General features: G+C 44.8%; 1 protein-coding gene across 1 annotated transcript; it reads right to left on the minus strand.

Annotated features, from left to right (window-relative positions):
• Window positions 1-14,611: 14,611 nt before the first annotated feature.
• On the minus strand, window positions 14,612-59,005 carry PRRC1 (proline rich coiled-coil 1). Its single transcript, XM_069960703.1, has 9 exons — window positions 58,916-59,005; window positions 52,113-52,231; window positions 50,570-50,944; window positions 39,508-39,653; window positions 28,823-28,925; window positions 28,467-28,630; window positions 27,845-27,948; window positions 27,500-27,602; window positions 14,612-15,249 (listed from the first exon to the last, which is right to left on the minus strand). Exons 2-9 carry the CDS (start codon window positions 52,213-52,215, stop codon window positions 15,040-15,042), a joined length of 1,308 nt encoding a protein of 435 aa, XP_069816804.1. The 5' UTR covers window positions 52,216-52,231; window positions 58,916-59,005; the 3' UTR covers window positions 14,612-15,039.
• Between the last annotated feature and the right edge of the window lie 12,647 nt (window positions 59,006-71,652).

Here is a 71,652-nt window from a genome sequence, read left to right on the forward strand (position 1 = left end):
ACGCACGTTGCCTCTGACCACCGCACGTTGCCCATAACCACCACATGTTGACCGTAACCACCCCGACTTGCCAGTGACCCCCTCTAGATGCTGCGTAATCAGTCCCGATTGCCCGTAACCCCCCAGATTGCACGTAACCACCGCACGGTGCCTCTGTCCACTGCGCGTTGCCTATAACCACCCCAAATTGCCAGTGAACCTCTCCAGATTGCCCGTAACCACGCCAGATTGCCTGTAATGACCCCAAATTACAGGTACCCATCCCAGATTACCTATAAGCACTTAAGTTTATCCGTAACCACCCCTCGTTGCCCGTTACCACCCCAGATTGTCTGTAACCACCGCAGGTTGCCCATAACCACCCCAGATTGTCTGTAACCACCGCAGGTTGCCCATAACCACCCCAGGTTGCCCGTGACCACCCCAGGTTGCCCGTGACCACCCCACATTACCTGTAATCTTATTTTTTATTGTATTTACTGTATTTTAGTAACTGCGCTATTCTAATAACCATTACTAGCTGTGGTTTTGCTCCAGCAAATTGGCGCTCCCTTCCTTCTGAGCCCTGCTGTGTGCCCATACAGTGGTTTATGCCCACATATGGGGTACCGTTCTACTCAGAAGAACCTGCGTTACAGATTTTGGGGTAGGTTTTTTCTCCCATTCCTCGTGAAATTAAGAAATTTTAAACTAAACAAACATATTATTGGAAAAATTCGAGTTTTTCATTTTTACTGTCTTATTTTGAATACTTTCCTCTAATACCTGTGGGGTCAAACCGCTCACTGCACCCCAAGATGAGTTCTTTGAGGGGTGTACTTTCCTAAATGGGGTGACTTTTGGTGGGGCTCTATTCTGCTGACACTACAGGGGCTCTGCAAATGCACCTGGCGCTCAGAAACTTCTTCGGAAAAATCTGCACTGAAAATGCTAATTGAAGCTCCCTTCCTTCTGAGCCCTCCTGTGTGGCCATACAGTGGTTTATGCCCACATATGGGGTACTGTTCTACTCAGGAGAACCTGCGTTACAAATTTTGTGGCGCAGATCATCCCCTGTTCCTAGTGAAATTGAGAAATTTCAAACTAAACGAACCTATTGTTGGAAAAATTCAAGTTTTTCATTTTTACTGTCTAATTTCAAATACTTTCCTCTAATACCTGTGAGGTCAAAATGGTCACCACACCCCAAGATGAATTCTTTGAGGGGTGTACTTTCCAAAATGGGGTGACTTTTGGGGGGTTTCTCTTCTGCGGACACTACAGGGGTGCTGCAAACGCACCTGGCGCTCAGAAACTTCTTCAGCAAAATCTGCATTGAAAAAGCTAATTGGAGCTCCTTTTCTTCTGAGCCCCGCTGTGTGCCCATACAGTGGTTTATGCCCACATATGGGGTACCGTTGTATTCAGGAGAACCTTCTTTACAAATTTTGGGGTACGTTTTTTCTCTTGTTCCTCGTGAAATTAAGAAATTTCAAACTAAACAAACATATTATTGGAAAAATTCGTGTTTTTCATTTTTACTGTCTAATTTTGAATACTTTCCTCTAATGCATGTGGGGTCAAAATGCTCATCCTACACAAAGATGAATTCTTTGAGGGGTGTACTTTCGAAAATGGGGTGACTTTTGGGGGGATTCTATTCTGCGGACACTACAGGGGCTCTGCAAACGCACCTGGCGCTCAAAAACTTCTTCAGCAAACTCTGCATTAAAACAGCTAATTGGCGCTCCTTCCCTTCTGAGCCCGGCTGTTTGCCCATACAGTGGTTTACGCCCACATATGGGGTACCGTTGTATTCAGGAGAACCTGCGTTACAAATTTTGGCATGCTTTTTTTCTCATGTTCCTTTTGAAAATGAGAAACTTTAATCTAAACGTATATATTTGAAAATTTACATTTTCGATTTTTTTACGGCCTAATTGTGAATACTTTCCTCCAGCCCCTGTAAGGTTAAAATGCTCATTATACCCCTAGATTTATTCTTTAAGGTGTCTAGTTTCCAAAATGGGGTCACTTATGGGGGTTTTCAGTATACAAGCCTTCTAAATCCATTTAAAAAAAGAACTGGTCCCTAAAAAAAAAATCAGTTTTGGAAATTTTCACAAAATGTGATAATTTGCTAATAAATTTCTAAGCCCGATAACACCCTAAAAAAGTAAAATATGTTTCCCAAATTATGCCAGAATAAAGAGGACATATTGGTAATGTGATTTAGTAACTAATTTATGTGCTATGACTTCCTTTTTTAGAAGCAGAGAATTTCAGAAGTTCATAAAATGCTAAATTTTCAAATTTTTCATGATATTTTGATGTTTTTCACAAAAAATACACAAAGTAGTGACCAAATTTTGCTACTAATATAAAGTGTCATATGTGACGAAAAAACTATTTCAGAATCGCTAGCATACGTTAAAGCATCACTGAGCTATAAGCGCATAAAGTGAGACAGGTCAGATTTTGAAAAATGAGCCTGGTCATTAAGGCCAAAACAGGCTTTAGAGGCAAGGGGTTAAAGAGTCTCTAAGAGACGGCAAGTGCGGTAGCCTGTGTATTAAAAAGACCTGGTCAATCCTGCCTTCAAAAAAGCTACTACAACATCCAATGTATAAAATGTACCAAAGAAAAAAGGTGCAGCGCTCAGAGTAGATACTAAGACACAATAAATTATCAGTCAATCACCAAATTGGTGTAGGTAAACTCACTTCACCATGGGGGAGAGGCCAACCGTCCGAGCCAAACCCCCTCCAGGACGCTTATCAGTAGTATGGATCAGAAGAATTTCATGAGCTCCCGATTCCAAAGGTAATATTTATTCAGCAGGGAATAAATATTACCTTTGGAATCGGGAGCTACAACGAGGCAAGGGCAGGCACACCAGTAGTCTACATGGATGCCAGTTAAGGCCCAGCAACAACGAGGCAAGTGCAGGCACACCAGTAGTCTACATGGATGCCAGTTAAGGCCCAGCAACAACGAGGCAAGGGCAGGCACACCAGTAGTCTACATGGATGCCAGTTAAGGCCCAGCAACAAAGAGGCAAGGGCAGGCACACCAGTAGTCTACATGGATTCCAGTTAAGGCCCAGCAACAACGAGGCAAGGGCAGGCACACCAGTAGTCAACATGGATGGCAGAGGTAGGCATATGGACCACAAATCATTTGGTTTGAAATGGACAAAACCAAGGTTGACATCTGGCATTGCACAATGGTTCTGCGTTGCTGGTAAACCCTGGCTACCATCTGGAAGGTGTAATTCCACCTCGTGGGCACATCGCACAGCAGTCTGTGAGCCGGCAGTTGCAAGCACCTTTGCACTGCCCTAAGGGTGGCAGCATCCGTGGTTAGGGTTAGGGCACAGATGCGCCGCACCTTGGTGAGCAAGTCAGCCAAATTGGGGTAGGTCTTAAGAAACAGCTACAACACTAGGTTGAACACGTGGGCCAGCAGTGAAGTTCTATGTAGGATGTACTACAAATCCCAGCAATACAGTGTAGTACCCACTAGTTTTGGGGGGGGGCTGTACGGTACAATCCGGCTAGGCCAGCTGTCAGTCACTATCTAGGGTACACTCTCGACCGGGGGTGGTGAGGCCCCGGCCACGGCTAGACAAGAAAAAATAAAAGAGCTGGCTGGTTGGCGGGGGCGCCATCGGGGGGCCCACGGCAACCAGTCCCGTTCCTGTAGCAGTTGGGGTAACATTCCCTGCATCACGTGACTCCCCACTCCTACCCCCACCACCCTTTCAATTTTCAATTTGAATGTAGCAGTTGGGGTAACATTCCCTGCATAATGTGACTCACCACCTCTCCCCCCACCGCTTTTTTGATTTTGAAATTGACTTTGATCCTTGAGCGACTGCAACGATTGTTGCACTCTATTCCACGGGACGATTATCGTTCGTAGCGGCCGATATCGTCCGAATACGGACTATATTTGTTCCGTGGAATAGGGCCTTAAAGTGTCACTGTCGTGAATTTTTTTTTTGCAGAAATCAATAGTCCAGGCGATTTTAAGAAACTTTGTAATTGGGTTTATTATCCGAAAAATGCATTTTTATCATGAAAAAGCAGTTTGAAGCTCTCCCCCCTGTCTTCATTGTTCTCCTATGGAGAGAGCTAAAGAAAAGACCAAAACAGGACAACAAAGAGTTAATCTACAAATCCCTCACGGGATATCTCCTGTGACAGTCACCACTGACCTGTCTGAGCTCGGATTACAGCTGTCACCCAGCTCTGTGCCTGTAATCCTCTGTTCTCTGCTCTCTGCTGCCGGCTAACTCCCTCCTTCCTCCTCCCCCCTCCCCTCTCCCTAGAGCAGACAGGGTACGACTCCTGCAACAAGTCACAATTTTCAGATTTTTCAGAGTGGATGAAAAAGAGGAAGGAGGGGGGGACCTGGGAAAAGGCTTTTTACATGCAGATAATGGCAGATTTGGCTAATAAACCCAATTACAAAGTTTCTTAAAATCGCCTGGACTATTGATTTCTGCAAAAAAAAAAAAAATACGACAGTGACTCTTTAAGGCTTTTGCAAGTTCCGTCATGGAGTGGTCATCTTTCATCATCATCATAAGATTCTTCAATTTTAATTTCTTGTTGGTATAGGGTTTTAGTTATTGAAGTGTCAATCAGTCTCTGGATTAACCCTCTGATACACAGTATGCAGCAACATCCATACACAGTCAGTACACTGATGATAATTGCAAAGGAGATTAGGATGGACTTCCCTACTTCGGACCATGTGCCGAACCATCCTTCAATCCATGATGTGAAGTGATCATAAACACAAGAATTTTCGGCCAGTTCCTCTGAGAGGGCGGTGAGGCCCTCTAGTGCTCTTGTGATGCGGCCATCTGGAGAGGTGTTGTTGGAAATAAACATACAGTAATAAGTATCAAACATTTTACAGATCCCTCCTTCCTCAGCCAGCAGCATATAGAGACACATCCCATTCTGCCCTCAGTGAGGTTGGACCCAGCTGGTCTGCAATACCCTTTATTGCATCTCTAGTATAATTAACAAATCTTTGCTGATTGTAATATATATCCAATCCCCATTGTTTATTGTTGACCACCAATGAAGGAAACCTGTTGCAACCTGGTTTCTGGCCTTGAACTCGTTCGGTACACCTGTAGGGACTCCAATCTCGTCTCTATATAGATTCTAGGGTCAAAGGACCCTCCAGGGACTGACCTCTTATTTCTATACCATTCGGTAAAAGAGGTCCTCTCACTTTTCCACTTATAGTCTCCTGCTGAGAACAGATGGAAGGGCATCAGTAGCTGCACCAGAGCACAGCTTCCCCGCCAGTAGGCCGGAGCTTAGGCCTCAGCTGCTTATCTCCACACAACCACCAAATATCGGTGTCAAATGTTATGTTCCAGGTTTCTGAACAATACTCTTCTGTCAAGTCCTCTACATACCTACCTGATCCTGAATGAGCAAAGCATGTATAGTTACCAGGGTAGGCAGTGACCAGGGGTGGTACGTGTCTGTTCCTTTTACTGTTGGATACAACAAAGAGAATGTTTTACATTTTCCACTGGAAGGTACAAAAGAGTCCAGGGAGCAGGGACCAGGGAGCAGAACCCTACCTCTACCGTGGATGTTTCCACCAAATAGAATGTTATGTTCACAGGATTATAGTCTAAGCCAGTGTCATAATCAACCCCGACCTTCTACCTATTACCCTCCAAAATTCTACTTTCCCCAAGGATTTTTATATAAGGAACCACTGTCCCCAGCAGTATCATTACTACAGAGAAGAGTACGACTACTCTTTTTAGCGTTTGATCCCCCCATACCAGTTTTTCCTCCTAGCCATGATTGCCCACAGTGTTTTTCCTGGTCAGTGAATATAGTCTGCTAGCTACCTCCGTGTTTACATCCGTGCCTCTCATAGACCGGTTTAAAGCATTTTAAATTACACTGATCACATCCGTGTTTTTAACGCAGGTCTCAACAGAGTCTGTTACAGGTCACAAAGTGCCAAGCGATATAGTTTATGTCCTATTTTTAAATAGAATGGATTAGAGATGTGAACAGCCCAATACAAAGCAATAGGCTATAAATTCGTATGCACGGACAACTTTGTGGCACCTGTGAATGCAGCCTAAGGAGAAACCATTTTATCTCAAGAGGACACAAGCACACCCTGGGGCTAAAGTCACACAACACTTATAAGAGATTAGATTCTTCCCATTGCACTAGTTTATGGCATAAACTGCTACCTGATGGGGACGAGACATTCAATAATTGTTAGAATAAGCGTAGAACCACTGAGCAAGGAAAAAAAATTCTGTGTCTTTATAGTAGTAGCTAAAGATAAAAGATTCTACAGCAGGAATGAAGCAAATCGCTTTGTTCCTATCCCCATTCTGCCACTTCTCCCAGGTGCTGGAAAAAGATGGATCCAGTCCTGGGAAATTGGGAGAAGTTTCCCAGCACCTTGGGAGGAGCGGCAGAGAGCGGAGCAGACTTCAAAGCATTCAGCCTGATGAGCAGAATGCAGATAGGAACAAAGCAATTTGCTTAGTCCATACTGTAGATTCATTCATCTCTAGTGGTAGCACTTTTTCCTAGACACGTAAATACAACTGTCTTGCAGTTGTCGCTTCACTGGAATTTTATGGTGAAAAAATAAAAATGCAACAGAATCACAGAGTGTCCACTAAGGATTATACGGGAAACAGATCACTGATCAAGGAGATCAAAGATACAGACTTTTAAATGAAGCTCCACGGGTTCTTTTTTGCACTGGATTGGTGGGGTTCCACTAGTGAACCGTCATCAATCAGTAACTTGTGCTAATTCCCAGTGAGTATGTAGAGAAAGGAAAGCACTTACAATCATGTTTTCCTCTTGTTGGTGCTTTACAATTTTGTTTCAATTGTTTCTAAACTATTATTATGCTAATTTCTAATTGTAGAAAACTGCAACGTACAGTTGAGGAACAAATAAGGAAAACCAGAAACAAGTGTCATTATAAAACCATTTATTTAATGCAGATAAACATATTAAAGCCACTAGTGGCAAATATATTAATGTACTGCTTCTAAACTGGATATAAAATTTTAAATCTGTTTAGGCATTTAGGTTAAACAGCATCATAAACTAATGTAGAAGACCAAAAGCAAATATATTCACCCTAAGTGGTGATGTGATCATGTGCTTCAAAAACTGTTTTACTTACTATTTCACGGTATCCTATAAAAACTGGCCACGAATCTGGAGGGAAAAGCTGGACTGATAAAAAAAATAAAAACTGTAATAGCAAATGTTGTAATTGCATATATAAAATGTGACTTAAAGGGGAACTCCAGATAAGAAAAACTTGTTTTCTATTAAAAGTTAAATATATGTGTCTATACAATGTATTACCGTATCTGTGCGGTTCTGCCACACTGGTAGCTGATAGAAATCCAGGAAGTGAAGAATAATGGCCTCTGTGCAAATCCACATTGTCTCCTGCTCCTTCTGCTCTCCCCCCTTAGGAGACAAATCTTCCATGCCTCTGTCTCACATTGTGTGTGTTTGCTGATGATGCAGATAGGGGGCAGGGCGTGATGTCACAGGAGGCAGCGCTGGATACCCCAATCCCCTGAGTGATTCACCATCTCTGACCGGCCAGAAGCAGGTGTTGCACTGATTTCTCTAATTGTGCAGAAGTGTGCAGTGAAATTAGGGCTGTGTTCACACATGTTGGAGTGTCGTGTTCACACATGTTGGAGTGTCATTGCAGTGCTGCAGCGTATTCACAAAAATTATGCAGTAACACAAGTAAATGATGCTAAACGGCAGAGAGGATCAGAGCCTTATTGTGGGGCTCAACTTTAAAGATAACAGATGCTTGATCATAATATGTACGTGGAAATGAAAAGAAAAAAAAATTCAAAAGTTCTTTACTTTATTCGAATATCAGCGTTACAGGTAGAGAATACAGCGTGCTGTGTGGTGTTACAGGTAGAGAATACAGCGTGCTGTGTGGTGTTACAGGTAGAGAATACAGCGTGCTGTGTGGTGTTACAGGTAGAGAATACAGCGTGCTGTGTGGTGTTACAGGTAGAGAATACAGCGTGCTGTGTGGTGTTACAGGTAGAGAATACAGCGTGCTGTGTGGTGTTACAGGTAGAGAATACAGCGTGCTGTGTGGTGTTACAGGTAGAGAATACAGCGTGCTGTGTGGTGTTACAGGTAGAGAATACAGCGTGCTGTGTGGTGTTACAGGTAGAGAATACAGCGTGCTGTGTGGTGTTACAGGTAGAGAATACAGTGCTGTGTGGTGTTACAGGTAGAGAATACAGCGTGCTGTGTGGTGTTACAGGTAGAGAATACAGCGTACTGTGTGGTGTTACAGGTAGAGAATACAGCGTGCTGTGTGATGTTACAGGTAGAGAATACAGAGTGCTGTGTAGTGTTACAGGTAGAGAATACAGCGTGCTGTTTGATGTTACAGGTAGAGAATACAGCGTGCTGTTTGATGTTACAGGTAGAGAATACAGCGTGCTGTGTGGTGTTACAGGTAGAGAATACAGCGTGCTTTGTGGTGTTACAGGTAGAGAATACAGCGTGCTGTGTGGTGTTACAGGTAGAGAATACAGTGCTGTGTGGTGTTACAGGTAGAGAATACAGTGCTGTGTGGTGTTACAGGTAGAGAATACAGTGCTGTGTGGTGTTACAGGTAGAGAATACAGCGTACTGTGTGGTGTTACAGGTAGAGAATACAGCATGCTGTGTGATGTTACAGGGAGAGAATACATCGTGCTGTGTGGTGTTACAGGGAGAGAATACAGCGCTGTGTGGTGTTACAGGTAGAGAATACAACGTGCTGTGTGGTGTTACAGGTAGAGAATACAGTGTGCTGTGTGGTGTTACAGGTATAGAATACAGTGCTGTGTGGTGTTACAGGTAGAGAATACAGTGCTGTGTGGTGATACAGTTAGAGAATACAGCGTGCTGTGTGGTGTTACAGGTAGAGAATACAGCGCTGTGTGGTGTTACAGGTAGAGAATACAGTGTGCTGTGTGGTGTTACAGGTAGAGAATACAGTGCTGTGTGGTGTTACAGGTAGAGAATACAGTGCTGTGTGGTGTTACAGGTAGAGAATACAGTGCTGTGTGGTGTTACAGGTAGAGAATACAGTGCTGTGTGGTGTTACAGGTAGAGAATACAGTGTGCTGTGTGGTGTTACAGGTAGAGAATACAGCGTGCTGTGTGGTGTTACAGGTAGAGAATACAGCGTGCTGTGTGGTGTTACAGGTAGAGAATACAGCGTGCTGTGTGGTATTACAGGTAGAGAATACAGCGTGCTGTGTGGTGTTACAGGTAGAGAATACAGTGCTGTGTGGTGTTACAGGTAGAGAATACAGCTTGCTGTGTGGTGTTACAGGTAGAGAATACAGGGTGCTGTGTGGTGTTACAGGTAGAGAATACAGGGTGCTGTGTGGTGTTACAGGTAGAGAATACAGAGTGCTGTGTAGTGTTACAGGTAGAGAATACAGTGCTGTGTGGTGTTACAGTTAGAGAATACAGCTTGCTGTGTGGTGTTACAGGTAGAGAATACAGTGTGCTGTGTGGTGTTACAGGTAGAGAATACAGTGCTGTGTGGTGTTACAGGTAGAGAATACAGTGCTGTGTGGTGTTACAGGTAGAGAATACAGTGTGCTGTGTGGTGTTACAGGTAGAGAATACAGCGTGCTGTGTGGTGTTACAGGTAGAGAATACAGCGTGCTGTGTGGTGTTACAGGTAGAGAATACAGCGTGCTGTGTGGTATTACAGGTAGAGAATACAGCGTGCTGTGTGGTGTTACAGGGAGAGAATACAGTGCTGTGTGGTGTTACAGGTAGAGAATACAGCTTGCTGTGTGGTGTTACAGGTAGAGAATACAGGGTGCTGTGTGGTGTTACAGGTAGAGAATACAGAGTGCTGTGTAGTGTTACAGGTAGAGAATACAGTGCTGTGTGGTGTTACAGTTAGAGAATACAGCTTGCTGTGTGGTGTTACAGGTAGAGAATACAGTGCTGTGTGGTGTTACAGGTAGAGAATACAGCGTGCTGTGTGGTGTTACAGGTAGAGAACACAGCGTGCTGTGTGATGTTATAGGTAGAGAATACAGTGCTGTGTGGTGTTACAGGTAGAGAATACAGCGTACTGTGTGGTGTTACAGGTAGAGAATACAGTGTGCTGTGTGGTGTTACAGGTAGAGAATACAGTGCTGTGTGGTGTTACAGGTAGAGAATACAGCGTGCTGTGTGGTGTTACAGGTAGAGAATACAGTGTGCTGTGTAGTGTTACAGGTAGAGAATACAGCGCTGTGTGGTGTTACAGGTAGAGAATACAGTGCTCTGTGGTGTTACAGGTAGAGAATACAGTGTGCTGTGTGGTGTTACAGGTAGAGAATACAGTGTGCTGTGTGATGTTATAGGTAGAGAATACAGCGTGCTGTGTGGGTGGGACCACAATGAAATCATAAATTACTGCAAATAATTCAGTAACGCAATGAAACTGCAATGTGTGAACACAGCCTAGATCTTCTGCAACAGCTTTGGGCGGGGAATAGGCAGGGTGGAGGACTGTGATGAACAGCTGAGGGAAAGTATTGAATTCTAGAACCTGGAGTACTGTGTACAACTGATAAACCAGGAAGTGCAGAAACACAAACTAGAACACCCCCCCCCCCCCCCCCAAAAAAAAAAAAAAAAAAAAAACACAACAAAAAATAAAATGGATTTTTGGTAGTTTCAAAACTGGAATAGATAAGTAATGCATTATGCTTCTGCAGAAGTTTCATTTTTTTTTAACCTCTACCTGGAGTTCCCCTTTAAAAAGAAAATTCACTTGAGTATAGAAAAGTTAATCTAAGGTCTAAGCAATCTCCCTTTAAGAAGCTTCATATAAATTATTCTGCAGTAAAGAGAAATTGCGTGGGTGTTATGGACTAACATTTTCTGCTGCGTGTTATAAATCTACAAAACCGCAAGGAAAAATGTTCAAAATAAGACAAATCTAAAAAAAAAAAAAAAAAAAAAAAAAAGATGCTGCTGGGTTTTACCTACAGGGCAGCTGCAGAGACCAGTTGGAGCCTAACCGGCAGTACTCGCTGGGGTAAGCTAAAGCAATGGAAGGCAGTAGCAATGATTCGTGCCACCATGCTGCCCTGGCTTTCCTACTAAATGTTTTATTCACAAAGAGACGTAAACTGGGATTCACTGTATAAAGAAGAGCAAAGTGAAGCTTGTAAAAATCTTTGTGCTGCATTTTGTGAATGCCTGTTATTACAAGGGCTTAAACCTAGAGGTATTCTGGGAGAAAAAACTAACAACCCTAAAATATTTTCAGCCATGGAAATCATACTTCAGGTAGAAAAATGCTCCTATGCTTACAAATCCTGTTTCCAAGCTTTGCTGCACATGCATTTGCTTTTACAATACCTGACTAAATGCAATCATTATAAAATCAAAAGTTTGGAAATATCCTAACTGTTGGGCGAGTTCTGTGAATTAGCCCTATTAGGGAGTATAGGGCTTGTGTACAGTACTCAATGCATAGGACATTTCTACAACAAGCTGAAATTTCGTTGGAAGCTGCACACTGCACCCAAGGCCTACAAGAAGAGATGCAAAAGGCTGATAAGAAGCCTGTCACAGAACTGCTTCTCTAATGATCATTTCTAATAACATAAGCTGTAGAACCAGATGGTACCTACTCCCAAACCACTGACACAGTTTTGTACACTTCATCACACTATGTCTGGGGGGTCGGCCTTTTCCCTGGTATTTTGGTGAAAAACGAATTCCAGCGGCGCAAAGTCAATAAGGCAGACCCTAGATCATCCATAATCTTGTCCTGAGAGACACTGCTTGCCTAGGGCACGGATCCTCTAGGCCCTGCCTCACTGACCTGCACCGCCAGAATAAAACATGTTCTTCGCCAAAATACCTGCTCCAGAAGGCAGGCCGACCCAAAGACTGGACATGGTGTGATCAAGCGTGAAAAACGGTACTGGTGGTTTGGGGCTGATTCCAGACGGTACACATTGGCTTTAAAACAATATTTTTATGTACATACTAAAGTATAAAGCACAAACAAAAAAAATATTTTTAAAAAGGTGTCCACAGAAAGTTTTTTTTTCTTTTACTATTTGCACAATGTTCAGCGTGTATTAAACTAAGTGCCTTGTTATCTATCATTATATACTACTAACAGTGAGTTTACAGGATGAAGAGTTTGGTTTAGAGCGAGTGTATATATATTTTTTGGCTATAACAATAAGAACCACTCTCTAAAAAAAGGTTATGGACACCTCGGATTCTATTTTTATTCATACTTGTTTTGATACAAAAACTATTTCACCAAAGATCTTTATTATAATTCTATTCAGTTTTCCCTCTACGTCCACTGCCTTGTTAACTCTGGATGTGGTCATAAATAAACTCAGAAGTTTGTTTGAAGCATTTGCTGGGTTTTATTACATTATGTTCCCAGGGATTTTCTCACTAAATTTCATGTAAAAAAACTGTTTTGTGATGTGGTATTTGATGCTGCAGTACTTTCCTACTGAACACAAAAAAAATCAAGGCAGAACCATGACCAATAAGACATGTTGTGCACACTGGATTTAAAGGGGTATACTCACTTGCTGCCGACCCCCCAACACTGTCAGGGCTTCTACTTCTTTGCCCATAGTATGTACCCGCTCAATCACTGACAGAGACGAGTCAATGCTGCAGCCAGTGATGGACAGAGCAGGCTCTTCTTATGTGTTGGATATGAATATGGTTTCTCTGGCACACTCTTAACCCCTTAAGGACAGAGCCAATTTCGATTTTTGCGTTTTCGTTTTTTCCTCCTTTGCTTAAAAGGCCATAGCACTTGCATTTTTCTACCTAGAAACTCACATGAGCCCTTATTTTTTGCGTCACTAATTGTACTTTGCAATGACACGCTGAATTTTTGCATAAAGTCACTTTCGAAACCAGAAAAAAATTCAAAGTGTGGTGAAATTGAAAAAAAAAAAAAAAGCATTTTGTTTATTTGGGGGAAATGTGTTTTTACGCCATTTGCCCTGGGGTAAAACTGACTTGTTATATATGTTCCTCAAGTCGTTACAATTAAAACGATATATAACATGTATAACTTATATTGTATCTGATGGCCTGTAAAAGATTTAAACCATTGTCAACAAATATACGTCACTTAAAATCGCTCCATTCCCGGCTTATAGCGCTTTTATCCTTTGGTCTATGGGGCTGTGTGAGGTGTCATTTTTTGCGTCATGATGTGTTCTTTCTATCGGTACCTTGATTGCGCATATACGACTTTTTGATCGCTTTTTATTACAATTTTTCTGGATTTGATGCGACCAAAAATGCGCAATTTTGCACTTTGGGATTTTTTTGCGCTGAAGCCGTTTACCGTGCGAGATCAGGAATGTGATTAATTAATAGTTTGGGCGATTAGGCACGCGGCGATAGCAAACATGTTTATTTATTTATTTACTTTTATTTTTAACCTGGGAAAAGGGGGGTGATTCAGACTTTTATTAGGGGACGGGGCTTTTTACTATTAACAACACTTTTTTTTTTACTTTAACACTTATACTAGAAGCCGCCCTGGGGTTAGGGTTATTCCCCCCTGGGGTTAGGGTTATTCCCACTGGGGTTAGGGTTATTCCCCCCGGGGGACTTCTAGTATAAGTGCTTTGATCTCTCATAGAGATCTCTGCAGCCGGAAGTAAATGAGTGCCGAGCCGGGGACGGCGCCATCTTGGAGCGGTCCCTGGCCGGCTTCAGAAACGGAGATCGCTCCTCCGGGATAACAACCCGGGGGAGCGATCTCCGCCACTAGACACCAGGGAACGGCTGAATCCGGTAATCGGATTCATCTGATTACTGTATTAGCGGGCACGGCGATCGGACCGTGCCCGCTAATACCTACGGTCCCGGGCTACAAGCGGCACCCGGGACCGCCGCGGTTCAGAGCCTTACGTCCTTACCGGCATCAGGGCGTAAATTTACGCCCGATGTCGTTAAGGGGTTAATATATACTCTTACAAATTTCCATTAACTACAGTGTGACATCTGTCACTTGAAGCAGCAGCAGCAGCAAAAGAAAAAATGATAACTAGGAATGTCGCATATCAAGCACTCCTTTAAGGCGGGCATATTGTATGATTGTGGAATAAAAATCATCCTCTCTGCCCTTTCTAATCAATAAAATGTCTCCAACATTGCTTTTGGAAAGGACAGACAGAGCTTTGACTAGTTCTATGCCCTTTTGGGATAAAAGCCAGATGGAAATAGCATCACATATACATTAGGATGAAAAGGGAAGTGGGTTTAATTTCAGTTGCATGTGTTGTGAGGGATCAGTCCAAAGATCATATGCTTGCTTAACACCACTGCAATCCCTCAGGCGGCATTTAGTAGCAACATGTTAGCAGTTAGTAGACCTGTCTATTAATCTGAAGATATACCATCATTAGTCTTAAAGATGACAGGCAGATGACAGGCCTTGCTTCCAGGTTACTACTGGAACTACTATGTCCATATAGTCACTGCATTTAACTCTAATATCTACCATAAAATAATTAAGGAAAAAAGGACAATTAAGGTGTAATCATATCAGATATATATTCCTGGCTGCATGATTGACACATAAGAATGTGAGCAGATTCTGTATTATATACATTGACATACATAGAAATTAAAGCTAGATAAACAATAAATGGAAATCATGACTTGTTAATGAAGTATCAACTGAAGAATGGATGGGCATTATATAAAGTATACAAGCCATGTGGGTACCTGGATAGCAGCATTGTGGGTGGAGGCAGACGCACTACATATCCAGATATCTAACAAAGTATATAATAAATGTTGTAACCAGCTGATTGTACAGAAGCTTCAATGTCTCAATAGAAAGAACTTTCTTGAGTTTCCTTTTAACAATAGAGAACTACTGTTCCAAGTTGTTTGGCCTAAATTTTAGATCTAAAAAACCCCACAATTATATAAAAAGAAATATCATGTTGTCTTCCTTTCAAAGAATTCTTGGTGGCAGCCGCTGCTTGTACATTCCTGCGAGAGCTTTGGCTGCACTGTAAATCATCTGCTTCCGGGACATGCCTGTGAATGCCACGTGCCAATCAGTCCTGCTAACATGGGGCAAACTTCTCTCCAGCACTTCGCCCACCGTTACCGACAGCCCGGACCAACGCAGATTATAGTCTTGTGGGGTGAGATTTTGGGCCTATGCAGCAAAGGAAAAAGGGCAAAGAATCAAACATTTGTTTGAAGACAAGCGCATTGTACTCTCTGTTCTGTGTGTCCTGGTTTCATTTTTTTTATTTAGATTTTTTTATATATATTTGAATGATGCTACTTTATACTTAGAAACCTCAGAATATAATGAAAAGAGCTGGGAACATGTTGTCTTCACATCTTAATATTGAACGTTATTTCTAGGAAGATTGAGGAAAGTAAGTTTAGAAGCATCCTGGGAATTTTACAGAATACAGTACAGGTTATTATTGAATAATAAAGAGGAGGTTCCTGAATATGCCTATGTTAGCTGATGCATGGGTTGTCTGCCATCTTGATGCCCATTTCTTTAGCATAATAGTACACTACTGGTACAATGAATAGAACTGCATTTGTGTAGAGAGAGAGAGAGACATCTGTTGTTCAAAGACGGAACTACTACTTTTTTAGGTTTAATTGCCTATTACATGCTTTGTATATGTAAGATCTTTGGAAAAACTTTAACACATAAAAAAAACCCCTACAAAAGTTCTAATGCCAAGTGCTTGAGGCCACGTTCCCACATGCAGCGCAAAGCAAATGGCCAAAACCACATCCCAAATGGCCACCAATAGCTGAGCGACATTACTGGGATTAGCGCAGCCAGGACACTCGCTAGAGGGGCAGGAATTGGAGCATTTCAGACGCATTTCGAAAATGTAGAAACATGGCCTGAGGGTTTAAAAGAGAAAGCAATTACCAAAATATAGACCTTCAATACTGGTTATAGACTATACACATTATATAGGGTACCTAGTCTTTTTATTTCCTTCCCACTGCAGTAATTCTCCTGTTTTACTGATGTTTTTCCTCCTCGCCTTGTAAAGTCCATAGCTGTATGAGGGCTTATTTCCAGAAACAGTTGCACTTTTTAATGACACCTTCCATTTAACCATACAACGTACAGTCATGGCCAAAAGTTTTGAGAATTACAAATATTTTTTACAAAGTCTACTGCTTCAGTTTTTAAAATGGCAATTTGCATATACTCCAGAATGTTATACAGAGGGATCAGCTTAACAGCAATTACTTGCAAAGTCAATAATTTGCCTAGAAAGTCCATAAAAGTAGAAGGAAATCACAGCTCCAAAAAAACGTGAAGGAGTTAAATGTCCAAAAATCTTTATTCCAGAGCATATTAAAAAACAACAACCATGTTAAAACCAGCACATCTACACGTTTCGGGGACAAGCCCCATAATCATGACAGTACAACAACATAATAGGCAAACCTATATATGCTTTGGGTAATGGCGTCTGAAAACCCAAGTTCCACCCCTCTGCATCACTGGAATAGGAGAAGGGAGGGGGAGGGGGAGGGGGATGAAGCAAAACTCAGGTGAAGCAGGTCACAGTGGAGTTAACCATGTATGTTCTGTGAAACCACCTGATTAAAGCATAGTGTGTATTGTGCAAACCAAAAACAATTCTACATACGTCGTTTTATGTTGCTCATTGCAACATTTGTAATTCACAATATGTTGGTTCTACAAAGAGAAAACTAAAAATCCGTATCATGGAGCATATAGCCGATATGAAAAATACTTCAACTCTCAATAGATGCAGATCAGGGCTGGCCAAGCATTTTAGAGTTGCACATGGCGGGGATCCATCTGGTTTCTCCTTCTATGCAATAGAGAAGGTCTGTAAACCCCGTCGCGGTGGTGACTGAGTACATCTCAGGAAGCGCCAGGCATTTTGGATTCTATGCCTCGGCACTCGCGTTCCTGAGGGGCTGAATTACAAAAGTGATCTTTTTTATATATACTGAATTTTTTTTTTTTTTCACATAATCACATTTTTGTTTATATTGCTTACTGCTCATTCTGTTTTTCTGTTTGTACATATAGCAATTGCAATCATTATTTATTTAATTTGTTTTTTTTTGCTATGCATCTAGAGCCCTGATATCCGTGTATAATATAGCATGTTATTCAGTATTGCTTGTTTTTGGTTTGCACAATACACACTATGCTTTAACCCTTTGAGGACCAGGCCCAAAATGACCCAGTGGACCGCGCAAATTTTGATCTTAGTGTTTCCGTTTTTCCCTCCTCCCCTTCTAAGAGCTCCAGCACTTTCAGTTTTTTATCTACAGGCCATGTAAGGGCTTATTTGTTACAGGAATAGTTGTACTTTGTAATGGCGTCATTCATTTTACCATAACATGTATGATGGAACCCCAAATATATTATGTATGATGGAACCCCAAATATATTATTTATGAAGATATAAATTGGTGAAATCGCAAAAAAGAATGCAATATGGTAACGTTTGGGGGGTTCCTGTGTCTACGTAATGCACTATATGGTAAAAGCGACATGATACCATTACTCTATAGGTCAGTACGAACACAACCATATGCAGGTTTACGCAGATTCTCTAATGTTATATTTTTTTTTAAATGAAATCCTTTTTTTTGGCAATTAATTATAAATAAAATGGGACTATTGTGACGCTTATAACGGTTTTATTTTTTCACCTACGGGGCTGTATGGGGTGTCATTTTTTCCGCCATGATCTCTAGTTTTTATTAATACCATATTTGTGAAGATCGGACGTTTTGATCACTTTTTATTAATTTTTTTATATATATAATGTAACATAAAATCGGTAATCCGCGCACTTTTTTCCCTCTTCTCGTGTACGCCGTTTACCGTTCGCAATGACGCTTGTTATATTTTAATAGATCGGACAATTACGCACGCTACGGTATATTATATGTTTATCTATTTATTTATTTTTATATGTTTTATTTATATAATGGGAAAGGGGGGTGATTTCAACTTTTATTGGGGGAGGGGTTTTGGGGTAGTGTGTTAGTGTTTTTAACTTTTTTTTTTTTACACATTTGAAGTCCCTTTGGGGGACTTGTACATACACTACTTGGATTTTTACACTGATGAATGCTATGCCATAGGCATAGCATTGATCAGTGTTATCGGCGCTCTGCTCATTGAGCCTGCCTGTGCAGGCTCAGTGACCAGAGCGCCGATCGGACCGCACGGAGGCAGGTGAGAGACCTCCGGCGGCCCGTTTTACCAATCGGGACCCCCGCAGTCACACTGCGGGGGTCCCGATCGGTAAGTGACAGGGGACTTAAGTGACAGGCGTTTAAGGAGTTAATGACACGCGGCAGCGCGATCGCTGCAGCGTGTCATTACCGGTGAGGTCCCGGCTGCTGATTGCAGCCGGCCCCCACCTGCTATGAGCGCGCTTCATAGCGTGAGAAACACCCAGGGCGTACAGTTACGCCCTAGGTCGTCTGGGGACAGACTTCCATGGCGTAACTATACGCCCTGGGTCGTCTAAGGGTTAATCAGGTGGTTTCACAGAACATACATGGTTAACTCTACTGTGACCTGCTTCACCTGAGTTTTGCTTCATTCCCCTCCCCCTCCCTTCTCCTATTCCAGTGATGCAGAGGGGTGGAACTTGGGTTTTCAGACGCCATTACCCAAAGCATATATAAGTTTGCCTATTATGTTGTTATACTGTCATGATTATGGGGCTTGTCCCCGAAACGCGTAGACTTGCTGGTTTTAACATGGTTGTTGTTTAATATGCTTTGGAATAAAGATTTTTGGACATTTTAACTCCTTCACGTTTTTTTGGAGCTGTGATTTCCTTCTACTTTTATGGACTGCATACCTGGGTGAACGGCCCATTTCTTATCACCTGCTCCTTACCAAGAGGGTTGCCGTCAATATTGGGAAATACTCACACGGTGAGCTGTCCTTTTTCTATATTTTATTTGCCTAGAAAATGAACTTTATCCCCAAAAACACATTTCACCATCATTGCAGCCCGGCCTTACAAGGAGCAGCTAACATTGTTTCAGTGATCGCTCCAGTAACACAGCTGTGGGTGTTGATGAGGGCAGGGCTGGAGATCAATCCGTCGTGATTAAGTAAGAATGACACCCCTGGACACTTTAAAAGGAGGCTGGTGCTTGGCATCATTGTTTCTCTTTTGATAACCATGATTATCTCTAAAGAAACACGTGCAGTCATCATTGCACTGCACAAAAATGGCCGAACAGGGAAGAGTATCGCAGCTAGAAAGATTGCACCTCAGTCAACAATCTATCGCATCATCAAGAACTTCAAGGAGAGAGGTTCCATTGTTGCCAAAAAGGCACCAGGGCACCCAAGAAAGACCAGCAAGCGCCAGGACCGTCTCTTAAAAGTGTTTCAGCTGCGGGATGGGGCTACCAGCAGTGCAGAGCTTGCTCAGGAATGGCAGCAGGCAGGTGTGAGGGCATCTGCACTGTGCACTGTGCGACTGCGGAGACTCTTGGAGCAAGGCCTGGTCTCATGGAGGGCAGCAAAGAAGCCACTTCTCTATAGAAAAAACATCAGGGACAGACATCAGTGGACTGCTGAGGACTGGGGGAAAGTCATTGTTTCTGATGAATCCCCTTTCCAATTGTTTGGGACATCTGGAAAACAGCTTATTGGGAGAAGACGAAGTGAACGCTACCACCAGTCTTGTCTCATGCCAACTGTAACCGGCATCCTGAAACCATTCATGTGTGGACAAGGGTAAACAGGGGAAATCAGCTCACCTCTTTGTATGTTGGTTGGAGTCTCCAGCGTATGTGAGAGGGTGCACGGTTCCTGGCGGTGGCTGTCCGTCAAATAGGTAAATGGTTGCAAAAAGTGATAAGGATCCGGCACTCCGAGAAGTTTAAAATTCAAAAACTTTTATTGGAACATATCTAAAAAACAGCTGAGCAGCTCATGCTGTGTGGCCTGAAAGACTGACGCGTTTCGCGCATGCGCGCTTAGTCATAGTCTAATGGTCAGTGTGTGGCTAGAGATTTAAAAACAAGTAATGGCCAATAGAATGTCTCCCCATGCACATGTGTGCAGGTGGGGTCGATAAGTGCAATCAGTGGTGTACTCCTGCTTGGGCATTGTTCAGTTAGTACAATGGTCAGTTCACATTACAAAAAATGTATATATGAGTTTACTGAACGTGATGCTATAATTTGTATGTCGGCAATGATCATGTGATACAGATGATGAAAAGTGGAGTGTGATGACACATCATCCACGTTGGAGCGTGTTCGGCGGCCAAGTCGTATTTTAAAAATGAAAAGATGCCAAACTTTATCGCATGAGAAACGACCGAGCCGCACAGTCTGAACTGCGCTCTAAAGTTAAATGCCATGAGGGCAGATTAATGTATAAATTATGAAATTAGTGCTTGTGTTTAGTTAACATGTCTGAATAGCAATTTTTTTGACATGCCCCCATGATGGCTCTCTAGCCACACACTGACCATTAGACTATGACTAAGCGCGCATGCGCGAAATGCGTCAGTCTTTCAGGCCACACAGCATGAGCTGCTCAGCTGTTTTTTAGATATGTTCCAATAAAAGTTTTTGAATTTTAAACTTCTCGGAGTGCCGGATCCTTATCACTTTTTGCAACCATTCATGTGTGGGGTTGCTTCTCAGCCAAGGGAATCAGCTCTCTCACAGTCTTGCCTAAAAACACGGCCATGAATAAAGAATGGGACCAGAACGTCCTCCAAGAGCAACTTCTCCCAACCGTCTAAGAGCAGTTTGGCCACCAACAATGCCTTTTCCAGCATGATGGAGCACCTTGCCATAAAGCAAAGGTGATAACTAAATGGCTCAAGGAACAAAACATAGAGATTTTGGTTCCATGGCCTGGAAACTCCCCAGATCTTAACTTTATTCTGTGTGTAAGTACTAACTTACCAATTTCTATAGTTTTTGCATTATTTTACTACTTTTATATTGAAAAAAAAGGTGCTTAAGAATATTTTTGCAGATATTCTTTTGTATTCCATGTTTCTGTAACACAGCAGGTGTTGACAAAAAACTACTCAATATTTATTACCCAAATTATTATTATTTTTTTTTTAAGAAATCTTGCATGTGTGACCCTAGCGCACTTTATGACTCAACCAGAGGCCTTAGACATGAAGATGCAGCCAGTGTATTTTGAGGCCTACTTTCCCAATATTTTGCACACACCATTTTAAGACTGCAGAGATATTGGGGTGTCAAAACACAGGGAACAAAAAACTCCCCCCTCGGACACTACACCTCTGAAGGAATGTAGTGACGTGTTTAATGTGCACTTTGACCCCACCAGTCTTTTGGAGAATCGAGCCAAGAAAATGAATTATATATTTTTTTTTCAAATAACTGGTAGAAATTTAGAATTTTCAAAAGGAATATAATAAGCTTTTTGGCTTTTTTAAAGCAGAATTTGCTGTAATCTGTTGGCGCTATACAAATAAATGTTATTAATTTTATGGGGGGTACCACATCAGTAAAATGGAATCCCCCCAGAAGTTACCCTATTTTGGAAAGTACCCTCCAGATATGCCATTTCATTGTCCAATATGTTTTAAGGACTAATGTGTTGATTTACACATTACAGAACTGAATAAAATGAACTGAAATAAAAAAGGAACCCCCATTCAGTGTCCCCATTATAAAACTACACCACATAGGGCATTTATAGAAGTGTACAGCTCATGTGCCCATGTCATCTAAAGGAGATAATTGTACATCCATTTGCATTAAGTCTAATTGGTCTTACAGCTACATTTGTGGGAAGGGCTTAAAAATTAGGAAAAATTCAAGTAAAAAAAGGCCTAACAATAATAAACTTTCTTGGAAAAACTATAGGAAATCATCATAAAAAGGTTGTTTTTTTTATTAAAGGATTATTATTATTATTTTAACCCCTTAACGACCGCGGGCGTAAGTGTACGCCCCCAAAACCTGTGCCTTAATGCAAACGGGCGTACATTTACGCCCGCGGTTTCCCCGATCGCTGCGTGTACACATGCAGCGATCGGGGAAGATGGCCTGCTATAATGTATAGCAGGCCATCCCTGCTTGTCGGCACGGGGGGTGATTAACCCCTCCCGTGCTGCCGATCGCCGCTATTGGCTGATCAATTCAGATCAGCATATGGCGGCGATCTGCAGCTTTCCGGGTCACCGGTGACCCGATGGCCCGGAAACCAATGGCGGTCGATGTTGTCCGAGGATGACACCGACCGCCATTACTGTTAAAAGTAACGGTGGCCACGGTGCCACGTCCCGATCGCCGGGATCACGGCGATATAAGTACCCCATGAAAGGGTTAAATACCTGCTGTGGACACCTCAGCTAGGTAGCTGAGGTGTCCAGAGCAGGTATTGACCCATACTCACCGGATCCAGCGTCCCGATCGCGTCTTCCGGGTTCCGAACGCGTCTTCCGGGTTCCGAACAGGTCATCGTCTTCGTCGGCGTCTTCGTCTTTTTCCGGCGGTCCCCATCAGTAATCATCAGCTCCAGCGTCGTCAAACTTCGGCTTTTTCCGGAATTGGCGTTCTACTGCCCCCTAGCGGCTGATAAGTGTATATAATACACATATCAGTAGCTATAGGGTTGAAGAAAGATTTTTTTTTTTTCACAATTTTTTTTTCTATTTTCCGCACCCTATCGCCGCTGAGTGCTGATCAGCATCGCACGTAAGTGCGCCGCTGATCAGCAACTCCTCCTTTTTGGCGTAGGGTGTTTTTTTCCTATATCCTACAGCCACGTTCTGCTGATAAGTGCCGCGCATAAGTGCGGCATTTATCAGCAACTCCTTTCTTGGCGTAGTTTTTTTTTTTATACTTAATGTTAAAAAAACATGTAAAAAACACCATTACACTACACGGAATAAAGTTTTACACTACACCACTACATACCCCATATACCAATCCCCGTATAAAGATGGCCCCCAGGGTGTTTTTAGTGTCGGACGCATACGCTATTATTGCCTCCGACACCGAAACAGCCAGTGAGGATGAATGGGGGGTCCTTTGTTCCTCCATTCATCCTCATCCTCATCATCCAATGACGTATCTGGGGGTAGCGTAGCGTACGCTGCCCCCCAGACACGTCTTTTCCGCCAGTACCGTCCCAATAAGAGATCACGGTATGGCGTGAAATTCTACAAACTCTGTGAGAGTACCTCAGGGTACACTTACAGATTTAGGGTACGTGCACACTGTGGAATGGCGAAGGATAACCCTTTGTGCATTCCGCAGCTGGCACCCGCCGGCGGACTGATGCAGGCGCGCGTCTCCACCCGTGTCATAGACTCCATGTTATGCTTGGGCGGATTCCATGGTCCGTCCAAAGAATGAACACATTTGACGGAGAGCGGAATCCGCCCGTGCATAGAATGGAGTCTATGACACGGACGGAGACGCGCGCCCGCATCAGTCTGCCGGTGGGTGCCAGCTGCGGAATGCACAAAAAGTTATCCTTCGCCATTCCGCAGTGTGCACGTGCACTAAGAGTGTATGAAGGAAGGGACACCCAAATCCAGCACCCAGATGCCCCCCCCCATCCTCGGAGTTAGTGGGGAGATCGTTCGGGAACTGATCTTCCCACTGCTGGATAAAGGTTAATACAACCTGTACGGGGATAACTTTTATACCAGCGCCCCCTCTTCCGGTCCCTCGCTGCCCGAGCTACTGTAGATTGCGGCACGATCCGAACATATCAGAAGTAGTAATAGCGCCCTAATATTTAGCAGCCATGGAGCGGACCCAGCGCTTCTGGATATGAAGGACCCCGTATCACACCAGGACAACATTTTCCAGGTGACGTCCCCCACACTGGAAAACAGGAGACCCCAGAAGAAGTGCAGAGTGTGGCGTAACAGGGGAATCAGGAAGGACACCATTTTCCAGTGTGACACCTGTCCTGATCACCCCGGCCTCTGCATACTGGATCGCTTCAAGGCGCACCACACGTCACTGGGGTTCTACATTATCTAAATTCTGTCCCTTATTCCTATTTCAGGGGTCACGTTGATCCAGGGATTATTCTGATCGCCATTATGGAGTCGGGAAGGAATTTTTCCCCTGTGATGAGGCTACTGTCGTCTGCCTTACGAGGGTCTTTTGCCTTCCTCTGGATCAACACAGGTTGAATTTGATGCACACCTGTCATTTTCAACCTTATAAACTAATAATTGGCCTAATACCCCCAAATAAATTAGAATGGTCCCTTTTCCCCAGCTAAATAGGTATGGCCGCCATTCCCATTAGAGGATGCCATGATGCAATTACAAAGCCTCTGTGCGGCCAGGACAGTAGAAACCCCCGACAAGTGACCCCATTCTGGAAACTACACCCCATAAGGAATCTAACAATGGGGGCAGCGGGGATATGGCCCCCTGGTGACGGCCACATTTGGGACGTGAAAATGAAAAAAATTTTATTTTTTATTTTCACGGCACATGTTCTACATATGTGCCTGTTACCAGTGGGGTCCATATGCTCACTGCACCCCTTGTTAGATTCCTTATGGGGTGTAGTTTCCAGAATGGGGTCACTTGTGGGGGGGTTCTACTGTCCTGGCAGCACAGGAGCTTTGTAATTGCGACATGGCCTCCATCCTCCATTCCAGCCTCTAAATGGCGCTCTGTCCCTTTGGTGGCTTGCCCTGTGCCCATATGGCACATTATGTCCACATGTGGGGTATTTTCGTACTCAGGGGAAATTACCCTAGACGCTTTGCGTTTATTTTCTTTTTTAACCCCTTGTGGAAATGGAAAAAAAAATCAAGGCTAGACCAACATTTGGTGTAATTTGTTTTAAATTTTTACTCTAAATCATTAATCTTGTCTTGATTTTTTCATTTTCACAAGGGGCTAAAAAATAAAAAAAACACAAAATTTGTAGAGCAATTTCTCCTGAGTACGGAAATACCCCACATGTGGACAAAGCGCCATGCGGGTGCAGGGTAAGCCTCCAAAGGGAAGGAGCGCCATTTGGTTTTTTGAGGCTGGATTTGGCTGGAATGAATTTCGAGGGGCCATGTTGCATTTAAAAGGCCCCTGTGTTGCCAAGACAGTTGAAACCCCCCACAAGTGACCCCATTATGGAAACTACACCCCTCAGGGAATGTAACAAGGGGTGTAGTGAGCATATGGACCCCACTGGTGACGGGCACAAATATGGAACAATGTGGCGTGAAAATGAATTATTACATTTTTTACACTATAATGTTGGTCTAGCCTTGAATTTATCATTTTCACAAGGGGTTAAAAGAGAAAAAAAACACACAAAATGTTTAGAGCAATTTCCCCCGAGTCCGTAAATATCCCACATGTGGACATAAAGCGCCATGTGGGCGCAGGGCAAGCCTCCGAAGGGAAGGAGCGCCATTTGGATTTTGGAGGTTGGATTTGGCTAGAATGGATGATGAACGCCATGTCGCATTTATAGAGCCCTTGTGCTGCCAAGACAGTGGAAACCCCCCACAAGTGACCCCATTCTGGAAACTGCACCCCTCAGGGAATCTAACAAGGGGTGCAATGAGGATATGGACCCCTTGATGACGGGCACATTTGTGCCGTGAAAGTGAAAAAATGAAATTTTTCACTTTCACGTCACATTGTTCCACATTTGTGCCCGTCACCAGTGGGGCCCATATGCTCACTGCACCCCTTGTTAGATTCCTTGAGGGGTGTAGTTTCCAGAATGGGGTCACTTGTGGGGGGTTTCCAGTGTTTTGGCAGCACGAGGGCTCTGTAAATGCGACGTGGCCCTTGAAATCCATTCCAGTGAAATCCAGCTTCCAAAAGCCAATTGGCGCTCCTTCCCTTTGGAGGCTCGTCCTGCGCCCGCTTGGCACTTTATGTCCACATGTGGGGTATTTCCGTACTCGGGAGAAACTGCGCTACATGTTTTGTGTTTTTTTTTTTCCTTTTATCCCTTTGTGAAAATGAAAAATTAAAGTCTAGAACAACGTTTTAGTGTAAAAAATACTTTTGTCTTTTTTCACGCCATATTGTTGGGAAAATCTGTGAAGCACCTGTGGGGTCCAGATGCTCACCGCACCCCTTGTTACATTCCTTGAGGGGTGTAGTTTTCTGAATGGTGTCCCTTTAGTGGTGTTTTTTAGGTTTTGGCACCCCAGAGCCTCTGCCAAGCTGAAGTGATACAGTCAGAAATGACCAAATATAACGGAGCCATTGAAATGCAGTAGGCGCTCCCTTATATCTGAGGCTTGTGGTTGCGTCAAATAGCGCAATAGGGTCACATATGGGGTATTTCTATAAACTGCAGAAACGGGGCAATAAATATTGGGGTGCATTTCTCTGGTAATAAGTTTATAATTATGAAAAATATTGGATTACAATAAAATCTCTGCACAGAAAATTAAAATTTTCAAATTTCTTACACACTTAGCTTTTATTTCTGTGACTCCCCTAAAGGGTTAAAACACTTTCTGGATGTGCTTTTGCAGAGTTTGGGGGGTGCAGTTTCTGAAATGGGGTGCTTTGTGGGGCTTTCTAACATACAGGCCCCTCAAATACACTTTAAACCTGAACAGGTCCCTAAAAATATCTGATTTTGAAATTTTACTGAAAATTTGGAAATTTGCTGCTAATGTTTTACGCTTACTATTGTCTAAAAAAAATGAAATATAGTTTAATAAATGCTGCCAACATAAAGTAGACATGTTGCTAATGCTATTTAATATATAATTTATGTGGCATAACCATTTTCTGTATAAGCAGAAAAGGTTTAAAGTTGGAAAAATGCATTTTTTTTACAATTTTTCACGTTATTTTGGTTTTTTTCATAAAGATTCGTTATAAGTATCGACTCCAATTTACAAGAAATGTGAAGTACAATATGTCACGAGAAAACAATCTCAGAATCAGCCGGATAGGTAAAAGCATCCCGAAATTATTAATGAATAAAGTGACACAGGTCATATTCATAAAATTTGCTCCGGTCCTTAAGGCCATTTTAGGCCCGGTCCTTAAGGGGTTAAATCAACAGGTGTTAGAAAAATCTCCAGTCTTACAGTACTTATCAGCTGCTGTTTGGCCCACAGGAAGTCTTGCATTCTCTTCAGTCTGACACAGTGCTCTCTGCTGCCACCTCTGTCCATGTCAGGAACGGTCCAGAAAATCCTCATAGAAAACCTCTCTTGCTCTGGACAGTTCCTGACATGGACAGAGGTGGCAGCAGAGAGCACTGTGTCAGACAGGAGAAAATACATGACCATCTGCAGATGGTAAGTACTGGAAGACTGGAGATGTTTGAATCAAAGAAAGTTACAAAACTTTTGACACAAGTTGATTTGAAAATGTTTTTTTTTCCGGAGTACCCCTTTAGTGTGCATAGAAAGAAAACCTGGCATACTCTACCTGTTGCACATAATCTAAAGGCACAGGTGTGGCTTGTGTGAAGGCTTCCAAACGTATCCCATGGACTGGGTCATCAACAATGATACAACCAATGTCAAACCACCTATAACAAAAGGTGACAACATAACCAATCTGCCCTTTAAGCAGCAAGTAAAATAGGCACAGATGATTAATGTTCATATACAAAGTAGGGCCCCATTTACCTGCTTCATAGGATATGAACCAGCAGTAGTGAACAGGAATGCTTATATACGACTAATATGATACAAAACAACATGGACAGCAGTTTTTAAATGGAGGATATCAGCACAATGATGTTCATCTTCCTATATATCCATTGCTTACTTGTCTGGCAGAAGCTCGGCTATGAAATTTTCCACCGACACAGCAGGCTGCTTCTCATGGATCACACCACTCCGACGCAGGCTATCGATCCTTTCCTGGGCTCCCTGTAGACAGCAGGTATTATATTTAAGATGCTAAAACAATACTTTATGCCACCTACAATGGTTTATTGTTTAGATTTTACCAGATTGTATTTGAGCCAAAAACCACCCCATCTAGCTCAGGTTGTTTAGCTTTATGTACCCTAACCCCTAGAAGGATAGTTACACTTGAGTGACTACTAATGCAAAGTATTACAGCGGGCACCCAAGTAAACATCAAGCCTTAAGGTAATGTACATCGAGTGCACAGCTGGCATATGAGAAAGCCAACAATGATACCGGGGTACCACAACATACATTAATAGTGGTAGAAGTACCCTCTAAGTTGCAAAAAAGTGTTAAAAAACATTTGCCACCTAAAACACCAGAGGACAAAAGCATAAACGCTTCTTGCCTAGACAACTGATAGACCACAACAAACAGCAGGGTATAAAAGAAAAAAACTTATTTGAACCAGTTAAAATTTGACACATCTTTCTTTGTATCCTTTTTTATGGAGTCTTCACTGCAGAATATTTTACCTTCAGACCCGCTGCGTAGCCGACAGGCTGTGGAGCAATGTTTGACTGGCCATCTTCTCCTGTTACAAGGGCCATGCCAAAAACTTCTTGAAAAGCATCTCGCACAGCAGCAACTTTCACTTCCTTCTTTGAGGTTACTACCAAGTCCAGTTCCCCCCCAGATCCTAAACAAATAAGACCAACATGTGAACGTTTACCCACCACTGAACATTCTGCAACCAGAAAAAAATAATACTTTTTCCTTACCACTGCCACTTTAACATTAGTGAACAACCCCCCTGAAGAGGACCATGCGCCCCCCCCCCCCGGGAACTAAAAATAGGGTGTTAATGGGTAAGTTGTGACTGGTTACTCACTGATATAAGGAGCCATTCCTGGGTCCAGGGTCGTGATTACGCTCTCCACAGAGTGTTTGGTTTTATCCAGCACCGATTTCACCACAGGATTTCCAGCGACTCCCTGTTTTGCAAAGTTTTATGTTTTTTAAGTTTACTGATAATGTATAAATGGTCAAAATATAACAGAAAAAGAACAAATAACATGTTTATTGAGCATAATGCTACATGAGGCACGGCGTGGACAGGGCGCAGCACTCATCTTCCTCTCAACCACCTTATTTCTGTAAGCTGAGACGCCTTGCATGGTCTAGAGCAGTAATCAATAACCAATCCCTTATTAATAAAATTCATAAAGTACATGATTCAAAAGTAATTAAAAAGCCACCAACGGCCATGCACATGGGAACAACCACCACACAGGAGCAGTATATTATCTATATATTGCACAACCACTCAACAAAAAGGTAATATACAGATGTCTATATCACTAGAATCTCATTGCACTGCCCTCCATAGTACAAAGTACCAACTCCTATTATTGCATAATGCCCAGGACCTTAACTGTAGCCAAAAAAGTAGTAAATATAACAATGCTCATATTACCTGTGGTGTGCATGTTTTTCCAATGCACGTTTTGCGCAAAGCCTTTTCCAGAAGGTCTCCTTTGCCTCGATCTGGATGAATGAATGAATGAATGAAGGATTCATTCATCCAGATCGCTGCAACAGAAGCTGCTGAAGGTCACTTCATAGCGCGCACTCACGCCCGCAAGACAGCGCGCCATCAAACACGTGCACAACAATCCCCGAAAGGGGGAGAGAACGTCACATACTGTAATACAAAGAATCATTTCAACACCAACTGGAACAATGATCAACACAACTGAGAAGGAATAGGCGAGAGGCGGGTCAAATCTTACCGGTGGTGCCATTATTTTTGGCCCACCACACTTTTCCATTGCTGGCCCTCCTGACGTTTTAGCAGATTATAATATGGGTGGTCCGGATGGCCGCTTAGACTGCCCATATTATAATCTCGTAGGCTGCAGGCTACTATATAAGAAACTATTTTAGGGACTGGCTTCTACATAAGACACTATTGGGAGGGCTGGTTACTATATTAAGAGACTATGGGGGAGGGCTGGTTACTATATAAGACTATTTTAGGGACTGGCTTCTACAGAAGACACTATTGGGAGGGCTGGTTACTATATAAGACTATGGAGGAGGGCTGGTTACTATATAAGAGACTATGGGGAGAGCTGGTTACTATATTAGAGACTATGGGGAGAGCTGGTTACTATATTAGAGACTATGGGGAGAGCTGGTTACTATATTAGAGACTATGGGGGAGGGCTGGCTACTATATAGGAGACTTTGGGGGAGGGCTGGTTACTATATAGGAGACTATGGGGGAGGGCTGGCTACTATATAGGAGACTATTGGGAGGGCTTGCTACTATATAGGAGACTATGGGGGAGGGCTGGCTACTATATAGGAAACTATGGGGGAGGGCTGGCTACTATATAAGAGACTATTGGGAGGGCTGGCTACTATATAAGACACTATTGGGAGGGCTGGCTACTATATTAGAGACTATGGGGGAGGGCTGGCTACTATATAAGACTATTGGGAGGGCTGGCTACTATATAAGACTATTGGGAGGGCTGGCTACTATATTAGAGACTATGGGGGAGGGCTAGCTACTATATATAAGACTATTGGGAGGGCTGGCTACTATATAAGACTATTGGGAGGGCTGGCTACTATATAGGAGACTATGGGGGAGGGCTGGCTACTATATAAGAGACTATTTTGAGGGCTGGCTACTATATAAGACTATTGGGAGGGCTGGCTACTATATTGAGACTATGGGGGAGGGCTAGCTACTATATAGAAGACTATGGGGGAGGGCTGGCTACTATATAAGACTATTGGGAGGGCTGGCTACTATATTGAGACTATGGGGGAGGGCTAGCTACTATATAGAAGACTATGGGGGAGGGCTGGCTACTATATAAGAGGCTATGGGGAGGGCTGGCTACTATATAAGAGACTATGGGGGAGGGCTGGCTACTATATAAGAGACTATTGGGAGGGCTGGCTACTATATAAGACACTATTGGGAGGGCTGGTTACTATATAAGATACTATGGAGGAGGGCTGGCTACTATATAAGATACTATGGAGGAGGGCTGGCTACTATATAAGACACTATTGGGAGGGCTGGCTACTATATAAGACACTATTGGGAGGGCTGGTTACTATATTAGAGACTATGGGGGAGGGCTGGCTACTATATAAGACACTATTGGGAGGGCTGGCTACTATATAAGAGACTATGGGGAGGGCTGGCTACTATATAAGAGGCTATGGGGGAGGGCTGGCTACTATATAAGACTAGGGGGAGGGCTGGCTACTATATAAGAGACTATGGGGGAGGGCTGGCTACTATATAAGAGACTAAGGGGAGGGCTGGCTACTATATAAGAGACTATGGGGGAGGGCTGGCTACTATATAAGAGACTAAGGGGAGGGCTGGCTACTATATAAGAGACTATGGGGGAGGGCTGGCTACTATATAAGAGACTATGGGGGAGGGCTGGCTACTATATAAAAGAGACTATGGGGGAGGGCTGGCTACTATATAAGAGACTATGGGGGAGGGCTGGCTACTATATAAGAGACTATGGGGGAGGGCTGGCTACTATATAAGAGACTATGGGGGAGGGCTGGCTACTATATAAGAGACTATGGGGGAGGGCTGGCTACTATATAAAAGAGACTATGGGGGAGGGCTGGCTACTATATAAAAGAGACTATGGGGGAGGGCTGGCTACTATATGAGACACTATGGGGGAGGGGGGCTACTATATAAGACACTATTGGGGTCTGGCTACTATATGGGACACTATCGGGGGGCTGGCTACTATATTGGGCACAATTATGGGATTACCTACTGCTTGAGGGATATAATAGGTAACTACCATGTGGGGACAATTACTTTAGGAGAGGCAGTGCCAGAAATGCCCCATTTCATTAAGGTTGGCCCGCGACTTTGTCCAATTTTTTAATTTTGGCCCACTATGTATTTGAGTTTGACCCCCCTGATCTAGGACTATAACATATTAGTCCTATAGACTATTAAAAAAAATTTTTTTTTTAATTTTTAAAGTTTAATAATTTTTATTTTTATGCATAAAAAGGTTTATCCATTACCTGCATGCTTATAGCACTACCATAACGCATATATACACTAAGGGGGATATACAGTCTCCAAGGGCCCTACAAAGGGCCCTTGCACACTACGGAAACTGCGCGGATAACTTTTCGCAGATTCTGTTTGCGCTCCCGCTTGAACATCTGGCTGTTCCATAGGCTCCATTCTATGCTCTGGCAGATCCGCCCGTTCCCCCAAAGAGTTGACATGTCACTTGTTTGGGCAGACGGCAGAATCCGTGGGAGCGGGGGGGGGATGAGAGACAGAATCCGCGGCAAGTTATCCGTGCGATTTCCGTAGTGTGCAAGGGCCCATATAAAGCAAATGTATGCCATGGATGTCACCTGATGACACATGGCATACATTTATGCCGATACTTCATACAATCACCGTGTGGTGTGTAGTGATGTGGTAATCGGTTAAGATGGCCACTGGATACAACATGCTTACAACAGGAGGTCATCATCACTTGACCCTAGTGGGGAATTTCACTCCTCCTGCAACCACAATGGCTGAACAGTATTAAGGGAGAATTTTGAGACACTGATGCATTGGAGGGTGATGGCGATTGCATCACTCGCTTGATCACCGTGGCTGGCCAGTTTGGAAAGAGCAGAGTGGGTATCTGTGCCACCTGTACCTGCGGCATCTGTGTCCCAGTGTGCCAGCAGTGTCCTGTGCTGCCTGGGTGATCCTGCCAACCTCCTCTGCCAATTCCTTCCGTACGACCGGCTACAAAATTAGTGAGTATTAATGGCATAGTGTAAGGTTATCGAGAGGTTAAGTGTAGCAGAAGCTTACATGCCCGTCATGTTCCTGATCCACTTGACTGTGCACTCTCCCTTCTCCTCTTGCACTGATGGCCGCCCAATCTCTTGCCTCTCTTTGCAATTTACTGACTGCTTCCCGGCCGCGCTACTGCTCAGCACCACCATGTTGTCTCTATGGCGCAGCCCAGCTGCTTGGCTTCTCCTCGTGCACTTTTTTTTTCTTGGACCCAGACCACAACACTGCCCAATCGCCTCTGACCACCCCAGGGGTGCAGATGCTGCTGCTGGGATGCTTTAAAGCTGTTTCGGCAGCCCTAGTATAGATAATCTAAGGACGGCAGAGTTGGAGCTCCGGCAGGTCCTTCCTCCTACATTGGTGGTTAGCCACGTCTCTGACATCGAGATGGCCAACCATCATCATCCGGTGATGAGCCACCAAAGCGCTGTTTAAAGGGAGGCTTCATTTCTGCCAATACACTCCCAGTAAGGTATGGTGTAAAATTGTATAAACTCTGCGAGTAGCTCGGGGTACACTCACAGGTTTAGGGTTTATGAAGAAAGGGACACTGAAATTGTGTGGGAACTGATACATCCACTGCTGGATAAGGGTTACCACAGATAACTTCTACACCATTATCCCCCGCTTTCAGTCCCTCGCAGCCCGAGCTATTGTAGCTTGTGGTACTGTGCAGAAGGACCAAAGAGACCTCCCTAAAAGTCCCATAGGAGTGAAAGCAGGGCCCTTACAAAAATTTGTTGTAGGTCAAGTATAAGGACAAACGTGATGTCCTTATTTCAACATCAGTTCATTATAATGGCACCACCCCAGTGCCTGCACAAGATACTATGGCTGGGCGATAAAACCAATTTTTTTCTTTTCAAAATTCTGAACGATTCCAGATTTAAATCTCAAAATAACCAGAATACAAAATATGGTGTTTAAGGAAACAACTGTATCACTTCAAAACAGTAACAGTGCCCCCTTATAGTATACAAGTCCCCTCTGTGCCTCCTTATAGTAAAGCCTCCTCTGTGCCTCCTTACAGTAAACAAGCCTCCTCTATGCCCCTCATATAGTAGACACACCTCCTCTGTGCCCCCCATATAGTAGACACGCCTCCTCTGTGCCCCTCACATATAGTAGACACGCCTCCTCTGTGCCCCTCACATATAGTAGACACGCCTCCTTGTTGGGCCCCCTCTGTGTATCCATGTAAACAGAGGTACAGTAAATGAGGGGTGTAGTAGAAGTAGTAGTAGTAGGTGTATAGTAGTTGAGGGGTGTAGTAGTAGATGGATAGTAGATGAGGGGTACAGTAGTATTAGCAGATGAGTGGAGTAGTAGGGGTATAGTAGATGAGGGCAGTAGTAGTAGGGGTATAGTAGTTGAGGGGTGGTGTAGTAGGGGTATAGTAGATAAGTTTAGTAGTAGAGATATAATAGATAAGGGGTGTAGTAGTAATAGTAGATGAGGGGAGTAGTAGTACTGGGGCACAGTACTGCTAGGCATGGGGGGGGGGGAATGATGGGGTCTTCGCTTGCTCTACATGGACCTGGCTCTGGCGTCGCTCTTCTGCTCTTCCCTCTTCCTCTTTTTGTGTAACCCCAGGGCTCCTAAAGGCCTGGCTGCTGCTGGAGGATCTACACTTCTGTGTGCAGACAGCGGAGATGTTCTGCAGCACTGGATCCGGCAGGGTGCACTGTCCTGTGGTTCTTCCAGCTGCATCTCTGGACCCAGCCGGACTCCAGCTGGAGGCTGTCCGTTACCGCGCCCGAGCTTCGCTGCTCCCCCTGCAGTGCACAGTGTACAATGTGTCACAGAGGAGAGCAGTTACAGATAGAAGAAATAAAAGGAAAACTAAATAGACCCTAGTGCACCAATGTGGAAATGTCCTACCTAATCAGTGAATCAGCCCCTAGATGGGCAACCCCGATCTCCAGGCCTATCCCTATCCTCACCCTGGTATGTCCCCAACACAGTGGGGCCAAGATTAGTATGTAAAGCAAAGTGTACCGACTTTTATGACTATTGTAGCAATGAAAGTTCCCATAGTGCAGACACAGAGTGTGCGCGTCAGTCCCGATGCAGCATGCAGTGGAAGGGACAAGCAAGATGGAACCATGCTTAAATCAACAACTCCTTATAGCTCCAACGCATTTCCCCCTAGGCATCTGGTGTAGCGACATAGTAATAAAAAAAGCCGACAAGGGTGGCAATGTAGTCATTATGACAAAAGAGTACTACAAAAAGGAAGCTGAAAGACAACTCCACAACAGAGAAGTTTATGAGCCAATACCATCTGACCCCACAATAAAAATACAAGGAAAAGTGCAATATGGAGAAGAATGTTATGAGCAGAAAATCGGCTGAAAGGCTACTCACAGAAAACCCCAAAAGACCGAGATGGTACTTCCTGCCAAAAACACATAAGTCTCTGGTAGCACCACCCGGTAGACCGATAGTTTCGGGGATCAGTAGCCCAACCGAAGCTTTATCAAAATATATAGATTGGCTATTGAGACCAATCTTGAGCTCCATACCTTCCTATTGTAAGGACACCACAGAATTCCTGAAAACCCTGGAAGAGGGGGTCTGGCAAGAAGCATGGAATTTGGCAACAATAGACGTGGAGAGCTTATATACAAAAATACCCCAAAGAAAAGGCATTGAAGTCATCGGCTCATTTTTAAGAGCAGTAGAAAAAAAAACGAAGGCTACGTAGTTGAGGCTCTAAAGTTAATCCTCACCAACAACTGTTTCAGCTTTAATGATCAATGGTACACGCAGAGGTCAGGCACTGCGATGGGGACACCAGTAGCGTGTACATTTGCAAACCTCTACCTAGCTGCATTAGAAGAAAAACATGTCTATAATGCAAATAACCCCTTCATTCAAAAAATCAAGAAGTATACTAGATTTGTTGATGATATCTTCATAGCGTGGGAAGGTTCAAAAGAAGAATTCGAGGCCTTCGTCACCTATTTAAACACCACAAATGAATTCAATAAGTTCCTTACAAGTAACTACAGTAAACAGTCCATTGAACTCCTAGATGTTACTGTAATTAAAACGGACACAGGGGTCACTACAAAAGGGTTTAGAAAACCTTCGGCAACAGTTACCTGCATCTCAACAGCTTTCATCCCACCCATGTGAAAACTGCCATCCCGTATGGACAGTTTATCAGGTTCAAAGAGGTCAACATTACAGAAACAGATTTTGAAGTCCAAGCGGCAGAACTAAAATCCAATCTTTTGCAGAGAGGATACCCCCTACAAACACTGAATGATGCTCTCAACAGAGTGAGAGAGATCCCCAGACGGGACCTTTTTTAAAAAAAAAAAAAGAAGAAAAAAGATCAAGAAAAAAGGTTCATATTTACTTTCAGGTACAATAGGGTAGCCAATGCCATTCAGCAAGTTATTAAAGACAACTGGCACATTTTAGAGAAGGACAGCACAATAGGAGACATTGCAGCAAGAAAGCCCATAATCTCCTTTAGAAGAAGCAAAACTCTAAAAAATGTGCTAGTGTCCAGCAACTTTAAAGATGAAGCCCAAAGAAAGAAAAATTGGTTGCAACAATTAAATCCCCCAGGAAACAGAAAATGTGGGCGCTGTAACTACTGTGACTTCATGGAGCAGGGAGATCACATAAAGGTAGGAGCGTATGATGTGGAAATACGCCAACCAATATGCTGCAGAAGTGACTACCTCATCTACACCATCTTCTGCCCCTACAGAAGATTCTACATAGGGTCCACCATCAGGAGCTTTTTCAAAAGATTTCAGGAACACCTAAGGTCCATAAGAACCAGACAAGGCTGCCATTGTTTAATTGACCACATTAGAACTGCTCATAACAGTGATCCTAACACTATCATTTGCTGGCATTGAAAGGGTGAATACCTGGATCCCGGGCACCGACAGACACAAGCTCCTGCTAAGAAAAGAAGCCAATTGCATTGCACGCACTGATGCCCTGGGAGGACTTGGTCTGAATGAAAGAAACAAACTTGTAGCCTTCCTGTAACTGTCCTGACTGTGTTTGTTTGTTTTAGCCAGACATCGTGCTCTCCCTGACAGGCTATCCTCGGAGTGCACATCCCCCGTAGTGATAAGCCATAGCAGGCTGCTTGACACATTGTCTCCATTCATAAATTAGCCCATTACACACTAGTAGTTACACTCGTTTCTGCCAATAAACATACAGTAGCATAAATTACAGCCTGCTGCTAGACAATGCATTAGTAACCTGTCCATTACATCCCCACATCTTGTTTACATGTTTTTAATTTGTAGCACTTGTTCACATGGTGTGTTGTTTTGGTATTGCGTGTTTCACACACACACACCCTATCGGTGATGACAGAAGACGAGGCTTTAAACTGACACCCGATTCAAACCCCCCCATGGCCAGATGAAGCGGGAAAGTTAGCCTGCGAAACAGCTGTAGCCACGGTGCACAGCACCCTCGGACCTGTCTCTCTCTCTGCCCTGAACGGACCTGCATGATGGCATCTAGATAGTAAACCACAACTGCTGCAGAACCCTGGTGAGTGCCGCTGGCTTCTACTTCTCTTACTCAAAGGCTTGTGCTTATTGAATGAAATGTATCTTCACTCATGCTGAGCGCCACTGCCATGCAGTCACCGTACTGAGGAGATCCACTGTACGGGAAATACAACGCTCCTCATCACATCAGACCACTCAGCCCATATAATACTTAAAGATATTACGGTTCCCAGATAGTGCAAACACATCTACATGCTTGTGATTACATAACAGAGATTGCACTCTATTAAAAGTTACCCCTTTAGAAAAAGTCAACAAAGAAACATGGGAGTTTGTGCGGTAAAGAGATGTTCTGGATATTCCATCTGGACAGTTTACACCCTAATGGTTTGAATGAATCTTTAGAACAAATTTACTAAATACCCCTGAGAATAAAGATAATTAGTCAATTATATATCAGAATTGACATATTAACATGGCCCTTTTAATTTTTATACACACATAGGGGGAGATTTATCAAAAGGTGTAAAATTTAGACTGGTGCAAACTTCCCCCAGCAACCAATCACAGCTCCTCTTTCCTTTTACCAGAGCTGGAAGCTGAGCTGTGATTGGCTGCTGTGGCCAGTTTGCACCAGTCTAAATTTTACACCCTTTGATAAATCTCCCTCATAGTTTTTAGACATCTGTGATGTAATATACATATATGGCTTTTAAATTTTGAATTAATTTGGAAGTACAATGCTTAATTATTTATTGACTTGCCTAATCATGAAATTTGCTTTGAACTCATTGTTATGTAATTTTATTGTAAAATGTGTTTTTACTTCCAGTCTTATTATACATGCGTTCCAGATTGAAGTGCATGTACCAGCATTACGTCATTTAGATGCCACGGACGCCGTTGATTGGCACATTCCCTCCTTGCATTCCGGGGTGGAACGCACGTGACGTGCACGCGGACCCAACGCCGCGCCTGCCATGTCCGTCGCCCAGTGACGCACTGGGTCAGGCGGCGGGGCAGATGTGTTGTTTTGCGGTCCAGCGTGACACGCACTCTGTATACACTCCCGGAAATTGCAGGAGGAAAGCGTTGACCCGGCCCCCGGAGGAAACAATGACGAGATCAGAAGTGTTTTTAAGTCTTTATAACTGTATAAATTGTCAGTTTGTCCTTGTGTACTTTTGGCTTGAGAAACGTTTATTGGAAACGCGTTGTCCAATAAACGCATGTTCATTGCAAGCTGTGGTGTGATACCGCATGGATTGGGACCATTTTTCCTAATTGGCTTTCTTGGAGGGGGATAAGATACTGGCTATCTGTCCCCCAAGTGAAGTAAGTGAATTCCACACTATATTCAGCACTTTGGTTCATTTTGAGCGCGGTCCCTTCTTGTTTTCTCTCTTTTGGCTTCTTACCAAAGGTGTATTGTATCCTCAATTGGGTTAAGCACCTGCATCTGTTAACCCACAAATGACACAAGTACTCTAAACTGTTAGAACAATGTAAAGGTCCTTTTACACGGAACGATTGATCGTTCGTTTTTGCACAATAACGATCGAATTCGACCGATAATCGTACGTGTAAACACAGCGAACGATCAAACGACGAGTAAAAAATTGTCATTTTGATCTTTCAACATGTTCTCAAATCATCGTTGATCGTTCGCAAAAAATTCGCAGATCGTTCAGTGTAAACAGTCTTTCAACGATTTCCCCTACGTGTGAGATAGGCTTAAGCGATCGCAAAACGATCGCAAAATGAATATTCCGTACGATGTATCGTTCCGTCTAAACGCCGATCGTTATGAAAAAAAAATTGTTCATTCAAAATCGTTAATCGTGCGAATTATCGCTCCGTGTAAAAGTACCATTAGTGCCATGGACTAGAGATATGGATGATTGGGAGGGTGTGAATATGTTGGCCTTGTTTACTGGATGAAAATGATTGGACACCTAGGAAGGGTCCTCAGACATCACAGACTTAGGAACACCAGGATGACACCCATGGGTGACAGTGATCATATTCACGTGTTTCTCAAAATAGTGGAAGACAAGTTGGAACAACTAGATTCTAACCAAGGTACCAACCATCCTAATCTTAGCAAAGAGGAACGTCTTGTCCCTGTCCCATATCATGACACGGACAATCTGAGTTATGAGACATTGGTATACAACACTTATCTTCTTTGCTTCTTACCTTAATGAAGCCCCAGATTCCTCCAGCCGGCGGCTCATCATGTGCAGCAAGCACCCTGGGGTCTTCCGGCTCCTCTGGAAAAGTAATAGAAGAGCCTGCTGTACCAGGGGCGATGGGAGAAAACTGCGTAACAGGGTTTGGTAAAACTGTAAATGAGAAAAACACAACATTACCAACATAACACAAAAAGCTGGAATTATTACTCACCGATAATTTGTTTTTCATGAGTCCATCATGACAGCACCACCTGGAGATTGATCCCCATTAGTCCTAATAGGAACAGGAAGCACAAGAGGTTAAAAAGGGCCCCACCCCTCCACCTCCTCAGTGGTTTACAGATTACTACCAACATAGCACAACATAAATATACATTGCGGGCGGGTAATAAATGGGTGCTGTCATGATGGACTCATGAAAACGAATTATCGGTGATTAATAATTCCAGCTTTTCAGATCGTCCCTCATGACAGCACCACCTGGAGACATACCAGATAATCCATTTAGGGTGGGACCACAGCCTGTAACACTTTGCGTCCGAACGTCATGTCCTGAGACGCTGTCACATTTAGCTTGTAATGTCTGTAGAACGTATGAGGTGATGACCACGTTGCCGCTCTACAGATCTGCTCTAATGAAGCTGCAGATTTTTCTGCCCAGGAGACAAGAGACTGCCCTGGTGGAATGGGCTCTAAGTTTCTCCGGAACCTGTTTACCTGATGACCTATTACCTTATTGTAGGCTTCTGTTATTGCAGACTTCATCCATCTTGCTATTGAGGCTTTGGAAGCCTTCTTACCTTTATTTGGCCCTTGGAATTGTAATAGTAGGTTGGAATCCTTCCTCCATTCTTTTGTAGCCTCTAGGTAAGTAATGACCGTCCTGCGGACGTCTAAAGAATGAAAATTAGCTTCTTTATCATTATTTGGTGGATCACAGAAGGAAGGTAGCACAATATCTTGGGATCTGTGAAAATTCGTTACCACCTTGGGAAGAAAAGACGGATTTAATTTAAGGATGATTTTATCGTCTAAGATGGTTAGGTAGGGGTCTTCCACGGACAACGCCTGGATTTCACAGACTCTTCTTGCTGAGGTAATTGCAATCAAAAATACTGTTTTAAGAGTCAAAAATCTCATTGATAGCTTGTCAATGGGTTCAAAAGGATTTTGGGTTAAGGCTTGAAGGACCAAAGTAAGGTCCCAAGGAGGAGTAAGATTAGTGATTTTTGGCTTCATCCTGCCAAACGCTCGCAAAAATCTCTTAACCCACTTGTGTTCAGAGATGGGGGCATCGAAAAAACATCCCAGTGCGGATACCTGTACCTTTAAAGTACTGAGGGCTAGCCCCTTATCCAAGCCATCTTGCAAAAATTCTAGTACTTGGGGAATGTCTGGGTTAAGAGGATCTGGAGGAGACTCACCACACCAAGTACAGGCATAATGATGGGATCCTCTACCGACAGACGTCTTAGGAGGCAGAACCAGTTCCGTCTCGGCCAAACTGGGGCTATGAAGATGACTCGCGTTTGGCCTGTTAGGATTTTGTGAAGGGCCTGTCCTAGCAGAGGGAAGGGAGGGAATGCATAAGCTAGGTGAAAGTCCTAGTTCTGGACTAGAGCATCCACTCGCTCTGGATTGTCCTGTGGATTTAATGAGAAGAATCTTCTTACCTTTTTGTTTCTCTTTGATGCAAAAAGGTCTATCTCTGGGGTGCCCCATTTTTCTGTGAGGTTTAGAAATACTGCCTGACTGAGGCTCCATTCCCCTGGTAGCATTCGTTGGAGACTGAGGTAATCCGCCACGACATTGCTTGAGCCCTTTAGATGGACTGCTGTTAGGGACTGTAGATGTAGTTCCGCCCAGATGAAGATCTTTTCTGATAGTCTTTGCAACAGGGAGTGGCGTGTCCCTCCCTGATGGTTTAGAAACGCCACCGTTGTCGCATTGTCCGAATACACTTTGACGTGTTGTTGGCGGAGTTGATGTTCTGCTTGTCTTAAAGCTTCGTATGTTGCTCTTAGTTCTCGATAATTGGAGGAACAGAGATTTATCCTCTCCGACCATTGTCCCTGTAGCTACCGGCCTCCTATATGGGCGCCCCAGCCTTGTTGACTGGCATCCGTGGTTAACGCTGTCACCTGGGGAGGAAACCAAAGAAGACCTTTGGTTAGGCTCTTTTCGTTTACCCACCATTTTAGTGATGCCTTTACTTGACTGGATACTGTCATTTCCGTATCAAGGGAAGACTGAAGCCGATTCCATGATTTTAGGATCTGGGACTGCAGTGTCCGAGAGCGGCTTTGACACCAAGGCACTGCCGGGATGCAAGAAGTCATTGATCCCAGGAGAGACATTGCCTTTCGTATGGTCGTCACTTTTTTCTTGGAGAACTTCCTGAATTTTTCTAGAAGCGTGTTTACCTTCTCTTGGGGAAGAAATATCGTCTGAAGTTCCGTATCTAGGAGCATGCCTAGGAACTTTTTCCTGTGAGACGGATGTAAGTCCAATTTTTGGAGGTTTATGATCCATCCTAGTTCCTGAAGGCAAGATATGGTTATTGCAATATTTGACTCTAGAAGATCTTTTGACTGCGCTACCAACAGTAGGTCATCTAGATATGGAATAATTGTCACATTTTGTAGTCTGAGATAGGCTACTACTTCGACCATAACTTTTGTAAATATGCGTGGTGCTGACGCTATACCAAATGGTAGGGCTTTGAACTGAAAATGGTGAGTAAAGTAATAAGCTCTGATACCCCTTGCTACAGACGCTCATTTAAGGTGTCTGATCCTAATGAAGTGATACAATATTTTTGAGGAGGGGGGTCTGAAAATTCTATTTTAAACCCGTTTTCTAAAGATGACAAAAATGAAAGGGTTTTTAGTTATGTTCTCCCATTGATGATAGAACTGGGAGAGTGCCCCCCACCGGAATGCTGCTATTGCTTTTTATCTGAGGATTTAGGGTTAAGGAGGAACTCTCTCCCTTTTCCACCCTTGGGGTAGCTCCACCTCCCCGTTTTGCCTTTACCTCTATAGGATTTAGAGGGAAACTGCTTGAAGGAACGAAAATTTTGTTTACCTTTTGCAGCTTTTTCCTTGGGGAAGTCCTTTTTGTCGGCTGCTTGCTCTAGAATGGTGTCGAGCACGGAGCCGAACAGCATGGAACCTTCAAAGGGAATGGCACACAGTTTATTCTTAGATGTACTATCCCCATTCCAGTTTTTAAGCCACAGGGCCCTTCTGGCTGCCGTAGTTACAGCCGCAGATTTAGCTGCAAAACGAACTGATTCAGCTGAGATATCTACTAGATAAGCAGTGGCCAGTTTGAGCATAGGGATGGACTCCAAGATCTTTTCTGGAGGAGTCTTTTTCTCTAGATGGCTTTCCAACTCCTGGAGCCAGATAAACAGGGATCTGGCTACGGTGGTAGCAGCAATATTTGGATTGATCGCAGAGGACGTGGAAGTCCATGCTCTGCGCAACAGCCCATCTATTTTCCTGTCCATAGGATCTCTTAACTGTGAGGCATCCTCGAAAGGAAGAGAAATTTTCTTCACCATCTTGGAGACCTGTACGTCTACCTTTGGAGACTCAGTCCACAACTTAGTTTCCTCCTCGTCAAAGGGGAACCTGGCTCTATATTCCTTTGCAATTTGCAATTTCTTTTCTGGCTCCTGCCATTCATCTATACCTAAACCTTTTACATTTTCATGCACAGGAAATACTTGTCTTTTTTTTTTTTTTTTTTTTTGGTTTGAGACCACCAAACATTTCATCCTGTTTATTAGAGGGTTGCTGCACCCCTTCTATATCCATTGTGCTCCCAGCATTCAATGGGATGTCAGTGTCTTCAGCCGAAAAGTAGAAGTATTTTCTAGTATCTTGTACCACATTCTCTATAGTGGGTTCTATATCCTCAGCCTCAAGTTCCTCAGATTTATCCCCAGTAGATATAGCTTCCACCTCCGAGTCGGAGTCAGCAATAACCATGCGCCTTTTTTCAGGTGTTGGTTGAGGGGAAGGAGGCTTATCTTTAATTAAAGCTGCAGACACTGAGGCTTTAACCTCTTCAGTGATAGCTTTACGGAGTTCATCCATAACTGAGGTGGACTCCTGCCGCAATATTCTGGCTGTACAGGGCTTACATAGTTGTTTTTCATAACCCTCTGGCAGCCTGTCATTGCATATACTGCATCTCTTAGATTTAGGCTTCTTAGCCATCTCCTTGTCTCCCTAGAGAGAGAAGGGGTCAGATCAGCTGGGATCCTGGCGCCCAAACCGCCCCCAGCACCTGCCCTCCGGCATCCCCATTGCGGCAGCGTTCCGGTGGACGGCGCCATTTTGGAGGCAGAGCTTCCGGTCCCAGGGTACCCCGCGCGACGCAGCGTGATGACGTAGTACGCGGCGTCATGACGTGGGACGCCGCGCGCGCCGGCAGGGCTCCTGGGCCGGAAGGAAACCAGGGAAACCACACACGTGGGACCGAGGCCTGGCACGCAGCTCCATGCTGCTTCCCCTGCTGCTTAAACTCATTAAGCGCGGCAGCAGGGTAACGATGGGACCAGGAGGCACAGACCCGAAGTCGCGCGACCCGGTGCGAGCAATCGAAGAGGAGGGGAGGGGAGGATCCAGTCACCTTCGCCCGCCTGGCAGAAAAACACTGATCCCGCGCCAGCCCCAGGACCAGGAGAAAGAGGTAAACCTCTCTGTGCTTGTGTCCTGTAGGAACAGGAAAACACTGAGGAGGTGGAGGGGTGGGGCCCTTTTTAACCTCTTGTGCTTCCTGTTCCTATTAGGACTAATGGGGATCAATCTCCAGGTGGTGCTGTCATGAGGGACAATCTGAAAACACAACATCTTCAGTATTTTCTATCCAACATACATGTGTTCAGTGTGCTCTGCCAGAAAGCAGTGAAAAAAGATGCCGGCTGGATCATTGCAACAAGGAGTTACTGAGAGGGATAGAGCCGGCCGCCAGGCATTGCTCCCGCAGCAGAATCTAATATCACATAATACCAGTATGGCTCCAATACCAACCTGACAAACTACCTGATGGTTTTAGGCTTTTCTTGCTCCCCCTGCAATAGTACACACAACCAACAAAGCCACAGGGTTCTACACATTTCTTGTTTAGTCATTAATATAAAACTACTCAATGAATAATCAAACACACACACACACACACACACACACACACACACACACACACAGTAACCAATGCATGACCATAGTGTGTGTACACAATTATTTAGCCCTTATAGCCATACGGAATGGAAAAGTCCGTAACTTGGGTTTTCATTTTTAAGCGCACATGCAGACAGCACTGAGAGGAGGATGAGGCATCAGCAGATCCCTCACTAGAGAATCTCACAGGATCTCTGGCTTCTGGTTACAGACAGGGGGGACCCCCCTCTATCATGGCCCTATGACCTAACAGAACATACAGAGGTGTTGCCCCATCACAAAACACAATTTCCTTGACCACAATGCCAAGTCTACCCTCCTGTCAGTTCTGATGATCAGACTTGAGTCAGGCTGCAGCGAGCGCCCTTAATATGGAGGTGAAAATACATTTATATTTTGTATATTACTGTATTTGTACTCTGGAAAAAAAACACAATTTTAAAATTAACTGGTGTCAAAAAGATATACAGGTTTGTAACCTTACCTCTATTTAAAAATCTCCAGTCTTCCAGTACTTATCAGCTGCTGTATGTCCTGCAGGAAGTGGTGTATTCTCTCCAGTGTGACACAGTGCTCTCTGCTGCCACTCTGTCCATGTCAGGAACTGTCCAGAGCAGCAACAAATCCCCACAGAAAACCTCTCCTGCTCTGGGCAGTTCCTGACATGGACAGAGGTGGCAGCAGAGAGTACTGTGTCAGATGAGAGAATACACCACTTCCTGCAGGACATACAGCAGCTGGTAAGGTTTTTAAATAGAAATTATACAGATTTGTAATTTGCTTCTGACACCAGTTGATTTTACAGTTCTTTTCTCCAGAGCACCCCTTTAAGCTAGTCTTAAAACCAACTTAAAAAAGGTCCCTAGGTATCAAATGTCACCTTCAAATGTAAGATATTAAAAGTCAACATATGCAGCCATTCAGCTGAGCCATCTATTATCATGTACAGGCTACAAATACCCGGAGTCTGATGAAATCTCCATCACAATAAGGGATTTATTGCCACGTATTGTTTAGTGTTGCTGATGTCTGATACCAGCTGATCCTCTCACATTAGGGAATACAGTTATTATCACAGATTGCTGGAAAGTAACATGAGAGGAAACTAAAGAAAACAAGAATACTAAATATTTTCAGCTATGTCAAGATCAGAGAGGACTAGTAAACCGCAATTTTATTTTAGCAAAAAAAACTAATACAGACACAGTGACAAAGTGACAATCGAGAGCTGTTCCCATGTAGCCAGCAGTGAGATGTTAGCCTATATAGATGATGCTAGATTAGATGATGTTAGCCTATATGGATGATGCTAGATTAGATGTTAGACACTGCTATATACATGTTAGCCTATATAGATGATGCTAGATTAGATGTTAGCCTATATAGATGATGCTAGATTAGATGTTAGACACTGCTATATACATGATGTTAGCCTATATGGATGATGCTAGATTAGATGTTAGACACTGCTATATACATGATGTTAGCCTATATGGATGATGCTAGATTAGATGTTAGACACTGCTATATACATGTTAGCCTATATAGATGATGCTAGATTAGATGATGTTAGCCTATATGGATGATGCTAGATTAGATGTTAGACACTGCTATATACATGTTAGCCTATATAGATGATGCTAGATTAGATGTTAGCCTATATAGATGATGCTAGATTAGATGTTAGACACTGCTATATACATGATGTTAGCCTATATAGATGATGCTAGATTAGATGTTAGACACTGCTATATACATGATGTTAGCCTATATAGATGATGCTAGATTAGATGTTAGACACTGCTATATACATGATGTTAGCCTATATACAGTAGATGATGCTAGATTAGATGATGTTAGCCTATATGGATGATGCTAGATTAGATGATGTTAGTCTATATAGAGGTTAGGGTCCTATTACACGGAGCGATTTTTAACGATTAATGACTAACGATAAACGATCGCAATCGAGATTGTTTATAGTTAACCTGAAATAGTTCACCATATTACACAAAACGATAATCGTTACTACGATCGTTATTGCGATTGTTACTATGATCGTTTATTCCTTCTTATCCCAGCAAAACAATGGACAATGTACAATTACACTGAACGATTAGTGAAAAAAATGCAGAACTTGAGGAATGTGGAATTACAGCGAACGATTAACGATAATTTTAGGTTCAGATCTAAATCAACGACATATCGAACGATAGCGATTTTTTGCACGATAATCGTTCCGTGTAATAAGGCCCTTAGACACTGCTATGTAGATGATGTTAGCCTATATAGATGAAATGTGTAATGCAAGGAGCAGAATATGTCTCTCTCAATAATTAATTAGCCTCCCATTTTCTTTTCCCCACTACAATCCGATCAGTCTGAATGGGTCATCTCCCCAACAACATAAGCCTTTGCTCATTTTATTCTGAGATAAACTTTTTTTAAAAGGGGATAATCCAGACAGAGAAATAAAATAAAGTTTGGGTGATAAAAAAAAATAAGCAGGCCATACTTATCCTGACCTCCTGCTGCAGCTCAGATCCCTGAGTTTTCCTGGTTCCTGCAATGCCTGGTCTCCGCAGTGGTAGTCTGCCTCAGTCAGTGACTAGGTGAGCGGGCAATTCCAACAGTTATGATGCATTACAGTAACAAGAAATAAGCGTCAGGGACCAGGAGCCCCTAGGAAAGGCGACTGCAGGAGATCAAGTCAAGTGAGTATGGCCTTCTATTTATTTAAATATATATCTCGCCTTCAGGACGTTAACTGAGCTGCACCGGTTCTATGGAATGCATTACCCAAAATGTCAGACCCATCACAATACCCAAAGCTTCAAATGTGATCTCAAAGCACATCTTTTCAAGCAGCTAAGGTTCCCTAATTTGATTCCCCCCCCCCACATACATACACACACACACACACACACACACATATATATACATACACACTCACACATACATACACACACGCACCAGGCGTTAAACACTTACACCTGTAGCATGCGGGCATAGGTTAGTGACTGGCTCACCCACCCTTACCTGCACTGCCTTATTTATAGACATGGCCGGACCATAGTAACAATAAAGCACTTTGCCTCAAACCCCTTCCCAACAGTCTGTAAGCTCATGCAAGCGAGCAGGGCCCTCACTCCTCATGTATGGCTTAGAATGACATGTGTATCTCCGTAATGTCTGATGTATGTATCCCCAGAACTGTAAAGTGCTGCGGAATCTGTTGGCGCTATATTAATATATATATTATATATATATATGCCTCACTTTTAAAAGCTGCAAAATAACTAACTTGTGATGATTGTTTTGTACATATACTGTATCCTTGCATGAAATTTTCATAAAGAGTCAAAAAGGTTCTTTTGTGTTCTCCTGCAGTAATTCCAGAAACAGGGCATGCGCTGCAGGCATAGAGAGGGCGGCTAATCTCAGTGATATAAAGAAGACTCCACAGTATTCAGTGCACAGACTTCTCCACAGAGTACACTCCCTTCCTCCCATCCCTGACTCTGCTGGGACTCCGCTTCCAGGTGTCAATCAAGCAGTGAGGGGGAGCGAGGAGGCAGTGCAGCTTACAGCAGACCAGGAGCTTGGAGAAGCCTCTTTTACATTCTGGAAGCACAGGCAGATTTATGAGAAGTACCAGGTGTCTCCTTACAGCATCTAACAGTGTCAGTAGTTTATAATGTGAATTACAGCTGACAGATTCCAAGACCATTGGGAAATCTGGTGCTTAATGGGAATATTTACTCAGCTTCAATGTTTTGCTGTCCCAGCACAGTTAGTATTATTCCTTTTTTTAAAGGAGAAGTCCGGCCAAAAGTATTTTTCAAAATGTTATTACTTATGGAAAGTTAGACTTTAATTATGGGAAATGCACATATACGGCCATTTCCCTTAATTTATTAGATCATAGAGTGTTAGAATCCTCTCAGAAACCGTGGTAGATCTATAGGCACCTCTCTTCCTCCCTGCTCGGTGTTCCCCAAATGTATTCATTGAATACATTTATGGGATACTTTGGGGAGCAAGGACACTTGCTCCCCAAAGTATTCCATAAATGTATCCAATCAAAATGTACTGTAAATAACATTTTAACATACACATCCATTAATTCAATAGAGTGTCCAGCAGGGATGCACTATAGATAGAAGTCAATGGTACTCATTGACTTCTACATATAGAGCGCCCCTGCTGGACAATCCATAGGAATTACACCCTTCGTCGTGATGTCACAGTTTCTGAGAGAATTCTAACACTCCATGATCTAATAAATTAAGGGAAATAGCAGTATATGTGCATCTCCCATAATTAATGTACATTAGAAATCTGTCTAACTTTCCATAAGTAATAACATATTAAAAAATACTTTTGGCCGAACTTCTCCTTTAATATCTGTTAAATGTTCACTAATATGTTTTCCTGGATAGCAGAGCAGACATCCCATATGTAGACAACATGATCTCTTTCACAATTAATAAGCTCAGCTATCCTGAAAGTTTGTGCCATCACTATTAATATATTACTTTCTGGGAGCAGTATATGCACTTATTGCATCTCAGGAGCCACAGAAAGCACCAGCATCCACTGTACTTAAAAGTACTCAGTGAAAAAAAGATTGCCCAGTGATTGTCCTTCACGTGCTACACAACGTCCACCACCGTCAATGATGTCTTTTAAAGTAAAAGTACCATCGGGCCCAGGCTGAAGCACTGGGGGCGGACCGACCCATCCCTAGTGGGAGGAAACCCCCACCCCTCTATGACTCAGCTCCATTAGAATCAATGAAGCTGCCATCATAGATGGGCGGAGGTTTCCTAGCACTAGGGGTGGGTTGGCCCGCCTCCAGTGCTTCAGCACGGGCCCAATGGTACTTTTACTTTCACGGTGCCTTCACACGTACTGGATCCGCAGTGGATTTCACGCTGCGATTTGCAGATCCGGATATAGTGAAGTTCTATGGGGTCCCATACCCGCAGCGGAATTTTCATTCCGCTGCAGATATGGGACCCGGTCCCCATAACCCCTGGCCACCCGCAGCATACATTACCTGCTTGGCGCCGCGGCTGTGTGAATCTCCCGGCTCCCCACTGATTAGCTGATAAGGAGGGAGGGGAGACGGGAGCTTCACACAGCCGCGGCACAGAGCAGGTAATGTATGCTGCGGGTGGCCAGGGGTTATGGGGGCCGGGTCCCATATCTGCAGTGAAATGAAAATTCCGCTGCGGGTATGGGCTCCCATAGAACTTTACTATACACGGATCTGCTGCAAATCGCAGCATGAAATCCATTGTGGATCCGGTACGTGTGAAGCTACCCTCAGATTGCATCTTGTATTAATAAAATCTTACGTAGGGTGCCAGTAACCGGAGCATATCCCAGTGAGTAATGGAATGAACAGGATTTCTCTAGATTTCTGTCACCCTTTGTTCTGGACTCTGTCTGTTTTATATCCTTTTTGTCTCCTGCGTATACAGGCCTGTTCACACTGTGTGTCAGTGGAAGAGGAAGCACGTTTGACTCACGTTATCTCTCCAACTAGTATCGACCGTACACTGTGAGCTGGGTGGTCACTGCTGTCTCCTAACAAAGTGTTAACGGTCGATGGCTTTCGATAGAGGGAAGTGTTCACTACGTTCTCAACAATATCAGATGTAAGCAAAATATCTAGAAATGAAATGTCCTTTCTATGTATCTGGCCAGTAAATTGTAACAAGCATAGCACCGAATGGCGGGGAGAAAGGATTAGAGTTGGAGAAATTCTGTAATTCCTCCCACCATCCCATATAGAATATAGGAGAATTTCAATATGTACAGCATGGGTGCAAACAAAGGCTTAACAGAATAACAGAAGGACCCAACCTGTGACAGGGGGTGCAGAAAACGAAGGCATCAATGGTGTCTGTGGTGCTCGCCCCGCGTGACCCTTTGTAATATCGTAGGTGGAAGTCATAGAAAATCCTGTGACTGGAGGACCCATAGGTGGTGCGGATAAGACGGGTGCAGGAGCAGAGCTGGCCGGAGGAGAAGGATATAGAGAAGAGAGGGATGGCAACGTAGAGATAAAACCTGCAGGTGCAGATGTGAGAGGAGGAGGCAGCAACCCCCCCGAGGCCACTGATGGGAGAGCGGACGTTCTCATGGGAGGAACGGTTGAAGGAAGAGGGGATGAGAAAGTAGGAGGAGGGAATCCCTGGGGAGGTGGAATGGTCGGGGCAGCCAGTGGTCTTGATAAAACTGTAAAGTGAAAACAGAACAGTGGTTATTAATCTTTTATCATAAAGCAGTACATTAAAGAGCAATAATAAAAAAACAGGGTAACAACAGGGAATCTAGAGAGCCCTCAGCAGATCAGGTGTTGTCACCTGCATGAAAGGGAACCAGTCAGCACAATATGGTCCCCAGCAGGCGAGTATAGCTCTACTGTGCAGCTCCCTGAGGCTACCAGCCGTTCCTGCAGCCGTAGCTTCACATCAGGGAAAAAGGATCTGGTGCGCAAGGCCGGCGCCGCAACTAGTCATTATGGCGTGGAGCCATCCGGGACTAGTCACAGCTCTCGGCCTGTCAGCATACAGTGTGGGGATGATTGGCGACTAACGGGTCTCTCTGCCTGTCAGTCATCTCCGCACAGTGCGTTGACAGGCAGAGAGCTGTGACTAGTCCCGGATGGCTCACCGCCCAGATGACTAGTCGCCGCCCCTCACACCCCACACACAAGGACGACCCTTTTAACCACTTTAATTGGACAACCCCTCAAAGTAAATATACCATCAGGCCCAGGCTGAAGCACTGGAGGCGAGCCAACCCCCGCCCCTCTATGATACGGCTTCATTGATTCTAATGGAGCCGTGTCATAGAGGGGCGGGGGGTTTCTCCCACTGGGGGTGGGTCGCCGGCCTCCAGTGCTTCAGCCTGGGCCTGATGGTATATTCACTTTAAAGGGAACCTGTCACCAGGGACACGAGCACAGAGCCCGTCCGACCCCCCAGTGCAGCCCCCATATACTTATCCTTACTGACGATCCCCATTCCTGGAGCCGGTTCCGGGACGAAGATATCAACGTGCGCGCCGCTGAGGTGACTCCGACGCCTATAGACAATGAATGGAACCGTCATTCTCTATGGGCATCGGACTCATCTCAGCGGCACGCGCACGGCTTCGGGCGCTGATATCTTCGTCCCAGGACCGGCTCCAGGAACGGGACTCGTCAGAAAGGGTAAGTATCCGGGGGCTGCACCGGGGGCAGGTGCCCTTTAAGGCTTCTTCGATACAAAAGCGTTAGACTTAGATCCAGTCTAGGCAATGCTCTGTGAGGTCACCAGCCTGGACTATCAGAGAGCAATGCAGTTGATATTGCTTGGATGGAGATAAGACTGACTGCTTTGGTTATTACATTATGTGTTACCTGGAGGTATTGGGGTGGCGATAGCTGCAGCTGATATCCCCAAGGTGCTAGGAGGAGGAGGAGTGCCAGGAGGGGTGCTTTCAATGCCGCTCTCTTCCATCATTTTCTGGGATGGGGCACTGGAAGTCAGATCGGTATATAGGTATATACATCTCACACACACAGCACATTTCTTGCACATTATTTTATACATGATGGTGTATTCTGGGTCCCTTATTATAAACCTACAGAAGTAGCCGCAGGCGGTATAACATATCTGTAATAAGGTGAAACCTTTATAGACTCCAGTGTCACAGCCATCACCGGGTGGCCATCACGGCTTCTGGTCTCATGACTAGTGTTGAAAGAACTTGCTGAATTGTTCAGGATGGGCAACATTCTCCGAATCAGATAGGGTATATTATAAGTTAATTAACACATAAAACTTATTATTTTTATGTGTTTTATGAATAAAATTGGAAGTGGGGGTGATTTTCACTTTTACTGGGGTAGGGCTTTGGGACATTTTTTAAAACTTTTTTTTTTACACTTTAAGGGTGCGTTCACACCTACAGGAAAATCAGCTGCAGATCCTGTAGGTGTGAACGCAGGGGAGGATAGGGCCGGCTAACCGGGGGGGGAGGGGGATAGGGCCGGCTAACTGGGGGGGGAGGGGTATAAGGCCGGCCAACCGGGGGGGAGGGGGATAGGGCCGGCTAACCGGGGGGGGAGGGGGATAGGGCCGGCTAACCGGGGGGGGAATATTGCCGGTTAACCGGCGGGGGGGGGGGGGGGGGGATAGGGCCGGCTAACCGGGGGGGGGGGAGGGGGATAGGGCCGGCTAACCGGGGGGGGGGGGGGAGGGTGGAGGGGGATAGGGCCGGCTAACCGGGGGGGGAGGGGGGATAGGGCCGGCTAACCGGAGTTTCCCTTTTACTGGAGATAAAACACAATAAAGGGAATGTTCACATCCTGCACCAATCCAGTAATAGTCCTGAGCCGGTATAACCCTCCCCTGCCGGTATAACCCTCCCCTGCCGGTATAACACTGCAGTCACGCTATCAGCACTTCACTGAAATGGAGACACACTATCAGCACTAGGAATTGCAGTGCTCCTATCTACCATGTATTACGGTAATAGCTCCAGGAATATTTTATTTTTTTCTAACTATATGTAATTTTTAACACCTGAAAACCAGGCTCATTTTAATTTATTTCTCTTATTTGTCTTAGATATAGAAAAATCATTGTTACTGTAGGGATTTGGATTAATGTGATGGTAAAGTGTCTATTTGGGGCTATATGTCGCACTATTTGAAGTCCAATAAAATCACGAAATCAAATTGTTATCCAATCACACTACCATATCCTAGAAGAGCGCTTACCCTCGTACAGGCTAACCGGGGGGGAGGGGGGATAGGGCCGGCTAACCGGAGTTTCCCTTTTACTGGAGATAAAACACAATAAAGGGAATGTTCACATCCTGCACCAATCCAGTAATAGTCCTGAGCCGGTATAACCCTCCCCTGCCGGTATAACCCTCCCCTGCCGGTATAACACTGCAGTCACGCTATCAGCACTTCACTGAAATGGAGACACACTATCAGCACTAGGAATTGCAGTGCTCCTATCTACCATGTATTACGGTAATAGCCAGGACTAGTTAGTTCCAGGCTTCAAAATGTGCCAGGAAGATCATAGGGTGACACCTACATGTGAGACTAACTAAAGAATGCCAACTGTTAACCCCTTCAGGTCCATTCACCCACTGTTAACCCCTTCACATTCACTACTGTTTAATTCCCCCACTGTTAACCCCTTCACATCCACTACAATCTAATTCATCCACTGTTAACCCCTTTAGATCCACAACACTTCAATTCATCCACTTTTAACCCCTACACATCCACCACAGTTTAATTCATATACTGTTAACCCCTTCAGCTCCAGGAATATTTTATTTTTTTCTAACTATATGTAATTTTTAACACCTGAAAACCAGGCTCATTTTAATTTATTTCTCTTATTTGTCTTAGATATAGAAAAATCATTGTTACTGTAGGGATTTGGATTAATGTGATGGTAAAGTGTCTATTTGGGGCTATATGTCGCACTATTTGAAGTCCAATAAAATCACGAAATCAAATTGTTATCCAATCACACTACCATATCCTAGAAGAGCGCTTACCCTCGTACAGGTTCTGTGATTTTCAGACATTTTTACTGTACGGATTTGGAGTAATGTGATGGTAAAGTGTCTATTTGGGGCTATACACCTCATAATTTGAAGTCCAATAAAATTACGAAATCCAATAGTTCTCCATATTGTTCTTGTTGTTGGACGCTCTCGGTAGACGACTTCCAATCCCAGGAGGGACCAGTTTCATGGCTGATGGAGGATAACCATTAAGAGACTTTTTTCAGGACTATTCTAGTTTAATAAGTCTATGTTCCTTTTAAGTTTAGGTTAGGGACTGGCAGGAGAATGAGGACCCTTGATGTGGCTTGCGAGCTTACCATATTTCTTGCCTATTTTTTCTTCTAGTTTTCAACGGTAAAAGATATCTACTAATACCTCATTGAAGATTGGACATCGAGCCAACAAGGAGCCCCACTAGACTAAAGCTGCTTTCACATGCTGCAGATTTTAGGCAGATTTTCTACAGCAGATTGTCTGTTACCAAACCAAAGTCAACCTGAAGTTTCAAATCTGCTGTAGAAAATCTGCATCAAATCCGCAGTGTGTGAAAGCACCCTTACTATTCTGCAAGTCTTCCCAAGTGCATTATAGGGCCATGCAGCTGCCACTGACTGACAGCTACTTACCGCCCTAGCGGTCTTGTCTCTGCCACCTAATAAAGAGTGCTGAGGGGCCTGTGTGAGCTGCTGGCGCCTGCTGATGCCCCTCCCCCGTGCCGACTTCTATGCTTTTATAGAAGAAGTCTGGCTAAAACATTTTTGTATTGTTATTGTATTGTCACCCAAAAGTTATACAAATCCCCAATATACACCTATTACGGGAAATGCTTAGAAAGCGCTTTTTTCTCTGCACTTACTACTGCATCAGGGCTTCACTTCCTAAATAACAAGGTGAGGTCACTTCCTGGATAACAAGGTGATGTCCCTTCCTGGGTAACATGGTGATGTCACTTCCTGGGTAATATGGTGATGTCACTTCCTGGGTAATATGGTGATGTCACTTCCTGGATAACATGGTGATGTCACTCCCTGGATAACATGGTGATGTAACTTCCTGGATAACATGATGATGTCACGACCCGACTTCCAGAGCTGTGCGGGCTGTGGCTGCCGGAGAGGATGATGGCAGGGGGATACTGAGGGATACAGGGCACCGGAGGAACACTGAGCATCCCCCTGCCAATATCCTCTCCGGCAGCCACAGCCCGCACAGCTCTGGGAGTCGGGTCGTGACATCACCATATTATCCAGGAAGTGACATCACCATGTTACCCAGTAAGGGACATCACCTTGTTATCCAGGAAGTGACATCACCATGTTACCCAGGAAGGGACATCACCTTGTTATCCAGGAAGTGACATCACCTTGTTATTCAGGAAGTGACATCACCATGTTATTCAGGAAGTGAAGCCCTGATGCAGAGAAAAACACTTTCTAAGCATTTCCCGTAATAAGTGTATATTGGGGATTTGTATAACTTTTGGGTGACAATACAAAAATGTTTTAGCCAGACTTCTTCTATAAAAGCATAGAAGTCGGCACGGGGGACGGGCATCAGCAAGCGCCAGCAGCTCACACAGGCCCCTCAGCACTCTTTATTAGGTGGCAGAGACAAGACCGCTAGGGCGGTAAGTAGCTGTCAGTCAGTGGCAGCTGCATGGCCCTATGCAAGAACAAGATGGAGAACTATTTGATTTCGTAATTTTATTGGACTTCAAATTATCAGTTGTATAGCCCCAAATAGACACTTTACCATCACATTACTCCAAATCCCTACAGTAAAAATGTCTGAAAATCACAGAATCTGTACGAGAGTAAGCGCTCTTCTAGGATATGGTAGTGTGATTGGATAATTTGATTTCATGATTTTATTGGACTTCAAATAGTTGGACATATAGCCCCAAATAAACACTTTACCATCACATTACTCCGAATCCGTACAGTAAAAAGGTCTGAAAATCACAGAACCTGTATGAGAGTAAGCGCTCTTCTAGGATATGGTAGTGTGATTGGATAACAATTTGATTTCGTGATTTTATTGGACTTCAAAATGTGCGACATATAGCCCCAAATAGACACTTTACCATCACATTACTCCGAATCCGTACAGTAAAAATGTCTGAAAATCACAGAAACTGTACAAGAGTAAGCGCTCTTCTAGGATATGGTAGCGAAATTGGATAACAATTTGATTTCGTGATTTTATTAGACTTCAAATAGTGGGGCATATAGCCCCAAATACACATTTTACCATCACATTAATCCAAATCCCTACAGTAATAATGGTTCCTCTATGTCTAAGACAAATAAGAGAAATAAATTAAAATGAGCCGGGTTTTCAGGTGTTAAAAATTACATATAGTTAGAAAAAAATAAAATATTCCTGGAGCTGAAGGGGTTAACAGTATATGAATTAAACTGTGGTGGATGTGTAGGGGTTAAAAGTGGATGAATTGAAGTGTTGTGGATCTAAAGGGGTTAGCAGTGGATGAATTAGATTGTAGTGGATGTGAAGAGGTTAACAGTGGGGTAATTGAACAGTTGTGGATCTGAGGGGTTAACAGTGGGTGAATGGACCTGAAGGGGTTAACAGTTGACATTCTTTAGTCTCACATGTAGGTGTCACCCTATGATCTTCCTGGCACATTCTGGAGCCTGGAACTAACTAGTCCTGGCTATTACCGTAAAACATGGTATATAGGAGCACTGTAATTCCTAGTGCTGATAGTGTGACTCCATTTCAGTCAAGTGCTGATAGCGTGACTGCAGTCCGGTATTATACTCCCCTGCCGGTATTATACTCCCCTGCCGGTATAACGCTACTATGCCGGTATTATACTCCCCTGCCGGTATTACTGCAGTCACGCTATCAGCACTTCACAAAAATGGAGTCACGCTATCAGCACTAGAAATTACAGTGCTCTTATATACCATATATTACGGTAATAGCCAGGACTAGTTAGTTCCAGGCTTCAGAATGTGCCAGGAAGATCAGAGGGGAACATCTACATGTAAGACTAAAGAATGGCAACTCTTAACCCCTTCAGATCCATTCACCCACTGTTAACCCCTTCACATCCACTACAATCTAATTCATATACTGTTAACCCCTTCAGCTCCGGGAATATTTTATTTTTTTCTAACTATATGTAAAACAATCCTAAAATTTTAAAGTGCTGCGGAATCTGTTGGTGCTATATAAATAAAAGATTATTATTATTATTATTATTATTTTAATTAACACCTATAAGAACATAAATGTATTTTGCTTCATTCCTGCCCGTATAACCGCTTAAGGGTAACTTTACATTACCGGATTCGCAGCGGATTTCACGCTGCCAGTTTGCAGTGAGATTTGCTGTGAATCCTTGTACTGAGAAGGTGAATGGGGTTCCGCTTCTTGTGATGCAATAAATTTCACCACATAATATTTACCACCTGAAAACCCGGCTCATTGTCATTTATTTCTCTCATTTGTCTTATATAAGAATCATTGTTACTGTAGGAATTTGGAGTAATGTGATAGGAAAGTGTCTATATGGGGCTATATGTCGCACTATTGGAAGTCCAATAAAATCACTTCAAAGTGTGCGACATATAGCCCCAAATAGACACTTTCCCATCACATTACTCCAAATTCCTACAGTAAAAATGTCTGAAAATCACAGAATCTGTTTGAGAGTAAGCGTTCTACTAGGATATGGTAGTGTGATTGGATAACAATTTGATTTCGTGATTTTATTGGACTTCAAATAGTGGGGCATATAGCCCCAAATAGACACTTTACCATCACATTACTCCGAATCCGTACAGTAATAATGGTTCCTCTATATCTAAGACAAATAAGAGAAATAAATTAAAATGAGCCGGGTTTTCAGGTGTTAAAAATTACATATAGTTAGAAAAAAATAAAATATTCCTGGAGCTGAAGGGGTTAACAGTATATGAATTAAACTGTGGTGGATGTGTAGGGGTTAAAAGTGGATGAATTGAAGTGTTGTGGATCTAAAGGGGTTAACAGTGGATGAATTAGATTGTAGTGGATGTGAAGGGGTTAACAGTGGGGTAATTGAACAGTTGTGGATCTGAGGGGTTAACAGTGGGTGAATGGACCTGAAGGGGTTAAGAGTTGGCATTCTTTAGTTTCACATGTAGGTGTCACCCTATGATCTTCCTGGCACATTCTGGAGCCTGGAACTAACTAGTCCTGGCTATTACCGTAAAACATGGTATATAGGAGCACTGTAATTCCTAGTGCTGATAGTGTGACTCCATTTCAGTGAAGTGCTGATAGCGTGACTGCAGTCCGGTATTATACTCCCCTGCCGGTATTATACTCCTCTGCCGGTATAACGCTACTCTGCCGGTATTATACTCCCCTGCCGGTATAACGCTACTCTGCCGGTATAACGCTACTCTGCCGGTATAACGCTCCTCTGCCGGTATTATACTCCTCTGCCGGTCTCCATCCTGTGGTCCCATCATGCCCTGGCAGCGAGGAGTCCCCACTATGAGTGCAGAGGACACTACAAGCCCCAGCATTCTGCCACGTTAGATATAGCGCTCTCCTAGGCCGCGGGGAGGATGCGGAATGTGTAGCCGGGGGAAGGGGATTCCTCCTCACCTGTACACCGGCACCTCAGATCCCTGTAGTCCGGAGCCCTAGCGCTGTCTAGCGGGACCGCTCACCGGCTGCACCTACCCCAGGCAGGCCGGCACCTACCCCATGTAATATGTCCGCCGCCACCGCTGCTGCTGACGGTAGCTGCCACGTAACCCGGACTAGGCGGAGCTGGACCGAGGCCGGGGGGCGTGTCCGCAGCGTGGGATCCCGGGAGCCGGCTGTGACGGGGAGGAGTCCACTACAACCCCCACCATACACTGACTACTCCCCCTACATGCTGAGGGATTCCTCCAGATAGGTAACATCTTCAGTCTAGATAGATTATCACATTAGTATCCTGGATATTGAAGCCCCTTTGGGTGCGTTTACACAGAGAGATTTATCTGACAGATTATTGAAGCCAAAGCCAGAAACAGAGAACTAGTTATAAAGAAGAGACTGAAATTTCTCCTCTTTTTATATCCATTCCTGGCTTTGGCTTCCAAAATCTGTCAGATAACTCTGTGTAAAGGCATTTCATATACCACTAAATTGTGGAGACTATAGAACCCAATGACTTTAATAGACGCTTCACACATCTGTGACCTGTGCCACCAAATATACTGGCAGTGCCGCCCATATCTGCCTCATGGATCACCCTATTCATGTGAATGGGTCCCTGCCATTGCAGACATTGGGACTGTACCCTAAAGGCCCTATTGCATGAAATGATTATTGGCTGTATTTGGCCAATATCGGCCGTTACAGCTGATAATCGTCTGGTGTAATAAAAGACAACGATGATCACTTTATGTCGTTGTCTTTCAACATGTTAAAGGCAGAAGACTAATAGTGGTTTTGACTTCAAAGATCTGTCAGATAAATCTGTCTGTGTAAACGCACCATTAGATAGCAGCGATCTGCCGCCGTCGCTCCGTGGAATAGGAGGCAGCAAACAGCTGCTATCTTATATGGGCTGCCCGGACGATCAGCTAACATCTGGCCGCAATGGCGTTTTTATTGCCATTTTTAACAAAAAAAGAGGCAGTGTAAAGGCAGCCTTATGGTGGTTTTACACGGAGCGATAATTCGCCCGATTGCACGATAAACGATTTTGAATGAACAATGTTTTTTTTTATAACGATCAGCGTTTAGATGAAACAATACATCATACGGAAAAATCGTTTTGCGATCGCTTAAGCCTTTCTTACACATAGGTGAAATCGTTGAAAGAATGTTTACACGGAACGATCTGCAAATTTTTTGTGAACGATCAACGACGATTTGAGAACATGTTGAAAGATCAAAATGAACAATTTCTCGCTCGACGCTTGATCGTTCGCTGCGTTTACACGTACGATTACCGTTCAAATTTGATCGTTATCGTGCAAATTTGAACGATAAATCGTTCCGTGTAAAACCACCATTAGGCTTGAGTCCATTTTTAGTTTCTGCCATAGACCTTAATGGGAGCTGTAGAAAAGAACAGCTTGCTCATCTGTATTTGGAATCCACCACTCAGGCTTATTATATAGGGAGCATATTGGTTTCTGCACAGTGGATGGGTTTAGTGGTAGTATTGAGTGACAGTGGTATAATGGTAATGATGCAGCCTTTTTTCTGTCTCTGGGTTAGTGCTATCATTGGTATTTTTGGTCTTTATATAGTGCGCTTTGTTCAGTAACTGTATGGAGGTGATAGTTAACCACTGCCTGGCGGTAACATTTGCTCATGCTATGGTAATATTTGTTAATTAACTTCCTATAAACAGGCACCAACACAAAAGTTCTGTACTTTATTAATTCAAAATTAAATTAAATGAATGTACAATACATAAAACCACAAGAAGGAATTAGAACAATAATAACACAGGACAGCAATATCAAAGTGACTCGGTGTATCAGAGGGATTCAGAAGAAGCAAAGTGCCATGGTAGCCCACATATGAATACACAATTCAATAACCCTAGTGGTGGCTTCAGCCTCTTACACAATGAAATAACCATTAAATAGCCATAATCTATTGCACAAGCCCCTCATAGTTAATAATGATGGTGGGAGGTCCCAGGTCCACTCCACTCGCGGAAAGTTTTTTTGCGGACGTGTGCATTAGCCCAAAGGGGAGGACATTGGGATCCTGCTCAAGGTTAAGCACAATGAACAGGGCTGGAAGCTGATGTCTGTTTATTGTGTAGCGGCCGTTACTAGTGTGGTAACCCGGGACAGCCAGGTGGTGGTGGTTTAAGAGTTATGCTACTTTTACACGGAGCGATAATTCGCCCGATCGCACAATTAACGATTTTGAATGAACAATGTTTTTTTAGTAACGATCAGCGTTTAGACGGAACGATACATCGTACGGAAAATTCGCTATGCGATCGTTTTGCAATCGTTTAAGCCTATCTCACACATAGGTGAAATCGCTGAAAGAATGTTTACACTGAACGATCTGCAAATTTTTTGCGAACGATCAACGATGATTTGAGAACATGTTGAAAGATCAAAATGAACAATTTTTTTCTTGTCGTTTGATCGTTCGCTGCGTTTACACGTCCGATTATCATTCGAATTCGATCGCTATCGTGCAAAAACGAACGCTCAATCGTTCCGTGTAAAAGGACCATTACTAACTGAGATCCCTTGCAATACATTGGGTACTCAGAATACTCCCTCTCCTCTGGCATCTTCCATTTGGCTTTCAAACACTCCACCATTACTCCATTATTGAAAAAACCCTCTCTAGACCCGTCCTGTGCTGCCAATTATCCACCTGTCTCTAATCTCCCTTTTATCTCCAAACTGTTGGAACGCCTGGTCTATTCCCGCCTAACCCGCTACCTCTCTGACAACTCTCTCCTTGACCCCCTTCAGTCCGGTTTCCATCCTCACCGCTCTACCGAAACTGCCCTTACTAAAGTCTCTAATGGTCTCCTCATCGCCAAGTCTAATGGTGACCATTCCCTGCTCATTCTCCTGGATCTATCTGCAGCTTTTGACACTGTAGACCCCCAGCTCCTCCTCTCCATGCTCCGCTCTATCTGTAGTATGTGACACTGTAGCCCCCCAGCTCCTCCTCTCCATGCTCCGCTCTATCTGTCTGTGACACTGTAGCCCCCCAGCTCCTCCTCTCCATGCTCCCCTCTATCTGTATGTGACACTGTAGCCCCCCAGCTCCTCCTCTCCATGCTCCGCTCTCTGTATGTGACACTGTAGCCCCCCAGCTCCCCCTCTCCATGCTCCCCTCTATCTGTATGTGACACTGTAGCCCCCCAGCTCCTCCTCTCCATGCTCCACTCTATCTGTAGTATGTGACACTGTAGCCCCCCAGCTCCTCCTCTCCATGCTCCTCTCTATCTGTATGTGACACTGTAGCCCCCCAGCTCCTCCTCTCCATGCTCCCCTCTATCTGTATGTGACACTGTAGCCCCCCAGCTCCTCCTCTCCATGCTCCACTCTATCTGTAGTATGTGACACTGTAGCCCCCCAGCTCCTCCTCTCCATGCTCCTCTCTATCTGTATGTGACACTGTAGCCCCCCAGCTCCTCCTCTCCATGCTCCGCTCTATCTGTATGTGACACTGTAGCCCCCCAGCTCCTCCTCTCCATGCTCCGCTCTATCTGTATGTGACACTGTAGCCCCCCAGCTCCTCCTCTCCATGCTCCGCTCTATCTGTATGTGACACTGTAGCCCCCCAGCTCCTCCTCTCCATGCTCCGCTCTATCTGTATGTGACACTGTAGCCCCCAGCTCCTCCTCTCCATGCTCCGCTCTATCTGTATGTGACACTGTAGCCCCCCAGCTCCTCCTCTCCATGCTCCGCTCTATCTGTAGTATGTGACACTGTAGCCCCCCAGCTCCTCCTCTCCATGCTCCGCTCTATCTGTATGTGACACTGTAGCCCCCCAGCCCCTCCTCTCCATGCTCCGCTCTATCTGTATGTGACACTGTAGCCCCCCAGCTCCTCCTCTCCATGCTCCCCTCTCTGTATGTGACACTGTAGCCCCCCAGCTCCTCCTCTCCATGCTCCGCTCTATCTGTATGTGACACTGTAGCCCTCCAGCTCCTCCTCTCCATGCTCCGCTCTATCTGTATGTGACACTGTAGCCCCCCAGCTCCTCCTCTCCATGCTCCGCTCTATCTGTATGTGACACTGTAGTCCCCAGCTCCTCCTCTCCATGCTCCGCTCTATCTGTATGTGACACTGTAGCCCCCCAGCTCCTCCTCTCCATGCTCCGCTCTATCTGTAGTATGTGACACTGTAGCCCCCCAGCTCCTCCTCTCCATGCTCCGCTCTATCTGTATGTCACACTGTAGCCCCCCAGCTCCTCCTCTCCATGCTCCGCTCTATCTGTATGTGACACTGTAGCCCCCCAGCTCCTCCTCTCCATGCTCCGCTCTATCTGTAGTATGTGACACTATAGCCCCCCAGCTCCTCCTCTTCATGCTCCGCTCTATCTGTATGTGACACTGTAGCCCCCCAGCTCCTCCTCTCCATGCTCCGCTCTATCTGTAGTATGTGACACTGTAGCCCCCCAGCTCCCCCTCTCCATGCTCCTCTCTATCTGTATGTGACACTGTAGACCCCCAGCTCCTCCTCTCCATGCTCCGTTCTCTGTATGTGACACTGTAGCCCCCAGCTCCTCCTCTCCATGCTCCGCTCTATCTGTATGTGACACTGTAGCCCCCAGCTCCTCCTCTCCATGCTCCGCTCTATCTGTATGTGACACTGTAGCCCCCCAGCTCCTCCTCTCCATGCTCCGTCCTATTTGTATGTGACACTGTAGCCCCCCAGTTCCTCCTCTCCATGCTCCGCTCTATCTGTATGTGACACTGTAGCCCCCCAGCTCCTCCTCTCCATGCTCCGCTCTATCTGTATGTGACACTGTAGACCCCCAGCTCCTCTTCTCCATGCTCCGCTCTATCTGTATGTGACACTGTAGCCCCCCAGCTCCTCCTCTCCATGCTCCGCTCTATCTGTATGTGACACTGTAGCCCCCAGCTCCTCCTCTCCAGGCTCCGCTCTATCTGTATGTGACACTGTAGCCCCCCAGCTCCTCCTCTCCATGCTCCGCTCTATCTGTAGTATGTGACACTGTAGCCCCCCAGCTCCTCCTCTCCATGCTCCGCTCTATCTGTAGTATGTGACACTGTAGCCCCCCAGCTCCTCCTCTCCATGCTCCGCTCTATCTGTAGTATGTGACACTGTAGCCCCCCAGCTCCTCCTCTCCATGCTCCGCTCTATCTGTATGTGACACTGTAGCCCCCCAGCTCCCCCTCTCCATGCTCCGCTCTATCTGTATGTGACACTGTAGCCCCCCAGCTCCCCCTCTCCATGCTCCGCTCTATCTGTAGTATGTGACACTGTAGCCCCCCAGCTCCTCCTCTCCATGCTCCGCTCTATCTGTATGTGACACTGTAGCCCCCCAGCTCCCCCTCTCCATGCTCCGCTCTATCTGTATGTGACACTGTAGCCCCCCAGCTCCTCCTCTCCATGCTCCGCTCTATCTGTATGTGACACTGTAGCCCCCCAGCTCCCCCTCTCCATGCTCCGCTCTATCTGTATGTGACACTGTAGCCCCCCAGCTCCTCCTCTCTATGCTCCGCTCTATCTGTATGTGACACTGTAGCCCCCCAGCTCCTCCTCTCCATGCTCCGCTCTATCTGTATGTGACACTGTAGCCCCCCAGCTCCTCCTCTCCATGCTCCGCTCTATCTGTATGTGACACTGTAGCCCCCCAGCTCCCCCTCTCCATGCTCCGCTCTATCTGTAGTATGTGACACTGTAGCCCCCCAGCTCCTCCTCTCCATGCTCCGCTCTATCTGTATGTGACACTGTAGCCCCCCAGCTCCCCCTCTCCATGCTCCGCTCTATCTGTAGTATGTGACACTGTAGCCCCCCCCAGCTCCTCCTCTCCATGCTCCGCTCTATCTGTAGTATGTGACACTGTAGCCCCCCAGCTCCTCCTCTCCATGCTCCGCTCTATCTGTATGTGACACTGTAGCCCCCCAGCTCCTCCTCTCCGTGCTCCGCTCTATCTGTATGTGACACTGTAGCCCCCCAGCTCCTCCTCTCCGTGCTCCGCTCTATCTGTATGTGACACTGTAGCCCCCCAGCTCCTCCTCTCCATGCTCTGCTCTATCTGTATGTGATACTGTAGCCCCCCAGCTCCTCCTCTCCGTGCTCCGCTCTATCTGTATGTGACACTGTAGCCCCCCAGCTCCTCCTCTCCATGCTCCGCTCTATCTGTAGTATGTGACACTGTAGCCCCCCAGCTCCTCCTCTCCATGCTCCGCTCTATCTGTATGTGACACTGTAGCCCCCCAGCTCCTCCTCTCCATGCTCCGCTCTATCTGTATGTGACACTGTAGCCCCCCAGCTCCTCCTCTCCATGCTCCGCTCTATCTGTATGTGACACTGTAGCCCCCCAGCTCCTCCTCTCCATGCTCCGCTCTATCTGTAGTATGTGACACTGTAGCCCCCCAGCTCCTCCTCTCCATGCTCCGCTCTATCTGTATGTGACACTGTAGCCCCCAGCTCCTCCTCTCCATGCTCCGCTCTATCTGTATGTGACACTGTAGCCCCCCAGCTCCCCCTCTCCATGCTCCGCTCTATCTGTATGTGACACTGTAGCCCCCCCAGCTCCTCCTCTCCATGCTCCGCTCTATCTGTATGTGACACTGTAGCCCCCAGCTCCTCCTCTCCATGCTCCGCTCTATCTGTATGTGACACTGTAGCCCCCAGCTCCTCCTCTCCATGCTCCGCTCTATCTGTATGTGACACTGTAGCCCCCCAGCTCCCCCTCTCCATGCTCCGCTCTATCTGTGGTATGTGACACTGTAGCCCCCCAGCTCCTCCTCTCCATGCTCCGCTCTATCTGTAGTATGTGACACTGTAGCCCCCCAGCTCCTCCTCTCCATGCTCCGCTCTATCTGTATGTGACACTGTAACCCCCCAGCTCCTCCTCTCCATGCTCCGCTCTATCTGTATGTGACACTGTAGCCCCCCAGCTCCTCCTCTCCATGCTCCGCTCTATCTGTATGTGACACTGTAGCCCCCCAGCTCCTCCTCTCCATGCTCCGCTCTATCTGTATGTGACACTGTAGCCCCCAGCTCCTCCTCTCCATGCTCCGCTCTATCTGTAGTATGTGACACTGTAGCCCCCCAGCTCCTCCTCTCCATGCTCCGCTCTATCTGTATGTGACACTGTAGCCCCCAGCTCCTCCTCTCCCTGCTCCGCTCTATCTGTATGTGACACTGTAGCCCCCCAGCTCCTCCTCTCCATGCTCCGCTCTATCTGTATGTGACACTGTAGCCCCCCCAGCTCCTCCTCTCCATGCTCCGCTCTATCTGTATGTGACACTGTAGCCCCCAGCTCCTCCTCTCCATGCTCCGCTCTATCTGTATGTGACACTGTAGCCCCCAGCTCCTCCTCTCCATGCTCCGCTCTATCTGTATGTGACACTGTAGCCCCCCAGCTCCTCCTCTCCATGCTCCGCTCTATCTGTAGTATGTGACACTGTAGCCCCCCAGCTCCTCCTCTCCATGCTCCGCTCTATCTGTATGTGACACTGTAGCCCCCCAGCTCCTCCTCTCCATGCTCCGCTCTATCTGTATGTGACACTGTAGCCCCCCAGCTCCTCCTCTCCATGCTCCGCTCTATCTGTATGTGACACTGTAGCCCTCCAGCTCCTCCTCTCCATGCTCCGCTCTATCTGTATGTGACACTGTAGCCCCCAGCTCCTCCTCTCCATGCTCCGCTCTATCTGTATGTGACACTGTAGCCCCCAGCTCCTCCTCTCCATGCTCCGCTCTATCTGTATGTGACACTGTAGCCCCCCAGCTCCTCCTCTCCATGCTCCGCTCTATCTGTATGTGACACTGTAGCCCCCCAGCTCCTCCTCTCCATGCTCCGCTCTATCTGTAGTATGTGACACTGTAGCCCCCCAGCTCCCCCTCTCCATGCTCTGCTCTATCTGTAGTATGTGACACTGTAGCCCCCAGCTCCTCCTCTCCATGCTCTGCTCTATCTGTAGTATGTGACACTGTAGCCCCCCAGCTCCTCCTCTCCATGCTCCGCTCTATCTGTATGTGACATTGTAGCCCCCCAGCTCCCCCTCTCCATGCTCCGCTCTATCCGCCTCAAGGATAAACAAAATTTAAAAAAAAGTTATTAGTATTATTATCAGTGCTTCTAAGCTTTTTCAAGCCGAGTACCCCTAATTACATGATGCTGTCAATTACTAGGAAAATGTTATGTTAAAAATAACTGAATAGACACACTTTATTAAAGTACAGACAGTGGGGGAGATTTATCTAAGGGTGTAACATTTAGACTGGTGCAAACTGCCCACAGCAACCAATCACAGCTCAGCTCCCACAGCAACCAATCACAGCTCAGCTTCCAGCTCTGGTAAAAGGAAGGAGGAACTGTGATTGGCTGCTGTGGGAGCTGAGCTGTGATTGGTTGCTGTGGGAACTGAGCTGTGATTGGCTGCTGTGGGCTGTTTGCACCAGTCTAAATGTTACACCCTTAGATAAATCTCCCCCAGGGTGTTTAGCCACAAGAGACATTAGTAATGGCCTGAGGCTGTTGAAATGTTCTCTGTTGTGGATTGAAAATCTGAGGTCTTGGATCCAGCTATATAATGGATGGAGTGTCATCCCAAAATTGAAACAGAAATTGTTGCTGCCTGTAGAATAGTAAACCAACATTGAAATATAGCAATACATACTTCTCTCCCAGTGACAAACCTAAACCACAGTGCAAAACAAAACTATACTCAAACACTCCACCAATAAATACTGTTAAACCTCTATCCAACATCACACTGCATTAATACATACTACTCTACCTGTAAACCAGCACCACAGTGCAGCATTATTGTCTCCATAACCCACCTCTCTACTTTTCACAGGCAGGTTAACAAACAGGCAAACACACATACAAATTCCCACAACAGCATTGCCTCTCTTTTTACCTCCTCTCCTACCCGTGGCAACTACTTCTTCCCTATTAGCCCTATGACAGCACCCTTGGAGCGTCCATCCCCTTCTCACAAGACAAGAAACAGCCGCCAGGAATTTTTACTCTTTTGCACAGGGCACGACCATTACAAGTCTCCAGTTCTGTTTCTTGTCTTGGAGCAGACAAGGGTGGCTATAAGCAGCACCCTCCAGGAAGAAGACACCTGGAAATTAAGGGGTGTGGGTGCCTCGCCTCCAGCCGGTGTAAGTCTCCAAGGCGGGAGCCGCTTGGCAGTCTGGTTGCTCCGGTTACCCTCTGCTGTTCCGGACCTTCCCCCCTTCAGCTCTCTGTGCTCCTGGTGTTTGGTAGGTCTTCTGGGCCAGCGTGTGGTGGGCGCAGCCTGGTGTGGGGCCTGCACATGCTTGGTGGTGTGTGTACGTGCCAGGATGCCTCTGACATATCTCTGGTGCCCTGTGGCGGCGGCGGGCTAGGCATGTAGGGGGCAAACGGGGGCTCAGATGGGCTTCAGCTACAGGCTGTGCTCTGCAGACACCACTGGATGTTGGTGGTGGGGCAGGGGTTCTTGGTGCAGAGGAGGCATTTAAACGCAGCCTGATGGAAGGGAGGCAGGACAGCCTGAAAGCACTGGCTTGGGCATTGTTGGTAAACCACAGGGACAAGGTGTGCTCCAGCATGACTAGAGGACAAGGTAGTGGAGGCAGAGGATGAGGTGTCCGAAAAATGCCCACGAAGAAACCTTAAAGGCAAGAGTGGTGTGACCTCCATTTGTTGTTGCTGATTATGGATAAACCCTTGTACCCGCCTACTTACTGTACTATAAGAAAACATAAGCGGCTGCCAATTTGGCCGCGATGTTTAGTGAATTTGTAAAAGAAGGATGCCAAAATTTGCAGATCAGGTGGCTGCACTGTCAATGGTAATGGGGCGCGCCTGTGGTTGTATGATTGGTATACATCACGCCACCACCTGATCTGTGACAAGGCAGGTTGATAAAGTAAGGCTGTGCGTGTGTTGCGTCTATGGTTAAACCCCATAGGCAGTCTGTGGTGTCTTGTTGACCGAAAAATGCTGCATACCTTTGGAAATGGCCTGAATGAGCTGCCCTTGCAGTAGAAGGAGGCAGGCAATGGCTAATAGATGATGGATCATTAAAGCTAATGGTAGCCCAGACGTTAATGTGCCGCCGCGCGTCCCCACTTCTGAGCTTCCGCTCTCTTCTCTGCTCTAGATGATTGACATACAGGTCAGATGGCAGCACCGGGGGCATAGTAATGAGGTGTGCATGGAGTCGATGTTATGAAGCCTCTGCCCACATCGCTGGCGCCTTGTTAGTATGCACTGATCTTTAATGGGAAAAGGCAGGCATCTAACCTGCTGATATCCCTATAGCACATGGGGCTCTAAAATTTCTTACCTTCATCCACAGTGCTGCTTTCATAAACTTTGTAGTTTGATCCATATGCCAAGGAGACATTTAGGTGCACTGGGGGCTGGGCGACCATCCTCAGTGCACCTGCCTGTCCTTTCTAATAAATACTAAGGCGGTGCTCTGCAGCTGTGCTTCTCATGAGCTGCTCTCAGTTTTTCGCAGTTGCTAGATCATGGTCACATTGGTGGACCTTTTTGGGATTGTTTTAATAAAATTAGGAGTCTAAGATGTTTTTGTGGTAAATTCTGCAGAGACAAGATGTTGCTTGGTGAAGTCATCACGGTGGTCTAAGCCAAATAGAGAAAAACGGAAAGACGGTGATCCTGATCAGAGAAGACTCCTCCTGTGAGTTACCTGATGCAACTGCACTGTAATAATTACAAGTGGTCCCTCAAGATACATGGGTCTCAGGTTACAATATTTTCCACATATAATGGCCCTTCCTATGTTAACCCTAACTCAGCATATAATGCCACTGACTGTATATTGGGCTGATACTTTCGGAGCTTCATAGCCAATTTCTACTTTTTCACAGAGTTTTGATTTTAAGATACAATATTTTCAAGTCATCCTGGAACCAATTAAAGGGTAATTCAAGCCAGGACCCGGTTTTCTGCAATGCCGAGTTAGGAGGTGAGTGAAAATAATGGCTGAGTGGGCCTGCCACATCACGTCTCAAGTCCTGTCTCAGACCAGGAAGCAGCCGAACACCAGCGGACCAGCACGGCGGAATGCAGGCAGCAGCTCTGGAGGCGCTGTGATTTTATGTTTTTCTATTTAGCCATCCCTTCCCCAGGCATTGCAGAAAAATGGGTGCCAGGTCGAATACCCCTTTAATATTGTAACTTGAGCGGCCAATGTATTGGGGTAATATTGGTATGTGGGTAGTGATTTCTGTCTAGTATGGCTATGTACACAGTGTATGTTCTTTTTTTTTCTTTTTTTTTGCATTGATGTAGTTGCTTATGCAAGTCATATTTTTGCTATGTTCACATTATGTAAAAACAGCGGCCATTGTTTGACATGGCCATTGTTTGCAGTGTCAAACAATGGCTGCTGTCTTAGATATTTCTGCAGCCGATACTGCCATATTGGGTACATTTTGGTTCGCCTGCAATCCAGTTAGGCATAAAACTCTGTGCAATGTACGGCCTTCAGAATGGCCATGCATTGTGCGTACAGAGTGGGAACATCGGCTGTTATTTATGCACTAGCATCCGCAAATAATTGACAAGTCAGTTATTTGTGCGGCCATAGCAAATACATCACGTAATCAATAGCCGCTATTTCCATAGCATTCAATGTAGTGCATTATTTTATGAAAAGAACACCAACAATGGCCATTATTGTAATTAAAAACACATTGGGGGACATTTATGAACAGTCCGCCCGAGGCGTACGCCAGGGACAAGGTGCAGATTTGCCCTGCCATATGCCCCCCTCCCCCAAAAGGCCTGCTCCTGCACCTCATTTATCATGATTTACGCCTGCTTGCCGGTGTAAATCAAGATCCAAATCTACACCAGGCACAGGTTCGGGCACCTGGCCGGCCGGATTCACTAAGAGGCGTGCACCTTTTAGCGAATCCTGCCGGGGGAAAGGGGGTGGGGCCTAATATAAGACCGACGTACTTGTACGCCGGTCTTTATAAATGCCCCCATTGTGTGAACATAGCCATCATGTACTTTTAAGGCCTCATGCACACACACATGAAAGTATCTCCAGTTCAGAAAATACTGATACATTTTACGAATCCCATGAGTTTTTGAGTCAACAGACATTTTTCAGTGTACTTACTAAAGTGTGTCCATTCCCGAATAGTAATGTAGAAAATATGGAACATGTCCTGTTTTTGGGCATAGACTTTCTGAACATGCCCATAAAAATGACAGTTCTAGATTTACTGACAGTGAAGAAGGAGATATGCATGTGTATAGGGCGCGCGTGTGTGTGTGTGTGAGAGAAAAATGTACCTGGAACTACCTAAGATACCATGCAACACATGTTTAAACATAGACTAACGATATGGTGTATTATGCAAGGTACACAATGTGGAACATAAGTGAAACTCTGTGTGCAAAAAAACTGGTACTTGTATCACATTCTTTAATTGAGTTTTGCACATTTTTTTCACTTCTCCAGTAAAAGGGTGTGGTGTAAAACAGGTTTGATGTAAAGATGGCAATCACCATGCTCCAAGTTTAGGGACATTTTTTCACATAAGAGTGAGTGTGCCTTTACACAGACAGATTTATCTGACAAAGTTTTGAAGCCAAAGCTAGAAGCAGAGTATAAAAAGAGAACAGGTCATAAAGGAAAGACTGAGATTTCTCAAAAATGTGTA

This window comes from Dendropsophus ebraccatus, chromosome 3 (assembly GCF_027789765.1).
Source record: "Dendropsophus ebraccatus isolate aDenEbr1 chromosome 3, aDenEbr1.pat, whole genome shotgun sequence".
Classification (NCBI taxonomy): domain Eukaryota; kingdom Metazoa; phylum Chordata; class Amphibia; order Anura; family Hylidae; genus Dendropsophus; species Dendropsophus ebraccatus.

What these genes read in the sequence shown, in the direction of transcription:
- PRRC1 (XM_069960703.1), bottom strand. Translation starts at nt 52,215, where the DNA reads ATGATGGAAGAGAGCGGCATTGAAAGCACCCCTCCTGGCACTCCTCCT. An exon ending in TTCTGCACCCCCTGTCACAG is followed by an intron (nt 39,654 to 50,569) that starts GTTGGGTCCTTC and finishes TCTCATTTACAG; the next exon opens with TTTTACCAAACCCTGTTACG. An exon ending in GCTACGCAGCGGGTCTGAAG is followed by an intron (nt 27,949 to 28,466) that starts GTAAAATATTCT and finishes TGCTGTCTACAG; the next exon opens with GGAGCCCAGGAAAGGATCGA.